The sequence below is a fragment of the Toxorhynchites rutilus genome, chromosome 2, assembly GCF_029784135.1.
Source record: "Toxorhynchites rutilus septentrionalis strain SRP chromosome 2, ASM2978413v1, whole genome shotgun sequence".
NCBI classification, from domain to species: domain Eukaryota; kingdom Metazoa; phylum Arthropoda; class Insecta; order Diptera; family Culicidae; genus Toxorhynchites; species Toxorhynchites rutilus.
Genome location: NC_073745.1, coordinates 146,638,357 through 146,710,445, shown reverse-complemented (window position 1 = coordinate 146,710,445; position 72,089 = coordinate 146,638,357). Strand labels below are relative to the sequence as shown.

At 38.8% G+C, this 72,089-nt stretch overlaps 1 protein-coding gene across 9 annotated transcripts; it reads right to left on the bottom strand.

Annotated features, from left to right (window-relative positions):
• Positions 1–12,829: 12,829 nt before the first annotated feature.
• Positions 12,830–69,387, bottom strand: LOC129764376 (guanine nucleotide-binding protein G(s) subunit alpha). 9 transcript variants are annotated; one of them, XR_008741127.1, is made up of 12 exons: positions 69,184–69,387; positions 32,990–33,644; positions 32,681–32,842; positions 27,769–27,865; positions 27,564–27,684; positions 27,318–27,446; positions 27,072–27,251; positions 26,890–27,014; positions 26,758–26,831; positions 26,549–26,695; positions 26,332–26,478; positions 12,830–20,892 (listed from the first exon to the last, which is right to left on the bottom strand). XR_008741127.1 is itself a non-coding variant. In XM_055763374.1 (12 exons), the coding sequence occupies exons 3-11, from the start codon at positions 33,104–33,106 to the stop codon at positions 26,549–26,551; spliced, it is 1,152 nt and encodes a 383-aa protein (XP_055619349.1). In that variant the 5' UTR covers positions 33,107–33,644; positions 42,392–42,726; positions 69,184–69,386; the 3' UTR covers positions 12,830–20,892. The 9 variants fall into 9 exon arrangements, 7 of the variants coding, with proteins under 7 accessions (XP_055619349.1, XP_055619347.1, XP_055619351.1 ...); XR_008741128.1 differs by having other exon boundaries at positions 26,332–26,433; XM_055763374.1 differs by lacking the exon at positions 26,332–26,478 and adding an exon at positions 42,392–42,726 and having other exon boundaries at positions 69,184–69,386.
• Between the last annotated feature and the right edge of the window lie 2,702 nt (positions 69,388–72,089).

The following is a 72,089-nucleotide window of genomic DNA, read 5'->3' as shown; positions in this document are numbered from 1 at the left end:
TTCTCTTGAAGTCCGCTTCCGATTTGACAACTTTTGGGTTCTTCCGGAGGGCCTGCTTCATAATCGCCCAATATTTCTCTATTGGGCGAAGCTCCGGCGCGTTGGGCGGGTTTATTTCCTTTGGCACAAAGGTGACCCCGTGGCTTCGTACCACTCCAACACGTCCTTTGAATAGTGGCACGAAGCGAGATCCGGCCAGAAGATGGTCGGGCCCTCGTGCTGCTTCAATAGTGGTAGTAAGCGCTTCTGTAGGCACTCCTTAAGGTAAACCTGCCCGTTTACCGTGCCGGTCATCACGAAGGGGGCGCTCCGCTTTCCGTAAGAGCAGATCGCTTGCCACACCATGTACTTTTTGGCAAACTTGGATAGTTTCTGCTTGCGAATCTCTTCCGGAACGCTGAATTTGTCCTCTGCGGAGAAGAACAACAGGCCCGGCAGCTGACGAAAGTCCGCTTTGACGTAGGTTTCGTCGTCCATTACCAGGCAATGCGGCTTCGTCAGCATTTCGGTGTACAGCTTCCGGGCTCGCGTCTTCCCCACCATGTTTTGCCTTTCGTCGCGGTTAGGAGCCTTCTGAACCTTGTATGTACGCAGGCCCTCCCGCTGCTTGGTCCGCTGGACGAATGAACTTGACAAATTCAGCTTATTGGCGACATCCCGGACCGAACTTCTCGGATCACGTCTAAACTGCTTAACTACGCGCTTGTGATCTTTTTCACTGACGGAGCATCCATTATTGCCGTTTTTCACCTTCCGGTCGATGGTTAGGTTCTCGAAGTATCGTTTTAGTACTCTGCTGACCGTGGATTGGACAATTCCCAGCATATTACCGATGTCCCGATGTGACAACTCCGGATTCTCGAAATGAGTGCGCAGGATTAATTCACGACGCTCTTTTTCGTTCGACCACATTTTTCCAAATTTACGAAAAATTGACAGTGAAGCATGGCCAACGTGATCTATACACTCTTATCTGATTATAAGCGAAAGCTGAAGTTATAATTCCAAAAAATTAAATTTCTACAGCGTTTTTTCCGTGATGCAATTTGATGTGACACACCCTTTAGATATATATGATCGATATTTTGATTGATATTTTATGCGATTGTGATTTGATACGAAATTATATGTGACTTATCATGTGCAAAGTTATACGATTTAATGTTTGCTGGGTAGGGCCGAAAACAAACAGGAAAGGTTCCCAAGCGGTTGATAGGAAGGCCAATAATCACGTGGTTTGGCTATCTGACTATGAAGGAGAGATCTTTTTTCTCTCTCTTTTTGAGATTACGTTAGTTTACGTCTTTGTGTTATGATTTTCCAAAATTCAAACCGATAGTCGGAAAAATCATTTTTCCCCTTTTTTTCAAAAATAATTTTCTTTTAAGAATTCATAGCTTTTGAACTACTGGCCCGATTCAGATGATTGAGAAATATCACGCTTGCATAAAAATTCTAGTCGCATGGATGTAGACTAGTCGCTAGGAATATTGAACGAAAACTGGAAACATGTTGATTTAGAAAAATCATAACACAAAAAACGAATAAAAACACCTCTCTGGTATTTTGATATGTTATGTGATAAAATCTCAGCTTCCAAGAAAAATAAAAAAATATATATAGCGCTTTGGTCCCGAGATAATGTAAACTGTGAAAAACAACCGCAATCAGAAATTACGAAAACAAAATTCAAATTTATTTTTCAAGTCTAATATTTTTTCAAACAAGACTAGCCCAATGGCTTTAATTTGATATGTTGATCGTCTGAATCGGCCCAGTAGTTCAAAAGTTATAAATTTTTGTAGTGAAAAAAGGGTTAAAAATTGATTTTCGGACCAAATCATAACTCAAGAACAAAAAATAACAATTAATAATAAGTCCTGATTTTTGGATATGTTATGTAAAAACCTCAGCTTTCAAGAAAATTTATAAAAATATAAATTTTTTGGGTCCTGATTTTTTGAAGGAACAAAACATTATAAGGACTAAATTGAACGCTGACGTTTCCTTTGCGGAAGCAAGGAAACTCGAGACGGCCAAAACGGCGGCAACGTCGTATGCGGCCGTCTTATCCTCGAGGTTAGTCGACCCTGCGCCAAGTGCTACTCCTGAGAGAGTTAGCACCAATAGCGCACCAACGTGTTCTTCTCCCGATAAGGCTCTTATCGGAGAACTAAAAAAGAGAATCTCAGAGCTGGAAAAGATCGTAAACGAGTTAACCAGAAAATTGTCTGAGGGTAGTAGCACCCCAAAGAGGGAACTACTAGAGTGAGCAAGAGGCCTGGTGCAGGTCTCACCTCAAATTTCCGAAAGCCCACAGCCCCGCCTCCAAGGTACCTTCTGCAAAGAAGGGGGTTACCACGAGATCGGCAGCTGGGAAACCCACATCAACTGCGGCACCCACCGCTAAGGTTGGGGGTCCCAGCGCCGTCTCTAGGTCTAGGTCTGGCTGCTTATCCAGCACGGATAAGTTCAAGCCCAGCACCTCATCCTCCTCTAGGGAGGGTAGGCACAGCGTAGCGCCTAAGCCTCGCTACGGTTCTGCTGCTGTGCCTTTGCCCGCAATAATCCTACTTCAAGAGACACATGTTCCGAATGCTATCTTCCCTATGGAAGAGCATCGTAGAATATAGTTGGATCTATAAAAGATGAAAAAAGGGACATCCTACCCCCGGTAGCGGTGGTATTGCCATTGGTATCCGAAAGGATATTATTTTTAAAGAATGCTCAATAACATCGAGCCTGCCGATATTAGGAGTTGAAATCATGTACTCCGTACATCGCGTTTAACTTGTACATTCCCTCTAGATTTCACAATCATAGGTGCAAGAGATCGAGCAAATACTTTTTTTAACGCTCCCTACTATTAGGAGGGGATTTGAACGCGCACGATCCTCTCTGGGGATCAAGTGAATCAAACCGTAGAATTTTGGCGGTGATCGAGCTGGCCAATAATCTTGGCCTTACCTTCTTAAATGATGGGGCTTACACCAACATAGACCATATGTCAGGTCAAACCACTGCGATTGGCCTCCCCCACATTAACCAGTAAGCTTCAATTATCTACTTCTGATGACACTTTCATCAGTGACCATTACCCTATTATTATCACCCTTGATAGGAACAAATCAAGGTGGAAGATCGATGGAGCTGACTGGGTGGGGTATCGGGACGATATAGATCGCTCAGCGCGTGACTCCGCACATCTCGATCTTGACCAATTGACTGAGGTTATGTTGAATGCTGCTGCAAAGCACATATTTTTCCTCGCACTAGCGGGCTGACCGATAGAAAGAGGGTCCCTTGGTGGAACGTAGAAGTTGAAGAGGCAATACGTGTTAGACGGAAAACTCTTAGAGCACTTAGGAGGTTGAGTGACGACGATCCCAGAAAGAGGGAAGCTAGAAATCTAAGAAGGATAGCTGGGTGAAGTTCATAAGTGAAATGAGTTCAGAATTTTCAGCTAAAAAGTTATGGCAGAGAATCAATTCACTTAGTGGGAGGACTTTTCAAAAGTCAATCAGGCTGGTAAACGGTAGTACTACTACCGATGATCCCGCTTGCACTAGTGAAATTCTTGCTGATTACTTTGCGGAAATGTCGGCCTTTATTCGCAATTTGAAGAGCTAAAGGAGGAATGTGAAAGGCTTCCTTTCGACTTCCCAACACACAACTCGGACAAGTATAACGAGGTCTATAACCTATCCGAACTTGATTGGGCACTCAGCAAAGTCAAAGGACAGGCATGTGGTGTGGACGATATAGGCCACCCCATGCTAAAGCACCTCCCAATCGCGGCGAAATACTTGTTGCTGCAAGTAATGCATGTAACGATATATAGATGCGTGGCACCATCACTAGGGTGTGGAAGACGGGGATCGTAATACGTTTACCCAAGTCGAAAGAGAAAACATCTAGTGTCAGTGGCTATAGACCCATAACGCTACTCAGCTGCGTGGGGAAAGTGATATAAAAGATGGTTAACAGAAGACTGACTGAGGTGCTGGAAAGAGAGAAGCTCTTGGACGAACGGCAGTTTGGATTCCGCTCTGGTAGGGGAGTCGAAAGCTACCTAGTAGAACTTGAAGTATGGTTCCATAAGCATTTCAAGCCCTCACATGTTAGCACCTGTGCTCTCTTAGACATTACTAAGACTTACGATCAGGTGTGGCGGCGCCATATTCTGGCAACGCTTGCGAACAGGGGTTTTGCGGGAAGAATGATGGCATACCTTGCTAGCTTTCTAACCGACAGAACTTTCAAAGTAGCAGTTGAGGATTGCCTCACCAGCGAGAAAATTGCTGAAAACGGAGTTCCCCAAGGTGCAATCCTATCGGTCACTCTTTTCCTGGTAGCGATGTATTCGATTTTCGATTTGATCACTGATGGAATGAATGACTCTATTCTTTTCCGAAATATTATATATATTTTATATGGCGTTAGCCTGACGGGGCCGGGAGTTCTATATTTTGACAAATTTTGTCTTACGACTATGTTAGTATTATGTAACCGATTACTCGCGGTTGGCTCGAGGTGAGTATTACAAAAATTCTCATAATTGAGATGTTGCAGTCTCCATTGCTCTGTATGTTTGGCCGATACGGGATACTTCCTATTGGGATGCAACTGATCATTAATCAGCGACGCCCCCCTAGTCTGTACCTCATATCAATCGTTGTGCATCTCTCTTGACTCGAGGAATCCAGGGTAGAATGGTCACTGGGCGGTACAATCTTCAGCTCGTGTAGAGTTGTCATGAGCGGTACAATCTTTGGCTCTTGTTGAATGATCAGTTATATTCTATGCGGATGACATACTTCTAATATCATCAGGTTTATGGCAGAAATCCAGGAATCGATTGCAAAGCGCAGTCAAAAGTGTATCGATGTGGGCAGACGAAGTTGGGTTCACGATTTCTAGTGAGAAATCAAGTATGTTAGCAATAAGACAACGGGCCAGGGATGCACAAAGAGCTCCCATTTTTATGTTTTGCAAAACTACCCCCGAGGGATACAGCTCTACACTCGGGGTCATGATTGATAGAAACTTGAATTTAAAGCTCAATGTAAAACTGGTCATGAGAAAGATTGCGGATCACCTGAACGTTCTAAAAGCGATTAAAGGAAGGCTGAAAGGCAGCCATTGGGACTCCCTTTAGAATATTTTCAAAAGTTGGATAATTCCTCGACTGGTGTATGGTATCGTCCTCGCGAGTAAAGCGGATAAATATTTTAAGATGCTGAAATCTGGCTATAACAGCGTAATTCGCATAATCACGGGATGGTTCATGCATTAGTCAGGTGGAAGGAGCGAACCTATCGCTTGATACCCCATACGGAGTTAGGGCCACGCAAAAGTATCAAACCATAACGGGGGAGATACTGCCTCGCCCTATGTGGTTAAGTCGATGCTCTCCTAGAGCCTGGGATGCCGTTCCTCCGGATAAAACGGTTCGTTAGGGCTGGGGATAACCTCCAGAAGGTGCAAGCGGTGGTGAACGAGGCCCTACTGACTTTGCTAACAAACGCATTGTCTACACTGACGGGTCCGTCACTGATAACGCCTCAGCTATTGGGATACTGGACGGTAATGCTAAGACATTAGAGTTCCTAATGAGTTTTTCTCGTGTGGAGCTCTCGCCATTAAGTTGGCATTACAGAGCGTCACCGATGCTAATAGCGACATGGTTTGTTCGGATTCGGCGAGCGTCCTCAAAGCTGTAGAGGGTGGTAAAATCAAACACCCCATCATTCAAGAAATTGAAGGAAATTGAAGCAGCTGAGAGGTAGTAGTGTGACCCTATGTTGGATTCCGGGTCACACCAGGATCCCGGGGAACAAGAAAGCCGATCGGCTTGCTAACGAAGGGCGGAGAGGTTCCATTACCAGTATGGGTATGCTTGGTAAGGACCTCATTAAAAGGGCGAACAATTCCATTCTCCTCACTTGGGAGGCTGAATGGAATCGTGAAAGGGACCTGCAGTTTCGTAGAATTAAAGCATCAACCGGCAAATGGAAGGACCGAGCCAACACGTATGAACATTTCGATTTTCCAAATTTCCTTTACTCCCCCCCTTGAAAGATTTTCGAGGATCAAAAAATCAAAATTTTGAGCGCTTTGAGGCACCCCTAAATCATGTCCGATCGAGCTGAAACTTTACCCAGATCATTTTTTTGAACCAATAAACAAAATTTACATTGTCGGTTTTTGAAATTTGACATGACCATTTTCGCTGCCATCCTACTGTGTCTAAATTTTATTCAATAAAGTCGGTTCAATTTAGCAAGCGGTCAATAAAGGACGCAGTTCAATTCTAGTAAACAGAAAATCAAGTTTAATCCAGCCACCATCAGCAGGTTCAACAAGTGTTCTCTATTCCGAAATCATTAATCAACGCAACCAGGAGCTACACACGCAAATAAGGTATACAACAAATAAGCGAGAAGCAGCGGCGTAGTGTGCGGGTGGCAAACTCGGCCTTTTTCTGGGGGCGCTGACCATTTGGGGCGCCAAAATCCGAGAATTTTAAAAATAATTTTTTCCCCCCAATTATATTTCATCTTTCAATTGAGTAAAAAGACATCCATCATGAGTAGTTGCTTCTTTCCGTACATGAAACCAATGAAACCAATGATTTTCGAAAAATTGGAACACCCAACATCATATTACACCAATACCCTTTTGATTTTTCGTTACGCATGGCTGGGCGCCCCTCCATGCTACGCGATGTTTTACAGTTATTTAAGCATCTTCTTCTTCTTGAATGGCGTTAACGTTCCCTGTGGAACTTTTGCCGTCTCAACATATGCATTAACTAGCGTCATTCATTAATATTTAGTTGAGATCTCTTAAACCAAATAACACGCCTTGAATGTATTCCGAGGGGCAAGCTCTAGAATACGCGGGACCACAGTGCAAGTCGGAGGAAATTTCTTTGACGAAAAATCCTCCGGCCAGAACGGGAATCGAACCCGAACACACGGCATGATAATGTGAGACGCTAACCACTCGGTCACGGGTGCACCGCAAGCATCTAGGGAACTCTGATTCCTTAGATTTTATTTGGTAGTTCTAGAGAGAAGCCAAGTCAACAAGAGTTTGCCAACATCTAGGGAATTTAGATTCCTTAGAACTCCCATAAAATATTCGAGTGATGTCGTCTACCTTGGTCGCACCCTGTACAGGAATTTGAACTTCACTTCCCATGTAAGCAAAACATCCACGAAGTGTTATCAAGTCGCTATACCCGTTCATCACACGAGACAATAAACTTGCAATACATAATCAAATCAACTCACCGTCCATCGAATATGATCTGCCAAACTGTGACGGATGCGCAAACTTCAGGTCATCCAGAACAAGATGATTCCAATTAAAAACTCATACATCGGGGATTAACACGTTAATCCCCGATTTTTTCTCGCTGCGCTTTCCATTCAGCGCGCATCAAGAGCTTTTGCACAATATCAGTGTCGGTCCCAGTTCCCAATGATAGTTATTGTATAAATAGAAAATAGTCAGCAATTCGACTAGAAAGTAGCCACATTTTGTGAAACATCCGAAAACAAACCGTATGTATTTTTATTTTATGATTTTGTAACTGTCAGTCCCAGTCAGTGAGCAATTTCCTACCAAAAAGCCAGTTTCCCGGGTGTATATAGAAAGGTAAATGGAAAATGGACAACCTGGTGGCTTCCATGAAAGAATCCCAAATATCGGGAAGTATCCATCAATCAGGTACACTTGCAGCATTGTTATTGAACCTATCTACTCCGGCTTGTACCGCGGACTAGAAAGCCACGTAGGCATTCAATTGTTGTTCCCTTCGACGCAGCCATATGTTTCGAGAAAGAGTTTCTCTATGATTGTCTTTAGTTTATCCGGGTACCACGGGTTGTCGATGGATCTCTGATTTTGTCATCACTACTTTGTATGCGTTGATTTCCATCGGAATCGCAGCAAAAGTCCGTTTACCTGGATGTGTGGACAATCCTTGTGTTGTCATCAGGAAAATCATGTCCACAACAACAATCATTAGTGCTGGAGATCGTTTAAAGTTGATGGCTTCTCGATACAACCTCTTTCCCGATACCTGATGTACGTTACGTCTGATAGCGCAGAAGAACAAATGGAATATCCTTATGCCCGTTAATGTGTAAATGATTTAATGCGGATTGTGCACACCAAATGATAAGTGAGTCTAATCAAATAAACGGAGGAATAAAAATTAGATTTATGTAAAATAAATAACATTATAACGACAGTTCGAGTAGATTTTTAGAAAAATTAAGAACACGGTTGAATGCATGTGTTTTTCTTATTTTTTTTATTTTCTCATGATTTCATTTACATACAAGTAATAAAAATCAATAGTTTTCTTTCGTGTTTTGTTATAAACAACCGAAAATACAATTTCATTTTCATAATAATTTGAATCACTAGTTATTCAAAAATTATTACTGTCCTTTTCTGGATTAGTTGGTTTTTTAAAGGTGTTTCTCTTTCTGCTCCATTAATTGATTCATCTGCTTATCAGTGTTGTTTAACTACACTTTGTATTTTACTTCTTCTACCCAACGGATTCAGTTCACATTGCGGCAATTCGCTTGTTTTTCGCGTCCCCTAGGTTTCCTCCCATTCAATGATTTGTCGACACATTTGGGAGTCGATTTTCTACACGATCTCCTTTGTTTCACACCATTCAAGTTATTTGAGTTCTATGGGTTTTACTTTTTGAAATACTATAGATCTTATCTATAATTTTATGTATGTACAAACACTCATATTGTTACTATTCATCTTGCATCTTTTTTTTGTCTATGGGCTGTTTGTTAGTACTATTCCAATACCTAAATATGCGTGTGTTAGTTTATAGTTTTGTTTTCTCTATTGGTTCATTAAGCTAAGTTTATTCTCCCCAATCTGGATGCTTTAGATTCGATTGTTTTCAGACAATGCGTATGCTTCAGTTAGTACATCTCTAAACAGTTTTCAGTTTTCTTTCTCTAAACACTTATAATTGTTATTTTTGGTTTCTTTTTTGTTATTGTTAATATGTTATATATTCACTTCATGTGTAGACTTATCAGCAAATGTGTTTTTTGTTTGCGGTATGGATCGAAGTTTTCGTTTGCCTTCTCCTCGTTCACAAGGTGTTTATAGATGCTCATATCAACCCGTTGCAAGACCACACCACGCTACGTGGAAGCCTGCTCGCGCAAATAAACTACTCAGGTCGCCCTCGAGTAACTCGAAGGATTTCAATGTTTAACCAATACACGTTGAAAAGATAAAAATGATTCACTTTGCTGTAGGATGGGATAGTGTAAATACAGACTTTGTTTTTTTTCTATACATGGTTGGGGAAATGTCTGGAAAGTCAGAACAAGGTTCCACTTTTTTTCTTAATGCGGATTGTTTCATGTTTTGATATCTTCTGGGGTATGCACATACAATCGTTATAAAATATAATACCTTCATATTGCATGAAAATCAATCACATTTTATTTTTTGTTGTTCACTTTTTCGCTAGTACATATGTGTTTACCATATTTATGCATACGTTCAATACTTTACGTCCACTGTCGACTTCATTAGGTTTAATTATTGCTTTTCCGCAAAAATGTGTTACATTGTAATGCTGTTTCATTGTATCAATTAGTGTAATGGGTAGACACGAGTATTTGGTTGCGTGTGTTCTTTGTGTGTTGGTTTCCAAGATATGATTTGAGAATGAAAATTGTTCGCGTTTTTTTCGTTATCTGTATCCCAAAAAAACCTGTGATTTGTGCTTCGAGTTTAGGTTCCGATAAAAAGAACGTAATACCTTAGTAATCGCAAGAGAAGGTCATCAACATGGACTTTGAAGATGCATACAAAGAAACAAACAACCAAAAAAGATTCGGTATGAACTTGTTGTAATTGTTTCGCAACTTGTGAAGATTACATATAACATGGGAGTCTCGAGAGTGCAAACACGGACATGCGTTCAGGCGGATATTCTGCGAAATAATACAGGCATGAATGGTTTCATCTATAACGTATGTGAAACGTTTAGAAAAGTGTGTTTTCTATGTTTTCTCGAAATATAAGCTATGTTCATAATTTCAAAGCCCAAAATGAAGTATTCTGAATGCCGGTAGTTATTCAATGTTCTGAAGCCTTTTAGGAATTCAGGTATTGAACTCAAACGGAAACAAATATGAATCATATCTACTTCAGGAATTCTGTGAGACATAGTGGGTGAGACATAGTTATTGAGACAGCTTATTGAGATAACAGTTCTTATGTTTTATTACACCACACCCGAAAAATAGTTGAATCATTCAATTATTATGAGAAACAATGAAATCTATCAATGTCGGAACGCGGATTGGTTCCCCGATATGAGTGATAAACTAATCCACCAATCGCTTCGTAACGGAATCCATTGAATGATGTGACCTGAATTGAAGTTTAATTTTTCAATACTTTCCATGAGAAATACCTTGAACGATGGAAAATATATTCACAATACATGTGAAATTTGTTCCATTAGTTTATCACGAACTTGCTGAATAACTGTTCGGCTGAAATGTTTATAAGGTAACACAGTGAAACTATTTTTTTTTTGCAAAATTCAATTTTATTATTCAACATAATTGCCTTCGAGGGTGATACAGCGATTATAGCGATCTTGCAACTTTTCGATACCATTTTTCTAGTACTCTTTCGGTTTTTCCTCAAAATAGACCTCAGTTTCGGTAATCACTTCATCATCGGTCTTAAATTTCTTACCAGCGAGCATTCTCTTCAGGTCGCTGAGGGTCAGATCTGGAGAATACGGTGGATGCGGATCATTTCGAAGCCTAATTCATGCAATTTTGCCCTCGTTTTCATTGATTTGTGATTTTTCCATTTTTTCCACAATAAAAAAAAGTTGCTTCACTTTCAATGCTGTAACTCACGAACCAATCGACCGATTGCTGTCAAATTTTGACACGTATCCATTGAAAGATGGTGCTTTGTGATAGTGAAGTAGATTTTTGCAAGAGGCGCCATCGAGACGTCAACCTTATGAACTTTTCAGCTGAACTGTTATAAGCCCCTAAATGATACAGAAAATTTTGAAGTTCTCTACTTTGAAAACAAGTGAGCAAATACACTTAGCAATCAACGTGTTGATTGCATAACAGCTCCGGAATTTCTAGCGGATCGTGGCTAAAAAATTTACAGTGGGTCTTATTCCCGTATACACTTTACGGTGGAAACGAAATGAAGTGTATCCACTAACACTTATAATTATGATACAACATTATTTTCAGATACAATTTTTGTAAGAAATTATTTTACCACATAAAGAAAACAAAGTTTTCCATTCATATTCACCCTAATTTGGTATGGAGAAGTTAGTTTTCATTCATAATTTCTATTTGAAAGGTGTTCATTCTGCCTGAAAACCCATTATTATCTTCGACACTTCACTAAATCGTTAATATAGTTTGATGGCGTGCCGTTCATTTCGTTTCCACCGTGAAGTGTATACGGGTATAAGGCCCAGTTGGAGGCGATCTGGCGTAGTGTTAACATTCATGCCTCTCGCACTGAAGGTCACGAGTTCTTCAATTCGCACTCCCGACATTCTGCCAAAATTGGAGGTAAAAGTGAGGAATCAGTCAAAAGTGTTGAAGGCCACTATAATACAGAAAAAAGGCCCTGTATCCAGCGTGCGCCATCTCAATGTAGTTAAATGAGTTATGGGAGTTCTCAACCGATCGGAATCATTGTTTACGTTGCGTAATGCCAATTCAGTACAATTTCAACCATGTATCGAATACTGAACTTTATTCAATTCGACCCTTTTGTCATTACGCAGAACGTATATTTTCAAATTCGACTGGTAGTGAAAATAAAGGCCCACCTCATTATTTTTGTTAATCATCATCAACTTGGTTCAAATTAAAGTAAACACACTGTAATCTTTTTCGATAACTCATTCATTTTATTTTTTCAAAGTTTTAATTATTCTGAAACTAAAAACGTTCGAATCAGTGGTGGATCGCCTTGGCAGAGGCAGGAAGCGTTAAACACATTTATGAACAAACACCAAGATCATGCGTGAAGTCAAGAAGAACCTATCAGTTTCTGGCCGAACTGTTCGTCGCCGTCGTCTCGTCTCTAGCACAGGGGTTAAAGAGTAAAGTTGCTCAGTAGCGCCAATTTCTCAGCAAGACAAACAAAGCCAACCGGCTAAAGTTTGCTAATGAGCATAGTGACAAGTTCTCTTGACCGACGATTCAGAATTCGAGTTGCTTAAGCAAAAGGCAGGTTCGTGAGTGGCGTAGATCGGGTAAGGAACTCATCCAAAGTACGGAGAAGCATGGAGGAGGAAATGTGATGGTCTGGGGTGTTTTTGAGTGGAGTGGGAAGCTTCGTGAAAATTTCCGGGATAATGGCGACAGAATCCTACATCAACATCCAGCGGGAGAATCTTGAAGACAGGTTCATGTTTCAGCAGCATAACAACCCACACTGTACTGCCAAGAAAACCAAGATTTCCTTCCCGTCTTGTCGGGTCAAATCGCTGGAATGCCCTCCCCATTCCCTATTTAGATCGTTTCGCTCATAAGATGTTCGGGAAGAAAACAACTCGAACGAAATATATTCGAATTTAAAAAACCCGAACGAAACAGTGGATGGAACTTAAAAAGAATAGAAAAATAAGATATCACAAAACACTGCCGTTTGTGACTTTAAATTAAACCAAATAAATTAGAAAACTAGGAAAAATGATGGAGTGGGCACCTTATTTTGCATATCAGTGTACATAGCGGCTTTGGTTCATACCATGGCGGACCAAAATTCAACTGATTAAGAATCAATTGGTTTTTTTTTTCAGAATCGTGGAGTCATGTACGCCATGACACAACTTTTTTTTATTTAATTTCTTCACTTCATCAGCTTGTAACTATTTTAATTTTTAATATGTTTTCCGTTTATTTCTTGTTGTTAAAAGATATAGAAACAAATAATAAAATAATGATAGAAAGAACAAACAAAACAATGAATTATTTGTTCAGAGCTCGTAAAAGCGTCCGAAATTATCACCTTCACGCTAGAAAATCCCTCATTTTGGTATAATTTCGCGGCGACTCGTCTCCTACTCAAATAATTGGTAAAAATCGAATGGCACAAGTCAATCGATATGTTTAGATCTTCAGCAACTTCTCGAACAGTAATTCGACGGTTGGCCAATACTATTTTCTTCACTTCATCAATGTTTTCATCTGTGATTGACGTGCTCGGACATCCGGCGCGCTTTTCGTCGTTTTCATCTTCTCGGCCCTCTGAGAACATTTTGTAACACCGATAAATGTTGCATCGGTTCAAGGTAGCGTCACCATATCCCACAAGTCGGAATGCGAACGCGTGCTTTTTTGTGAATCTCTATAATTTTTTTTTACAAATTTTTTAGAGATTCATTTATTTATTATGTTCCAAGCAAAATTCGAGGACAAGCCAAAACACATGCAATCAAAGCAGCTGAAAATGACCGAATTTGTCAGCATAAGTAACAGACATGAGTACCAACATAGCGCTGCAAAAAAAAAAATCTAAAATCGACTATACGTAACCCGCGGAGATTCAAAAGACGCCTAATTTCAATGATAGCTGACAATAAAACAACAAAAATGTCATATTAGATTGGTGGAAATGAATCATATCACAGCAAGTGAGAGTGTAATCATTTTTTTCAAACTTATTCACATACTAAAACCACTGTCAGGCTCAATCGAATATAGTCAGAAATTCGAAAAAATTATAACTGATTTATTCCCAATAACCGATGAGCTACAATGTCACTTGCCGAAGCATCTCTTCGGTCAGTGTGATACGTATCAGATGGAGTACTAGACGAAGCATATTTCGATTCGTAAACAAAAATTAAGTCGTCATTATTGGCGTTGAATATTGAGTTTATATGTTTAAAATAATCACGGTTTCATAGTATTTTAGCAAAATGCCCATAAAACTCATGAAAGTAGGTTGTAGTTCAACTTTTTAAAAGAAGAATGAAATTCGATTTCGTTCATATGGCCCGTTTACAGCAATCGATCCGTCGGACCTCGGCCACACATTTCGACAGGAATGTTGCGAATTAAGCATAACCTGCAGGCTGGGACAATAATTACTGTCGAAAATCGGAGTAAGGGCTTTTAAAGTTGTATTTATTTTTAATAACTATTGAGCGTTGTCCGTTGGTGTATTTTTATATTTTGATTGCAGACTGTTTTCCCACATAACGCAAACCGATACTGCGAGCCTTGAAAATATAATTTCTATATTGTTAGAATAGTGAAAAAATGTTCATTTCTTCATCTTTAGGGAGTAAAAACGAAATAAAACAATAACGCTTTAACTTGTCTCTCCCGATGTACATCCATAAATATGCACTGCACAATGCTATATTATACTCATGAATTCCGCTTGAGTTCGAATTGTATTCACTGAAACTAATGAAGCAGCGATCATTCTTCCACATGTGAAACTAAACCTGACATATAATCAATCCCAAATGTTAGTATACACCTCGTGCTGGTTTGTTATTTTTGAGTTCTTCGGGGTTAAAAAGTAAATAATAAATGCGACTTATATTCTTCGTAAAATCGATCCATTTTACTCTCATGTAGAGATAAGAAAAAAATTAAAATGGTCACATTTCTACTTCATATATAAAAGTAGAAACAAAAAATCTCCAATTAGGACGTGGCGAAATTGAGTGTACAGTTCAAGTTCTTCTTAAAAAGAAAATTTAAATCAGTTCAGAAATGTTAACAGATAACAAAAATCAATACTGTAGTATTTGGTATGGCCCTCCTTTGGCATCCAGAACTTCCTGTAAACGCCGAGGTGAGATTTCTGGTCACTGTAGACGGAGGTGCCTCCCAGATCTCCTTATGTCTGTATACATATGCCTTAGCAAACTGTAATGTTTTTTTCATATTAACCTTTGGGATGAAAGACTTTTTACGGGCAACACGACCTCTCCGATTTTTCCTGTATACTGCTCTACGGACAGTGTTTGCGCAGACAGGTCTTCCAATGATGCCGGCTATCTCGGAAGTCAGATCAGAAGACAGAAGACAGGATCCGTTTGCGTCCACTACCCAGGATATGTCCATGGTTTCTTCGTATTCCCACTGCTATTTCCCGCAATGTTTTTCCTCGACAAGTCTTACTTATTAACATTGCACGTGTAACAATATATATTTATTTCTTCTTACTTGCCAATTTGATAAAAAAAACTTTTTTAAACATTAACAAAAAACAACAACCATCATTGCCCAAGGAGTGGTTTGGTGTTGACATCACCCACTGACGGAAAAAGTACAGTAATTCGCAAAGATCTTACTTAAAAGGTTAATTTGTTTGGAGAAATTTAAGGTATACACTCAATTTTGCAATGCTTAGAATAGAGATTGTTTTCAACTTTCAGGAAAAATAATTAGCAAAAAAACTTTTCACGAAATTTTCTTGTGCGCATAGTTAGTTGAATATGCGTGTTATTAATATGCATCAAAAGAAGAAACGTAGTCAAAATATTTTGCACAAATAAATAGTGCATCATCAAATAGCATGTGTACATTCAATTTTGCGATTGACTGTATAGTCCGTTCAAATGGTAATGAATATAGCTCATTCGAGCAGTTTCATGTGAAAGTGAAAGTCAAGTGAAAACGTCTACAAAAAAGAATGAAATTAAAGAACCGATGTTTCAGTAAGCGTAGAGAATACACACAATAGTAAATGACTCTGACTGAAAAGAAAGGAAGGAGTGAAAAGGTCAATTTAATCTTTTAGTTCAAAAATTGTCAAGCCATGCTTCGAAGAAACGACTGTCTCTTAATAATAAATAAAAACTCACTGAAAAGCATGTCTTCACATGGAATATATAGACAACTAAATGTAAACAAGTATGGTTCATTCGCTCATTTCTCCACACCTAATTATAAATCACTCTTGTATCTACTTCGAATAATTATGAATAATCGAATAATCGAAAAGAATGCAGCAAACAATCGTGAGATTGCACGATGAACAACAACATTCAATGAATGAATTTAGAAGGATCGCATGAAACAAACTAACGAGTGAGTCAAAACAGACTCAATCTGTGTATATGTATGATTTTATTTTCCATTGTACTCTTTTCCAAGAGCATTCAAATCATCATCATCTCAGCTGTTTTGTTCTCGACATGTTGGCATCAAAAACAAAACATGGTCACCTAGGACGGGGCCGCTCCCACTAGTCGGTTCTGGAATCTTTAACAGCAATTTGTTTGCAGTCTTTTCTTGAAATCCTGCGCAATTTTCTCAAAAAATCGTGTTATCTTAAATTGCTGGTAGGGGAAAAAAAGAACAGAATTAATTCTACAAAACTATGAATACCTGACATGGTCGAGTCGAGAAATTGAAAATGTTTAAAACCATCGTCCATGCTGTTCTAAAACGTTTGTCTATTTCCTGAAGATTCAATGAAGACATCGGAGATGCACGGTCCACTGTCAAATGCGTCAGAACGTCAGGAGACTTTCATAACCAATTCTGAACTTAGGAACGTGGATGTGGCGAACAAACTCGGTTCAAAGTATTCACAATGGGAAGGTTTTAAGTGTCGGACTTTTAACCGAAAGTATCAAATAGGACCGAAAAGCTAAACATTAAGGGGCGACCCCTGTCGAAAGGTCACAAAATAATGAATTTTCGTGATTTTTTTCGAATGCTAGGAATGAAGTGAAGTGTTCGGGTACTTTGGGTTTTTAGGGTATATTTGAAGATATATTTTACATTTTTTGAGTACCCGAATAATGATTATTACGCTGTTGACAGCTGGATGCGTAGATGCTGTCTGAAAATCGGTACCTTTATTTATGAAAAAGTGTGAAATGTACCGAATTTCCTCTTTGACTTCCATTGTTATCTACAGGGTGATAACAACTGAATTGAACAAACAAAAAACAGCAAAAGATTTTTTTAGAGTAAAATGTCACCTTTACAACGAGCTTCAACTTGAAATTGTAGGATCGATATTACGCGAGATATTGATCACTAATGCCAGCTACCGAGAAAATAATGGATTAATTTTTCCCAACCTAATATATCAGATGAAGGCATACCGATTATAAATTGAACAGGACTTTAATACAAGAACCTCGCAAGCATACCGTGGTCTGTGTAGCTGATCCTAGACGGTTCATTTATCATCTCTATCATCAGATTGAATTTGAATCTAAGGGTAGGTATCCACTTGTGAGATATAAATGCATTCATTCATAAGAAACTAGACGTGAGCTGGTGAGAGTGTCACCCCTATTCTGTATTTCGATCGATTCGAAATATTTCGAACGACTTGATAAAATTCCATTCTGTATTCCATACGAGTTGTTTTTGCATTCCGTTCGATCTGTTTTTTTGGACTTTAAATGGGCAAAACGTTCGAAATAGGGAAGGCGAAATTATAACTCGAACGGAATATCGGTTTCTAACGAAACGGACATCCGTCGGAATAAAGAATAGGGCTGTGTATCTCATGCATATCAACGAAAAAACCACATAAAAATGTAAACGATCAATGATTAACTAAAATCACAATATATGTTTGAGACGAACCAGCCCAGAAGCGTAAAGTCTCTTAAATAATGAACAAAAACATTGCTTAAATAATGAACAAAAACATAGCCAATCAATATTGTCGGTATACAATGAACAAAAACATTGTATACCGACAATATTGATTGGCTATGGATTGTATGAATTGCTAGATGTAACTGAAACACTAAACTAAACATATTGTGCACGCTTTTCGCTGAAAGCAAATCCTCCCAAGCTTATAGCAGAAGTCTCTTTTACAAAAGCACAGTACTCGTTCACTAACTGGCTAACTGGGCTGCAAAACAGCAAAAGCAAAACTTCAAATAAAATATGACGCCTATTATTGATACATAAATGAGCTGCAGGGGAGTTAACACACGCCCTGTCAAAAAAAGTCCAGTTAGCGAATGACTACTGTAGCAAAAAAAATTCCGAATAAAGTGCTGAATTCCGAATAAAGAACAAAGCAATGTTTTGATTTGCCACCAATGCAATACCGTTGACAGCGTTGTTCTAGCGACAGCGTTGCAATACTATTGACAGCGTTGTTCTAGAACGTTTTTTCTCCCATTTTGGTGGCCCAGATGTCATTACAAAGCATGTTTAAACTCTAATAGAAAGCACCTAACAACGAGAAAAAGTCTACTCGATAGCACCGTTGGGAATATAAATACCTGAAAAATGATGGGCATGATAAATACCTGCAAAATTTAACCCATCAACAGAAAAAAAAATAACTGAAAACAATTTTCACATTTCTGCTTGATTTATTTTTTTTCTATTTGTGCGACTGTTTTTATACCTCTCTTTCTCTATCTCCCGTTTTCTAAAAGTATGACTATTTCCTCTCCTTGTTCTTTTGTTGCCATATCTCTCTGAATATGCCTTAGTTATATACGTTCACTTTTAGTTATTCAATCTGTTAGACGTTCCATTTGTGTGTAGTGTTTTATCTATTGGCTTCGCAGCTTCTCCACCTTTTTTTTCTAGGATTTGCTACCAGTATAAAATATAAAGAATAGTTAACAATTAGAATCTATTCTTTTCTTTTCGGGAGAAATTGAGAGAGGAAAAGGTTGGTTGTTTCGGTTTCAATATTAATCTGCAATTTGCACAGGCGGACTAAAATAAATAACAGTATAATATAAACATCTCTTTTTCTTTCATTCGGTGTGTTCTTTCTCTCTAAGACTCTTCCTAGACTACTCAGGTGTGTTGTGATTGTTTAACATTTGCGACGTGTGCCTCCTCTGTCCAGTTCTATGAAGTTCGGATAGACTTTAATGTCAAGACGCGAGACTACTGTGGACGACATTCCGATAACTAAAAATATTGTAACACAGAAATAAAGTAGAAACAATGCAGCGGAACTGTCTCACGTGAGTAACATAGAACCTATATGACACAATGCTGTTGAATCGTTATTATAATTTCAGTTAGAAATTTTGCGTACATAATACATGATGTAGTTTTAAAAATATGGTTTTGTAATTTTAAAACGAGGTCAGCTTTTGGCGACCTAGGTTCATCCACAAAATTATTTCTCTATAATCACCATGGTATACGTGAATACTACTGAAAGTTTCACCTTATGGAAATTTTCTACGTTACGATAAAAATGAAATGCGTTCAGCGTGTCATTACCGTATTTTTGCTTCCTTATTTTCGGTTCCGAGATTCAGATCGTGTGAAAGTGTGAACTAGGCAATCTGAAGCAATCGTTCTTCTTGATTGTTTTCCTCTGCACTTTTTTTCTCTCCTTCATGAGTTACTAGTTTGGAGATTTACCCTACTTTTCGCCTACATTTTTCTATTCACTGTTTGTCTTGTTAGTTTCTTTTCTTTCGACTACGTATATGTTACAGAATAAACATAAAAAATTCTGCATCATAAATTATTAAATACATAAACAAAAATAAATCATTTCTCTCATATTTTATCTCTCTTTCTTTCTCTCTCTCATTCTCTCTCTCACTCTCTCTTTAAAGCGAAGTCAACAAGAAAGATAAAATTTTCTAAAACAAAAATATATTATTATAGTAAAATGTGCATACATGGTACAATAATTAAAAATACTGGAAAATAGTTCTACAACAACAGCGCGTTATAATTTTTGGACGAATTTAGAAGCAACACTCTCCTAAACAGAAACAGTTTTTCTCTAAAGTTAACATCAATCATTTTGACTCATTTCTTCGCTACATCATATCTAAACGACGTGAATGTTTGTTATCAAGGTGTACGCGTGTATGTGTTTGTGTTTATGTGTGTATGTTTGTGTTCGCGTCAATTGTTAAGTTGCTTATCATTATTCACTATCCTTCCATCACAAAACTAAAATTAATCAAAAATTAAAAACATTTCACAGACTACTTTCTAGACAGCTGCTCTGTTCTCCACTTGTGTGAAAAGACATGATTTTTTTTGCTCCACTATTTATGCTTACTCAACACATATAGTTTTTTTAATCTGTTTTCGCCGAAAGCGATTTTTTTTCTCTTTGCACGTATTTCCCCTTCTGGCGCATTTTTATATGGCGGTGAATCATCGCTATCTCTTTCACTCTCTCGTCTTCGTTCTGTATATAAACATACCATCTAGTTTTGCTCTTATTTTATCAAACGTTAGTTTTTTCTTTTTTCTTGTTATCATATTTGCTTGCTTGTATTAATAATAACGACGACGACTACTTCATTATTTTGTGTTTGTGTGTGTGTGTGTTTTTTTTTCTTTGTTCATCATTGATCATTTCTTGATTTCTGTTCTTCGTACGATGCTTCTTTGTATCGTTTGCACAGAATCGATTTTGTTCGTATCCCACTCTTTTCATAACATAAACATTACTTTTTTGTGTGCATTTATGGGTTGTGTTTCCACTTCACCGCAAACTTATTTTGTAGCGCTACCAGTGATTCTTCTACTTCTGCATGTTAACCCTCCCAGCAATTCCAACTCCACCATAGTGTGACGCTGAACACTTGTCCGAGCGGCATTGTCACCGCGGTCCTTGATACGACTTTATGGCGAGAGTGCGGATGTTTGACCGTGTCGTCTAGTTGTGTTGGATCTCTCTGGTTTATTTCCTCCGCTTACTCTCTGTTGGTTTAGACTGTATAAGTTTCCGTTTTTTTTGTTTGATTAATGATAATCAATATTTATTTTTATTATAAAATTAGTAAAGTTTGGCTAGATTTGATATTTTTGCGGTAGACACAACTAATATGAGACAATAAGGTTGTATCGAAATCGTTAAGTATATCTGAAATTAGAACAAAAAATTGGATACCGTATCAGTAAACGAAGCATATTTTATCATTCTTAGCATTTGTTCTAAGAAATGGGGATACACAGTACATAGAACAAAAACAATCATAAAAAGAACAAATTGTTGTCTTTTTGAAGTGATGTATGCACTAGTGATGAAACGGATAGAAGTTTGTGCAGATACCGGATACCGGATATCCGGCAAGTTTCGGGACGAAATGGCCGGATATCTGGCAGCCGAACAATCGGTTCTTTTTTGCGAATGCGAAACAGGGAGACACTCCATGTGTGCATGAAGCAAACAAAGAATTACCTTTTAGGGATATTAAACACATTTTTACATAAAAATAATAAACTGTGATTGAATTATCCATATATAATGAATATCCCCCAACAGAGTTTCAAGTTTTCTGCAAGAAATATTGAACAGTTTTTTTCTGTAACGTGATTCGTGATAGTTTGAGACACCTCCCCCTCCCTAAGGGGGGGCTGCCATACAAATGAAACACAAATTTCTACATTACTCGAGAATTAATCAAGCAATTGCAACCAAATTAGGCAGGTTTTAGAGTGCAATAAATGGAGCCAAATTTGACATGTGAAGATTTTAGGGCGCACGAAACGTTTCTATGGTGAATATACACTACTCCCCCACCTAAGGGGAGAGGTCTGTCTTTATTCTATTATATTTTCTGTATCAAACATATATTCCATGTAACGGAGAAATATGTTATTTGCAAGTGGTTGGAAAATCTTGAACGAGAATTGTGTCTGAAAATAATCTGATATTATAATGATGAGTTTTGGTAGAAGTACTAGGATTTTTTTAGTAAAAGGTAAATTCAACGGGGTCGATCAATCAATGAACAGTGAAACAATGAAACAATGAACAATGAAAATGTGATTTATCTTGTATTAATGAGAAACTATTTGTTTTGACGTAGGACTACGTCTAACCGGAAGATATTGGGGGTGAAATGGAAATCTAGGCACTGAACAAGTAGGAAAAAATGCAAGATTTGGAACGCTTATAACTCGAGCATTCCTCAATAGATCGCAAAGGTTTTTGCATCAATTGATAGGAAATATATCTACGCATCTATCATAACGAATAACATTTCATTTTTCTTGAGATAAATAATTGAATAATTGTGAAATATCAAGCATTGTCAAAATGCACTATGTGCCCATTTTTGATTGGTCCATTTTGTGCTCCTCAAATCGTACCGACCAAAACGGGCAACCAGAGCAGCAGCGAAATAGAATGAAGCACGATTGGAAAGGAAAAAGAAAAAAATGAACGAAACATTGGTCGCAGTCTCACACATGCGTAATTCTCGAGCCAGCCAGTCAGCTTAAAAATCCCCGCTCCGCTGCCGTAACGATCATTCTCATTCAAACCGTACACCACATCGGTTCGCATCACAACACATCAACAAACCAACCCAAGCAGCCATGTCTGGACATGGTAAAGGAGGAAAAGTGAAGGGAAAGGCAAAATCCCGCTCGAACCGTGTTGATCTGGAGTTCCCCGCAAGGGTAGCTAGGCCGAGCGCGTTAGTACCAGTGCACCAGTCCACCTAGCCGGCGTTATATAGTTTCGGCCGCCGAAGTGATCGAGTTAGCTGGCAAAGCTGCTCGCGACGATAAGAAAACCCGCATTCGGAACAGAACACATTCGGTTCGGTGGACATCAAGACAACAGGCAGTTGCAGCGAGTGGCGAGTGGCAAACGCAATCGCAAAACGGCATCAGGTAGCAGAAGAAAAAAGTTTGTTCTTTATACAAACTGCTTTGGTGGCAAATCCAGAACAAGGCGGCATCGAGGGCGTTCGAAATGGTTTTTTTCAAAACCACGAGTACTAAGTTTTCTAAATTGGAACCATTCCATAAAACAAGGCGCTTTTCAGGGCCATTAAACCTTTCAAAAAAGAGTTTACGAAATACAGTTCAATGCTTTCTAAAACATTATCCAAAATAATAATAAAACACAAATTGATTTTTTCATAATTTGTTTGCCAGGATCTGATGAGTATGTGAATTTGGCAGTTGTTCTGAGCTTATTAATAGTTGGGGACTGTCCAGATTATTCAATTTTCACCAATTCTTAAATTGTTTCCAGATTGAAAGTACAGTAATTTACAATTAGTTCGACATTTAGCTAATTGGATGGACATGTAATGCGACTTATTTAGTTGGACATTTTTGTAAACATAGAGATCCAAATTATGACCCCACATTGAAAGTCGACACTGTACCACTGTCATCACAAATGTTCAATTACAGGTTAAAATCGCCTCCAATGCGACACTGAGTGGCGCTTCGGCACGTCGCATTGAATGTAATTTACTGTACAACATGTCACAAAGCTGGATGGGAAGAAATTTTCCAATTGTGAAAGCTGTGGCGAGTGGCAACAAATCGCTAAACAGGAAGGTTTAGCCGAACAAGATGGGGATATCGAGTGACAACAAAACAATAAACTCTTTAGATTGAAGATAATTTTGTGATCCTGAAAAGGACCCTTTTTAGCCTGCATGTGAATCCAACGAGCGAACAAATCGTAATGAATGTATTTTTTTGCCATCGCTCCCTTTTAACGCTCATTCGTTCGTCTCGTTGGACTCGCCCCTCTGGCTGAGTCTGCCGATTTGTCTCTATCCTGTGAGTGTGTACCGCTAGAGTATAAAACACGCGGACCCCAAAAAAATATCTTATTTTCTTTCAAACCGTAAACCCGTGTGGTTGTACGGCATCGGCATCGTGGACGTAACAAAGGAGGACAAGTTAAGGGAAAGGCAAAGTCTCACTCGAACCGTGCAGGTCTCCAGTTCCCTGTTGGTCGCATTCACTGATTGCTCCGCAAGGGTAACTAGACCGAACGGATTGGTGCCGGAGCACCAGTATACCTAACAGCGATTATAGAGTTTCGGCCGTCGGAGTGCTCGAGTTGGCTTGCAAAGCTGTTCACGACAATCAGAAAACCCGCATCAAGAACAGAGCAGCTTCGGTTCGGCGCTCATCAAGGCAACAATTAGTTTCAGTGAGTGGCAAAGTATTTCTCCGGCACGTCACATTAAATGTAATTTACTGAACAATATGTCACAAGCTGGATGGGAAGAAATTTTCCAACTGTGAAAGCTGTGGCGAGTGACAAACGCAATAGCTAAACAGGAAGGTTTAACCGAACAAGATGGGAATATCGATGGGAATGGTTTAACCGAACAAGATGGGAATATCGATGGGAATACAATATATTTAAAATATATATTTAACAAAAGCTGTCCCCTTTGTATAGTCCTACGTCACTCCGGTTATGTCCCCGACATTACCCATCCGTCTTTTTTTCTAATATTCGGTATTCGACCGGATAGCAAATATACCGGATAGTTACCGGATACCCGTTTCATCTCTAGTGCACACCCTTAAGATCATTGATGATAAAAAATACGTACATCCCTCTAATCAGATGTTTTGGCCCCTCCAGCTTTACGCATAGATGGTAATACCAAAGCACCCGTAAAACATAGAGATTCTCGTGGAACAAATTCCTGCTGCAAGTTGTACACAAAACGAGTGAAAAGTGTAACTAATTATCCGATCAAGATTCAGTTAGCAATGCATTGGCCAATTTAGGGTTACCAATAGAACATTATTTTGTTATGAAGGAAAAGGCCTCATAGTTATTCGCAGTTTTTTAAGAACCAGTCACAGAACCACAGAACCAGCTACAAATGGAATACTCTGTACGCCTATGAGCATATAATGCAGTTAGTTCTGATCATGAACTCGATATGACGAAAACTTCTTTTAAAATTAGGATTAGAGACACAGTCTGAACTTCAGTTTGTATGATTATAAATCGAAGACGAGGAAATCGGAACGATCACACTAGGCCAAATTAGTAGCGAGACGAAACGCGTTAAGCCAAATTAGTAGCGGATCAAGACGACCGCATTTGGCTAATTTAGTAGCGGATTGAGACGACCGCACTTGGCCAAATTAGTAGCGGATCGAGACGACCACGTTAAGCGAAATTAATAGCGGATCGAGACGACCACATTTGACACAATTGACAGCAGATCGAGACGACCGCTCCGGGCCCAACTGACGACCGCACTTGGTTCAATTAGTAGCGGATCGGGACAACCTCGATTGTGTTGAATGATAAGGAATCGGGATGCTCGTGTTTGGTTTAGTTAGTGACGGCGCGAGATGACCACGTTCTATTCGCGTTTATTTTGTATCGACAGCTCTGACAACAACCAAAAAAGAAGTACACACAAAAACAGCGCAAAAGTTGTGTGGGCTGTGGAGCACTTCACATATTCCCTACTAGGAAGCTCTTTACGCTTCGGCTTCACGTTCACGCCCGGAGGAAAAGAAAAGTTGCAGAATCGATGGATATCCTGTCAATGCAGAATATATTGAGTCCACAAACTCCCAGATTGATGAAGCGAAATTAGTACGATATTAAGTCAAGTGGTTTGCTCCTCACGTAAGGACATCCCAGCTGTGTTGCCAAATATTCATCTGTATTGAGAGGGTTAAAAATCTTTTTCAATCGTACTTTTTCTCTCAAAAATTGTAGCGAAATCTGTACCGTCTAAATAAGGTGAATGATTTTGGTTTGTCCAGTCGAAAATGTGATCATGGTTTGTCCATGAGTTGTCCGATTCACTAATGTTGTTTTGTCCATATGATTTCTATGGCAACCGCTTGGCGCGCTGCAGTTTGTTTTTGGTGTCCTTCGCGCATAGCAGAAACAAAGTTTCTCTGTGTTGAGTGTGTTGAGGTGAACACTTTTAAAATGCCCAAGAAAAGGCAATATTCTAAAGAAAGCCTAAATTATGAATGGATCAATATGATGACAGTTAACTCAAGCAATGAAAAATGCAACATCTACTTTTAAATTCAATTTTTTTCATTCAAAAATAATGATTTCTAAAACTGGACAAACCATGATCAGAGGTGGCAACGATATCACTCTTTAATGGCGCTAACGTTCTAACTTGCATTCTGTCGGAAATGCCACATGCATTCAAAAACATGAGCCAGGATATACGAAACAGGTCAGATGATTATACAAAGTAGCTTTTTTGGTCATGATGTATGTCCTCGATTCTAGTTGACTATAAAAAATAAATGTACACTGAAATGTTCATACGATGCAGTAAAAACGTAGTCGGGGAATTAGTTCTTATGGCATCTCCGAGCAGCTGTCATCCTTGCGCACATCCTTTCGCTATTAGAATGAGTTACAAACCAGTTAAAGTTATCCGTGCAACCCCAGACATTCGTGCGTGATGGAAAGACTTGGTTAAGCTTGTTTGCACAGTTGCAAATCATTAGGACTAACAATGCATTCGACAGCGACGTTAGTATCCCTTAACTTCAGAAGATAAGCAACCGATCGAACGATAAAAGCACTCACCAAAGTGAAGCAAAAAGTGTCTTCTTAACATCCAGTCCGAATGATACCATAAATATCTGTTGACCATATATAGACCGATCGAATGTAGGGCATACTCATTCCCTACATGGCATACAATACAATACATAGGAATGTAGTCTCCCAGTTCTATCGTCAAAGCCAATGAGCAAATTTTTAACGGTATTCAAATTTCAAATTTAGCAACTTCGAATCCTACCTATAACAGCTCGTATTGCCGCAGATGCATTCTCTGTATGATGTCTCGGCAATCGTTGAAAACTCTTTTGATGTTTTCCGTGTCTACCGCACAGGTAAAGTGCGGATAGCAGTAATGTTTGCCATCACCACTGGCTGTCGATATACGCTAAAATAGATAAGACGATTATTATGTATTTTATCCGATGTCCAACCAAAAAATTAGCTTACCAAAAATTCATCTCTGATGAAATATTTCGCCCTAATTACTTCTGGATCTTCACCCATCTCGCAAACAGCGTCAGCTGAAATAAAAATGTTCGATCACAATATCGCGAGCAAGATAGCCGAAGCTGAACTTACCGGGTGTCTGGTAACGATTGAACTCACTGAAGTATTCGGAAAGTTTGCTTTTGCCGGCTTTAATTTTCTCCGCTAGCAAGTCTTGCTTATTTAAAAACAAAATGACTGATATTGTTCGTAACCATCTGAAATATGAACCGTCAGCTCATTCCATTTAATGATTTTCATCCCGCTCAACTTACCTATTATTCCAAATACTTTTGAACAGCTCTAGTGACTCCCTCAACCGATTCTGCGTTGGATCCTCCCGCAGAACCATATTATAGCTAGAGCACGCTGTCACGAAAATAATAGCGGTGACGTCGTTAAAACACTGAATCCATTTACGTCGTTCGTCTCTCTGACCACCAACATCGAACATGCTAGAATCGGAGAAATTGGTTATCTTTAACATTGTGCAACAGTAACGGCATCGAAGAAAAACGTACTGAAAGTTAACCTTATCAACTTGAAACCTAGTTTCGAATATACCCGATGTTAAGACACGACATCTCAGTATATCCTGCTCGGTTGGAGTATAATTAGGCTGTTTGATTTCACTAACACGATCCAGAAAACTAAAAGAAAATGAATGAAAATTGATTAGTTATGGTTCTCGTGCGCTTCCCGAAGGGGCAAGACAGCATTCCGCTGCAACAGATACTGCCGTGCTCTGTCGATTCGAGATCACTCACTATTTAGCACAATCAATTAATTGGTATTCATTCGATCGCTCGTAGGTCTGCTGAACACCGCGATCTTTCCATAATTCTTCTGTGTTCTCATAGAACTCTGGTGGATAATTGAAGTCAGGACCTATCGAGAGAGAAGTGGAAATGAGTGTTTAGTAATGATTCAATTACGGTCGCTTGTGTGTTGTTGTTTTGTATGTTTGCTTACCTGATGCGTAATCTTGGATGTAGTCTACTCTGGCTTGGTTTTCTGGTTTTTCTAATGGAATAGGAGGTGTGAGTGTGCTCATTGCACCGGTAATTGTCTGTAAATGATAACATACGGTTTTATGATTATTTATTCAATAGTTTACATTGACAGTAATCGTGTATCAAGTGAATGCATTTTTCGTCATTGCACTGTTTCGAACGACTAACCTAATGTGGTATAAGAACATAATGTTGAACAGTAGTAATTATTAATAACTAATTGTGGCTCTTTCCTGATGTAATTTAAAAATTGTAGCTGTTGACCAATTTCAAATGAAATCGACAAATGACAAAACATGAGTATTTTTGATTCGAATGAATGTTCGTATTCCGTTTGGGTTGGTGGAAATATGAGTTTTCCATAGCATTTGGGAATTTTTGACTCAAGTGTACTCATTTGACGTAAGATGTACTATGTGCAGTAGATCTAGCGCAGAACTACTTGCAAATCGAAGGATTATCTCTGGATAACGTTGTGACCAGACTCATCGCAATGGTACGTTTTCTTGCTGTTGGAACGGAAAGTCTAGTCGAAAACAACATTTTGAAGTCTTTATTAAAATCCAACAATTACGAATTTGCTACTGAAAAGAGAATTCCTTATAAGAATATAATGGAGGAGGAAATGTCGGAGTACATTGGTCGTTTTCATCGGGAATTACAAGAGCGATCTAAATCGTATAAAGAAGCCGAAATATTTTAAGCGTTTCAAGCTCGACACATGCATCTGACAGTGAGCTGAAAACGTCGATTTGATAAACTGTCATACTTCTACGACGAAGTTCCGGAATGCGTGCCTTTGCTAGAAATTCCAAGATCCCGTAGACCTTTGAAACCCGCTGGAATTAACCTGGACGATGTCAATCATTAGACTGTTTTAGATCGGTTACAGTTCATCGTAAAGTGTAACACTCAAGACATTCACCCCGGGTGTTACACTACGCCACTGGTCGGATGGCTCCATTTTTCCGGAATCCTTTAAAGCGTTACTTAATTTGGGTACCACGCCATAGCGTCCTCTGGTAAGGCAGCCTACCGAAAACATCCTACCACGAACAATCCACAATTGATTAATACGACTGACGATAATCGTCAAAGATCTAAGCGATGGAGAATGGACACTAATTGAAAACTCGGGCGTGGAACTGTATATCGCTAAATTTCGCAAGTAATGGTAGACGACGAGCTAAAGCCTCGCAATTTTGAAGTTGTAGCACTGTAGGAACTTTGTTGGACGGGAAGACTGATGAGAAGCAGGAGATGGGATGCCACTTTCTACCAGAGTGGCGGCCACGATGGATAATGAAAATGAAAATTCACCGGGCCACTGGCATGGACCACTTGCCAGATGAGAAGCTGGCGAGGGGTGATATAGATATGGGATGATGAGAGGGCGCCACAAGATTAGATGCAGGGTATTTTTTTAATATATATCGTTTATTTGTACAGGCTCAGTTACGTAAGTACGAATGAGCCTAATTCTATACCTAATTTTAGTTTTAAAGCATATTTACAATTTTGCTTATCCTACGGTTAATAGGATGGGGAATTGATTACTTGCAGACGACTCGAGGTTAGTAGGGTGACATTTTTTTTTAATCAGGGAAAGGAAGGGACATAAGAATGTTTGGACAATACTGATGATTACACATGTAGATCGATAGTTTTGGGACATGTAATCAAGGTCTAACCGAGCCAACACAACCCGCACCGGTACATTGGGTTGTTTCCCTCGGGCCCGAAAAGAGTTTTCTAAACTCAATCTGGCTACAAGCTACATCTTGCACGACCAAACAACATGCAACATGGTAACCTTTACCACGAACGCAGAGATTGTTGATGGCAAGATTTATACGAAATAACAGCGCATCTAACGAACAGTGATTGGACATGAGTTGGGAGGAGGTGCGAATAAAGTCCCGACTCAAGTCCAGACTTTTGAACCATGGTTTGAGGCTAACCTTAGGGATAATCGAGTGAAACCATCGGCCGATTATGCAGGGTATTGTGTGTCCGACATACCAAAAAGAGCGATAAGTTAGACTGCAGCAACTACCACAGCGTCACGCTTATCTACACCGCCTGTAAACTACTATACTAGATATTCACCCGCCGTCTATAACCCTTGGCCAAAGAGTTCGAGGGTAATCCCGGGCGGAAATCATGGGCGCTCGTGCCACGGATCAGATATTTACACTCCGACAAACTCTGCAAAAATGTCAGAAGTATAATTGTGATGGTCTATCATGAGGGTATTATACCCACGAGACACGATTTTCACAAGGGTCGTTTTCTGCTTGGCTTCGTCGACGACATCGACGTGATTGCGCGCAACTTCAGAATGGTGGCGGAAACGTATACTACACTAAAAACTAGGGTGTAGCTGATTGGCCCGGAGATGAATACGGCAAAAATCGATTACATGATAAGAATAGGCCAAACGTCCAAAAACGAAAACCTACGTTTCCCAGGTTCCGTTATTGTAGACGGCAACGAACTTGTTAGCGCATAAACCGGGCTAACTGCGGTTGGAATGGTTCTGGCTAAGCACACTGTGGAAGTTAAAAACACAAGAGGTTATAGTCCAAATTTTCTCTTTATTTCACTAATTACGCATCACTTGGTAAGTCACTTCCACGTTGATGGTAAGGAAAAAACTGGCAAAGATGGATGATCTGTTCTGCGTTCCCTTTGCATTTGTCAGAAAGTTGGTGGGGTTTTTGTCCTGTCGGCTTCGCTCGGCTCGATCGGGTGCTGTTCGTTGTTATGTTGCTGCTACATTCATCTCGCTCTCGCACGTGACTAGGTGATGCGATGGAATGGAATAGACAATAATTGCTTCGGGTGATGATCGGAAAATGTGTATTGTAGACAAATGGAGGTTTCAATTTATATCGTCCTGACATGTCAGAACACGTTTTGCGCTCGCTGCGCGTGGCGCGAACAGAACTGGAGGTGTGAACAAGTTCGTATACTTCGGAGATAACACTGATAACGCTGATACGCTACGATATCAGCAAGGAGATCCGAGAACGCATCTTAGCGGGGAATCGTGCTCTGCGGACTCTGCAGAATTCTACGATCGAATCTGCAAACTGTCCTAAAACACAGTTTCCCGATAAACTAATATCAATATGTAGTATTGTAAAGGTTGTGAAGTAATGGACTGAACATTGGAATGATCCATATAGCTAATCCACAATACTGACAAAGAACCATAATATAAGAACACATCAAGTCAAACAGAAAGCTATTTCATTTTCGGGAAAATCATTTTGACCAAAGAAACTTCAAGAGAAACTGAATGAAGCGCTCCTTAAATATCTAGGAACATCGATACTATTTGCTGCACACCACACATGATATTCAACTTCTAATGAAAATAGCGCAAAACAGTCATTAGCTAAACCCGAACTGCGAAGGTGAGAGGAGACTGTTAGATTACTATTATAGATAGTAATTCGAATGCAAGAGGCCACTACTTGCATTAATTGATCTATAAGATTTTTAATCAAAAGCGTGTTTACCCGGTTTAAGAATGGCAATAACTTTAACTTGTCGTCACTCATATGGAACAACGTCCTGCTTAAGGAAAGTATTGGACAATTTGATCAAGAATTTCTCCACATTATCAGGTAGGTTCTTCAATAAGTTGAATTTGATCCTATCTGACTCTGGAACCGAGTTGTTGCTTGAAAGAGCAAGAGTAAATTGATCCCTACTGAACAGAGTCTCAACATTCTCAGATGACGTCTCCTTAAAATGATCGGGGGCATATTTTGACATATCTTCGTGGTGAAGTGAAAGATCTACCTTTCTGAATATTCATCTGAGTCATTTGAGTGAATTGAATTTCTCATTTGTCTAGCAATGCTCCACAAAGTGCTCAAACAAATCTCTCGGGAATGCCCATTCAAGAAATGACGCTAATAATCTTTCCTTTTAGCCTTATTTACGTCAATCCTTAAAAAACAGGAATCATTTTGATTCCTGTTTATAGAGATTTGAGCATTGGTTCCACCACAGGTTAGGAAGACGTCTGCGAAACAAATCACCAGGAAAATGTATCGTTTGAGATTTTATAGTACTGTCAAGAATCAAGAACTCACGAATTAATGTCACGATGTCACAAATTAAATTCGAATTATTCGTCAAAGAATTTTTAAGGCAGCTAATAAACAATTATACACAGTGTCGTAGAATATCAACAAATATCCACGAGTAACGAATATGATTTTATGACTTTTTTCAGCTTGAAACAGACTGTCCTCATTATATTCATGACAATAACAAACGAGTTCATTTTGTTCATATCGCTGATGCGTGAACAAATTTGCTATAATGAATGAATGCGGCATTGCCTTGGGTTTATAACTTCGCTGTTATTTATACTTTGTATATCAAAAGCAACAAATTGCGATATTCGTTCTGGCATTAATTTTGAGTAAAAATTCAAAAATAAAAAAAATAAGCAGAACCATTTAGAGAAAAAAACGCCAGAGTTCGATAAAACGAACTTTGCAAGAAATCGCGCAGGATTTTTTTTTGCGAGACGGTAACAACGGCATAAATAAAAACCAACAGCACACAGCTGCATCAGGTTAAAAGTAAACAACAGCTGATATTCATTTGGCTAAAATGAAATTCAATCCTGGAATTTTGAATAATCAAGATGAAAATGACACTGGGTGGAACAATAAACTTCAAAACATATTGAAGAACAAAAGTTCATTTGCTCATATTCACTGGTTGTCTGGATCTGTAATTTTGATTTTCGTTTGGAATATATAGGTTTTCGATGCAACCTAGCCTGAAAATCTATGCATTTTAGCTTAGTGAAGATGATTTTTTTCAACACTGAGTATACATACCAATATGGCATCTCTGATGTTCTTTTTGATATCCTCTATTTTCTGTTTCCTTTCTGTGTCGGAAAATCCGTTAACATGCAATATTCTCATTTGTTTCACTATTGTTGATTTGCCCGATTCACCGGCGCCCAACAGTAACAGTCTATGTGTGGCTCTGTAAACCTACAAGTCAGGCCAGGCCCGAATGTAGAAAAAAAGGACGAGAAAGAAAGTAAATAAAAAATTAGTGGTTTATGTACTAACAGTGACGGCTGAGTTGTATCAGTATAAATCAGTAATTATGTACAATGTTTACCAATCGATACCTACCTGTTTATCTTTCTGTAGCTGTCGCGTGATGGCATCGCTCCGTCGTTTCTGGCTTTTTGTGTCCTCGGAACTATTCGAGTCCGACTGTTTTGAACCAGCAGATCCGAAGCAACCCATCGCTGACCAAGGGGCCCACCAGCAGGTGGCTCCGCCTTCCGGTGACGTATCGGGAGACTCTGCCCCCCGTGCTTCACCGTTCCGAGCCAGTCTAGCTGTGGTGCGATTGTTTTACAGAATCCGTCTTTCCCAACTCAATGATTCCACCCGTCGTTTTATTTTTTGTCGTGCTCTTGGTTTCGTGCGAAATTTCTAGTTCTCACTGCACTCTTTAATTATTATTGTTGCCTTAGTTATGCTAGAGATCCCGTGTAAAACTTTTGTATATGTTTATGAACACACAATGATCTTCGAACACTCATATACACACTTTTTCACTATTACTTTATGTTTGACACACATGCAAACACGCACACACAGTTGACCGCGTGTGGCGTGCTAGACTACACACTGTGCAGTCCTGGATACATACACCTACAGACAACTTTTCGGGCACACAGGGTCACGAGTGAGCACACCACACACGCACGTTGTGGTTTCTCCCGCCTTCGTTGTAACTGCTACTGTTGTTGTTCTCCGCCGTCGTCGTTCAAAATACCTGCGTGATGGAAGAAAACAGAATTTTTGTGTTCCATTATTGCCGATACAACGATTTCCCTAATTAATCTTCGACTGGATGGTGCACTTAAATCTAATCGGTTTAATTATACATGTTTAGCAATTCAATCACATCACCCGAATGCACGCTTCTAAGCTATTTTTAGCAGCGGGCGCGTTAGTGGTTGTGACTTGTATGTATGATCACATGGTGCCCACACCTGCCACTCTATGAATCTATCACACTTGCCACAAACCACATACACGAAATCCACATGTTCCCATCGACTCTCATTTCTGCACTGTAACAAATCTAGATACACATCAAGTTCAAACGAATTAATTTTTGTATGATGTAATGTGAGAAATTTCAGCCCATTTGTGAAACGATTTCTTCCACAATTTCTTTCGATCCGCGGAACTCACTTCTGTAATTTCGAATGATAACGAATATTAGAATAACGGAATGCCCCCACCGGGCGTCTAGCTGCTCGTAAAATTGAACTTTCAGTGTAGATAGTTCCTCAGTGAACTGTACAACCGTTTTCGAGACAGTTTCCAGTGTAATGAGCATCAACATACAGTGGCATTTCCCCACACTTCGTATCCTACTCGCCCAGACGGATGTGCGGCAAACGCAGTACACTTTAACGAGAAATAATTAGACGTGAGGAAGCTCTATTGAACATACAATTATCAATTGCATTCTTCATGAATGTTCCTATCGATGGAAAGATCCGCCTCAGCAGCGTTCCTCAGCTTAGATGAGAGATGATAATGATACACATAGCTTCATGGGTTTGATAACTGAAATGAATATTGGAAATTTAACTTATTTACTTATTCATTTTGCTTAGATAAACTTTAACTCATGCATTAACAATTGAATCTGTTGGTCCCTTAACATTGTAACTTGAATTATTCTTCCAAGAATAATAACAAGATACGATTACCAAAGCTTGATTCAAGCGTGTTTTAGCTTCAATACGATTAACCTTTGGAAAGATCGGATGTCTACGACCCCCGGTGAGCTTTACGATCGTATGTGTGGAGTGGCTCACAAGAGCATCTATTTTTTTAGCAGCTGGGAAAATGTGTTTGACTGAATCGAATCAATTTCTAAATAAATCATACGCAAATCAAAACACTCAACGTTCAAAATCACCATACAATGATGTACCTGCAAGTACTACATGGATTGAAAAGTCCCGGGATTAAAAAAAAAGTTTTTTGGGCAAAGCTGTATTTATTCCTCAACATATTTTCCTTCGAGGGCAATACACTTGGTATAGCGAGTTTGCAACATTTCGATTCCCTTTCTGTAGTACGAAACGTCTAAGTCTTCGAAATATGCCTCAGTGCCACTTTGCAGACTGCCTATTGGACTCAGGAGTGTGGTAATGGATCCACGTTTCATCCATCGTCACAAAACGTCGAACGAAGTCCACTCGATTACGCTTCAACAACGCCAAACCGGCTGTTTAATCATCAACGTGCCGTTGTTTTTGATCGACGGTCAGCAAACGCAGCACTCATCTTGCGGATAGCTTTCTCATGTACAAAATGTATCCCACTCGTTCTCTTGGAATGCATACGGCCTCAGCTAACTCGCGTAACTTCACTTTACGATCGTTCAAAACGAGTCGATGCACTTCTTTTACGGTTTCTGGATTCGTAGCTTCTTTTGGCCTTCCAGAGCGAGGTGCATCTTCGGTGCTTGTACGGCCCATTTTTAATTCACTAAACCACCGATTCTCGAAGGAGCAATATTGGAATAAAATTTGGTCAACCACTGCATTGATTGTTCAGGAGTATTTCTCATCAAAAAACAACATTTAATCAAAATACGATATTCCTCTTTTTCCATTTTCTATACGAATACTCAAGTAGTGACACTTAAACAAGGTATGGCTATTAAATAACTAGACTGCGCGCCTGGAGGGCGCCCTAGAGGGGTGGAGGAAAATGAATAGTGCGTTCGGTAGCTTGAAGTGTCTGCTATAAACGTACGAAAACACGAAATACCCGATAAGGGTATTCCAGTGCTCTAACATGCCCCGTACTCGCCAGATCTAGCCCCATGCGACTTTTTTCTATTCCTCAAGATCAAATCCGTGTTGAAAGTTACCCGATTTCAGTGCGTAGAAGAGGCGAAAGAAAAAGCGACGCGGCTTTTGAACGCCATCACAAAAGAAGAGTTTCAGCACTGCTTCGAACAATGGAAAAAACGTATGGAAAGGTGTGTGAGGAGCCAAAGGGAGTATATATAAGGGAAGCATATCGTTGTACCGTAATTTTTAAAATATAACCCTTTTTCGTGACCAGTCTCGTTGTTTAATAGCCATACCTCGTAGTTTGTGAATAAATAAACGAAATGTCATGAAACTTCACAAATTTGCTACCATTGGCAGGCCTTTGAAAATAACAAATCATGTGGACAAGGAAGATAAATGAATGTTTGATTTATGTTATATGTTGATCAATGTTTGATATGTCTTGATATGATATGTCTACATAAACTGCACAATGGTCCAGGAGGTGCCTTTAAGTGAAAATTAGCATTTAGAGCTCGATAGTTATTCTCTAGACCAGGGGTTTTCAAATGGTGCTCCGCGGGAAATAAGTGCTCCGCGAAGTTATAGCAAATGCTCCCACTTGAAAACCCTCCTTGAAAAAAACAATATTTAATTTAATTTCACTGGGCGTATAGTGATTCATCTTGTTCACTCTGGGTCAGATGTTGTGTAACTGGGATGTATAACTGAACTAGAATTGTTTCTTGTTGGGTAATGTCGATGCAAATATGATTTGTTTTATTTATTGAAAAATGCAGGTGCTCCGTCAAATGTTTTTGCTATAAAAAGTGCTCTGCCATAAAAAAAATGCGAAAACCCCTGCTCTAGACAAAAACTATCTTCGACAAACATGTTACATATAACAAGAGCGCTCATTTTTATGTTATCCAAAATAGGGTTGTCGATGGAATAAACAATGTAACTTTCTTATCTTCATATATAGAGGTTAACATAGTTCGACAATGTTGTAGTTTTTTGCTCTAACTTTTATGATTCAAATCCTTCCTAAAAACTGTCTTCGAAAGACTTCTGAAGCTTAGAAGAACTTGTCAATATCTCAATTCCACTCAAAGTTATTGATATTTTTTCCCAAAAAAATACGATCTCTTCAATTGTTTGCAATTTTTTCTGGGGCAAACATAAACAAAGTTTATTGGCGACATTAAAAAAAGGCATATTTCACTCTACATGATGTGTGATTTCCAAAACTATGTTATTTCGTGTGTTTGAGTAAATTAAAATTGGAATCATGAGTTTTTGGGTAAAAAACCAATAATAACTTTGAGTAGGATTGACACTCAACCTACCACGAGGGGTCAAATGACTAATTTTAAGCTTTTAGTCTAAATTTTCTTGCAAATAACATTGTCACAACATAATTTGCCTACACTACTTTTCTTCAAACATACATGGAATGTATTTATCAGTGTTATTTCCTCTCTTGTTGTTTTTTACTGATGCTTATGAGTAATCTGTCCTAACTATCGCAACTGGTCATTTGACCCGTGCAAACATTATTATGATATCAGAAAGATTTGTATGTGTGGTTGTGATACAAAACAATTGCATTACACATTTTTGCTATTGCTTTATACATTTTGTTGTATTTGTGAATGAATAGTGAATGATTAATTGTATTGCTGACTATCCGAGCGAGCTAACAGTAACCATTCCAAGCTACAGTGCTATTTTTCGTATAAAAAATTGTAATTTCATTATTTTGCTAATAATTCTTATCCTAAAAATGTCGAAATATACAGGAGAAATATGGTATGTTACGTTTCTCAACAAAACTATATAAATCGAGTCATTGTTCACTAACCATTCATGAAGGGTCACTTGACCCGCTGTGGTAGGAATAGATATACATGAAACATCGGTAGCTTTAGTGTTAAGATATTGACAAGTTCTGCATCACAAAATGTTGGTCTTGATGAGCTCTGAAAGTCGTACGAAGACAGTTTTGATGTAGAATTTGAAATATACAAGTTAGAGCAAGGAACCCGTTTTTTCATGGTCACCCTAAAGCAACTTAGAAAAATAGCGCTAAATCGATTATATTAAAATATAGAAAAAAGCTTTGTTCTACAAAGTTGCTCAAAACAACTGAGGCTACAATATTGTCGAGCTATATTTATCTCTATCTATAAAGATAAGAAAGTTAGATTTTTTTTTATTTCATCGACAATTTTGGTCATCCTATTTTTGATAACATAAAATGAGCGCTCTATCATATGTTACAACTTTGTCGAAGACAGTTTTTGTCTAAAGAATAAATATCTCCCACAAAGTTGTTTTTTAACGCATTCTATCTAACGAAAAGAGAGTATTTTTTGGGAAGCATCGCTCTTATATTCAATCGCTCTCTGCGCGACCGATCATTCCCGGCTGCATGGAAACGTGCCTGTATTGTTCCGATCCATAAATCCCGGAAACTGTGTTTATGTCAGCAATTATCGTGGAATATCAATACTGAGTTGTTTGAGCAAGGTCTTCGGAAAGTTAGTACACAAGGTGTTGTATAACGTGTCATTTTTGATCATCTCCGATAGCCAGCATGGATTCATGAAACATCGGAGTACCACGACTAACCTCATGTGTTATATCATCACATCATCGTCGTACATTACGTTACGTCGGTGTACATTGATTTCTCGAAGGCATTCGACACTGTTCCGCATATTACTGTTATCAACAAAATGAAGCACATGGGCTTTCCCGATTGGTTTATGGAGTGGTTATGGTCGTACTTGACGGATCGTTCCGCGTATGTAATGGTTAATTATACAAAATCTAGACCATTCAGTATCACGTCTGGCGTACCTCAGGCTAGCGTCCTTGGCCCTCTGATCTTCAACCTCTTGGTCAATGACCTGTCTTCACTGCTCTCTTCTTCTAAGCTTTCTTTTGCCGACGATCTGAAATTTTATCGGTGCATCACCTCGCCCCTGGATCATGTCGCCTTGCAAGAAGATATAAATACAGTGCTGACATGGTGTGGCGATATAGGCATGCAGGCCAATAGTAAGAAGTGCAAGATCATATCCCTTGGTCACCGCTACAACGTTGCTTATCACGAATATTTTATGGACGCGAACTCACTTGACCTGGTCAAATCTCAGCCCAACTCAGGTTCAACGAACACGTAGGAATCACGACCGCTAAAGCTTTTGCTACTCTTGGATTTATCCGCCGGCACGCCTCCGATTTCACCGATATACACGCTTTGAAGTCGATCTACTGTTCTTTGGTGCGCAGTATACTGGAGTATGCTGCTACTGTCTGGTGCCCATACTACACATCGCACATAATCAGTATTGAACGCATACAGAGGAAGTTCATACGGTTTGCACTACGTCAACTTCCATGGAATGATGCTATCGATCTTCGTCCATATTCCGACCGTTGCCAACTGATCGACTTGGAGACCTTATCCAGCAGGAGGGTCAATATGCAGCGCTTATTCGTCTTCGACTTGCTACGAGGCAATATTGACTGTTCTGAACTTCTGGAACAAATCTCGTTCTATGTTCCACCTCGACGTTTCCGGAGTTCGTCTCTGTTGGCACTTCCCCGTCATAGAACCAACTACGGCTACAACAATCCGTTCGACTCGTGTCTTCGTGCGTTTAATAAAATCAGTGACGAATTTGCTCTGGATATGTCCAAAAGCATATTTAAAATTAAGATAAAGAATATTGTATAGATTACTAACCATTATTCAGTCTGTACGTCTAGGACGAAGACGGTGATGAATAAATAAAATAAACAAATAAATAAATAAATATAAATAACATCGAGTAAAGTTGATATATTGACAAGTTCTGCATCGCTAAATGTTTGTATTAGTAAGCTCTAAAAGTCTTTCGAAGACAGTTTGCATGTAGAATATAGAATATAAAAGTTAGAGCGAAAAACAGTTTTTTTTCATGGTGACCCTAACGCAACTTTGAAAAAAAAACACTATATCGGTTATTTCAAGAGATAGAAAAATGAATAGACGCAAGCGTTTTCCAAATGGAAAAAATATGTTTTAATCCGCAAAATCGCCTCGACTCTCTTTTTGCCGATAATATCCTTCAACTGGACAGATTATTTCATTGGAAATTTGCATGGTTACGCTTGTAGGAAAAAAAAAAACAACAAAATTGCGTTTTCCCAACACTAATGGTGTTGGTGATTACGTCTTCTATGCAAACATGGGCAAATTAGAGTGCCAATGAGATTTTGACATAACCACGTACTTACAAACAAAAGTCTTCAAATGAAAATGCAACAGAAGAACTTTTGTTTTTGATTGCAATAGTGCCCATCAAACTAACTGATGTTGAAACAGGAAAAACCTTCTGGCAAAATCCCCGTGCAGGATTTATATGAATGTATGCATGTTGTCGAAGTTATGACGGATATATTGTCTTTTTATGTTGAGGGTTTTCTTTTACTTTTTTTTTGTCTGAAGACAGTAATAATGATTGTATTTATTTTGTTTTCCATTTTTTAGATAGAAAGAGGATCGTTTTAGATCTAAAAAATCGAAATGATCTGACATCATTTCGAGGGATGTGATGTGAAAACTGGAATGTAGCTAGGGATAGCCCAATTGAAATAATCGTAAATTCATTTGTTAAATAAATGGTTGTAACGAGGGTTTTTCTGAGTTGTGGCAGATCCGATTGCGAGTTCCAATGGAACGTTATCCCTAGAATATGAAGGGCCTGAAGTGTTGACTTGAATTAGGCTTGGTAAGGCCCAGCTGTCTGGACTCGGAACCGATTTCATTAGCAGACTGTTATCGAGAATTTAGTAAAGCGGGAATTCTCTTGTAAATTCACGGCTGATATGGACATAGTTAAAGAGTTCGATTCCCGATCGGTCAAGGGTTTTTCCGGGTTGAAATTTTTCTCAACCTGCCCTGGGTTAGCAAATGGGCCTGGAGTACCGGCTAGAATTAGGCTTTGGGATGATCAGCTGTCTGGACTTGGAAACGATCGCAATAGCAGAACGTTATCGAGAATCTAGTGAAGCGGGCATTCTCACGGCTGATACGGACGTAGTTCTAGAGTTCATCAAGTTTAGATTCTATGTCTGTGGCACAACCAGTCCATTTAATTTCTATTTTATCTTGTTTACCAGTTCAAATTGATAATGCAAAAGTAGGAAATCTGGGAAAGTATTCCGTCCAGTGTCCAGAAATCTCGCCGAATCGGTGACACGGAACTTGCAGGTAGTTCTGGACGCCAATGCCAATACTAAACAATTGATTTTTGTTATTTGTCAACATTTCTGAACTAATTTTAATTTTATTTTGGAGAAAATTGAATTTTATTTTGGAAAAAAAACTTAAACTGTACACTTAAGCTTGCCACGTCTAATTTGAAGGTTTTTTGTTAATTTTTTTAAACATCAAGTACAATGTAACCATTTTATTTATTTTTTTTTTGTTTTCGCTACATGAGAGAAAAAGGTTCGATTTTATAATGAACATAAGTCGCTTTGAATTATTTGCTTTTTAAGCCCGAAAAACTAAAAAATATTAAACCAACCAGGTGTGTACGCTCAATTTTGCGATTGACTGTATTGAAGATACCTTTATAATACAAATAAGGAAGGCCTGTGCGATGCAAGCTCTTTGACATAATGAAACAAATTGCGATATATGACCAGCTGTGGCATCGTTTTCGAGAGGACAAGATGAAATCATAAATCAGACATCTTCAGCTGCTCCTACAAAACCACGCAAACCATCAGCCATCGACCTTTTTCAAGACCACCAACATTTTCATCTAAAATAGTAATATTGAAACTTCGGATACGCTCTAAAATATCCGAAATAAGAAGCAAGCGAATTGAATGAACTTATTTAATAGCCCTACATTAACAAAGCGGTCGTGTATATTTTGTACATCAGAATAGAACGCCTTGCCATACGACAAATCGAACTCAACGCTGGCTGATGGAAAACATGGAATTTTGGTCGAAAATTTTATAACTTAGCAGTCGATATCGGACAATTACGCTCGGAATCGCCTTGTGCTTTTATCCCATTTGTTTATTTATTTAGGCTCATTAGCATTTTAGCTTTAACAGAGCCGGATTTTAATCGGGTACATGTACATGTTCATGATTCTATAAATTGTAAATTCTACAGTAGTAATAGCGATTTAGGAAATCGCCTTGTCGTCGAGAAGCCAATTAAACATGAAAAACCTAAAAAACCTGAATAAAAATGAACTAAACAGCGAAAATTACATTTGAAAGAAACAAACCGGAAATTTACATAAATTATTCGTGCATTCAATGGCATAATCCAAACAATGATATAATCAAAAAAAACCTGAACAATTTGTTGCTTTCTAAACGAAACGGATAGTGCTTATAATAAAGAATATTGATCAAAAAATGTGCTTCATCCCGATATAGTATGACTGTTCAAAGTTATGTTCGACATACTAGTAGTATCCATTATCAACAATTCATTGATTACTTGTAATTTGTTTTGAGAACAAACGCGTGTCGAAGCAGTAAAACCAATGAAACAATTGCACTACTTACGATCGTGTTTTTAATTGTTACTAATAGCAGAGTTTAGTTGAGATCTTGGAGAAAAAATATCGTGACAAACGCTTTTCTCAGCTGTTTCGTTCCATTTTACATTGATTCATCTCATATTCACCTGATCTGCCGACAACCGTGAAACATTTGAACTGTCGTTTGTGCACAATGCTTAATTCGTACTACTCTGTTCCACACACTATCCCTCTTTTTTCTCATAATAAACATGTAATACACATTTTCTTCAACACACAAACATTTTTTCTTGATTAGCTCGAACGATGCTATTCTATTTCGTTCCACTGGCTCTTCACATTTTGTTGTGTATTTATTTCGCTCTCGTTCGATTATAATCACATTTCCACCCTCACAACACTCCACTTCACTTGTTGTTTGCTTTCATTCGCGTTTGTGTTAACTTCCTGCGAGGTAATTTAGGCTGCAATGATCAACCTGCTTTTGGGTGTATGACACATTTTCAAACATAAAACAATGTTCGATCGTGAGATTTATCTGATCGGGCGACCAAATTGCACTGAACCTAGTGTTGCTGATACAGGTAATTGATAATCAATAGCAGCCTGTTTATGCGGTTCAACTCTTTCGTCGAATCACTGGTTATGTATAGGTTAGATGATGATAAGTTAATGTTTTAGTTGGGTGTTTAGGGAATTTAGGGTCTTTAGAAGCAGACTTTAATGCGAAATCACTGGCGCTTAAATTATCCAGTCAAACTAACGATGTTATTCTCGTAATTTCTAATTACTGGAAAAATAAAAAATTCTATATGTTGTCAAACCGGTAATACTCTCGTTATTAAAGGAATACTTCATCAGACGTTATTTGAGCCTTGTAAATTTATTTTCTTCATGCGATATAAAGGGTAATCCATTAGCGACTTCAAAGTTTTGTGTCTTCGTGTGAACTAACCCTTAGAACATTTTAATGATCTGTCAAAATAGTCGTTGTCAAAACCAACATTTTCATATCATGGTGAAGTACACGAACGGGCAATACTTAATGATTATTAAAAATTACTAAATTCTAAGTCGATGGTTACAACTTTAAGGGCGCTTACTCCAATTTTCAGCCGTAAAAATCGCCCCAGCCAGCAGGCTGTGCGTAGTTGAGTAACTAAATTTTAGTCTACATTTCCGAACTCCGCCTGCGTATGACGAATTTCCATACTGCCGTAATCACGCAAAGTGACACAAGCGCCAGAGGGGAGAATTTTCAGTACGAGACTTTTCTTAGAATTCCATGTATAATCAGCATACGCGTGCATTACAAAAATCTGATCTGTACAAAATGCGTACACTTGATTGATAATTATTGCCATTGGCTTGATTTTTGAAAAAATGCAGTTTTATTTAACTAACGCCAATTTGTTGTGGAAACAGTGAATCTTAATCACTGTTTTCACAACCGTACATCCATCAAATTATGCGAGAATCTGTTTCCAATTATTTTCTCCAAAATGCTGTCGTTCAGCGGAGCATGAGGAAGCATGAGGGAGAAGAGTTCTACACATTTTCCGACTTTGTAGAATGCAGTGGGCTAACGTAGTTGCAATCCGATTGTAACAATTATGGAGAGCACGGTATTTTTCCAATCCAAAATGCAATCGAAAACATCCGTGTTAAAAAAGAATAAAAAATTATTCGATGTAAAGCAAATACAGTTTACGCGAGGACGTTTTAGGTTTGTTATAAGATACGTTTCGATGGAGAATTTAGAAGAGTACAGCTGTTCACCAAATCCGACATTTACCCTTCAATCAACACTCAGTTTCAATTCATTCGAAAGAGAAATTGAGCAGGTGAGGTAAGTGAACATCGTCAAGAAGTTTCGTTCCTTGATTTCTGAAGATGAAAAACACTATTGGGAAATCCTTGTAATCAACAATTAAATTGATGAGTTATGTGCAATATGTGGTAACAGAAATACACTACCATCTAGAATATTTTTTTTCTTTTAAGATGACTTTGATTTTATGAATTCAAATATTTGACGAGACTTTTAAACAGAGCTTCTAAGTACATGATTTGTAGTTCTAAAACAAAATTTATATTATAAATGTAGGACTGCATTGGGATCGACAGTTTTTGAATAAAATATTTGGCATTACGAGCTTTTCGGAAAGTGTTTCTTTTACAAGAAAGAAGACATGTGACATGTGGGGTTTTCATGCCGGAGGAGTGATTGGCACGTATTTCCTCGACAATGAGAACAACAGTCATGTTACTGTCAATGTAGAACACTATCGCGACATGTTGGAAGATTATTTTTGGCCGAAATTGGATCAAAAGATCTTTACATCAATGTTGTTTAAACAAGACGGTGTCACTTGCCACACAGCGCACGTCACAATGGATTTATTGAAAAGTATGTTTGGTGAACGTGTTATTTCGAGAGACGGGTCTGTCGATTAGCCGTCTCGTTCATGCGATTTGACGCCATTGGGGCTATGTCAAATCACTGGTCTATGCCAACAAACCTACGACTTTAGAAGAGCATCCAACGCGAAATTCGCTTTATTCCGGTCGGAATTTGTGGCTTAGTAACGGAAAATCGGGTCCAACGGATCGATAGCTGTAAACGGGTCCGTGGTGGTCATATGACCGAAATCGAATTCCATTGTTAACACTTTGCCGTCCGGCGACGCCACAGTGGTTGCGTACGCAAACTAGCGGCTAACTACCGGCGACACCACTGTAGTAACGCATAGTATTGCTCAGTGGCTGACGACAGCACTTAAGTATCGTTTGCATTCTGTTGGTGTGTTGTTTAAGTAACATTAACTTGTTGTAAGTGTAAGTGTGTAAGTCATTGTTTTTATAAGTAGGAGAGGGAGAGAGAATACGGACAAGAACAACTTCAATTAGGGGAACTGGGGGAAATGTGGTCTCCCTAAGGAACATGCACATTTCCTGTGTCCACATACCACTAAAATTCCCGTTCTTCGAAGAATATTGTAGCTCAAATTATTGTAGTTCAAGATAGTAAGCGGTTTTTATTATGACAATTGGAAATAGTACAATTTTCATTATTAGAAGTTTAAAAATCGAACATTTTTTTAAAGTAAAGTGGTCACCTGTGGGGGGGCAAAGTGGTCACTCGCATATATCACGCTAGAAGAGATAGATTTATGCGTGTTTTCTTGGCCTAATTTGTTTAAATCATTATTGAAATAGTAGGTACATGTTTGAAATGAGCTAGGCCTATTCACCTACAATCGTAATTAAAATTTTCTCATACGTACAAAACGTAGCAGGAAACACATAACAATTTTGAAAATGGTTTTGGTTAGGATGACATATTTTTCCTGGCTCAACACCACAAAAGGAACTCCTTTAAGAGCAGAAGGTGATGAGTTATATCAGCTTTTGAAAACAGAACATTGTCAGTAGTAATCCTCCACTGACCACTTTGCCCCCCAAACAACAAAATGCGAAAAAATCGCTGAAATTGAAAAAGAATGCACATTCTCCAGCCTCGCCGGGATTAGGATCAAGTCAGAGTGTCACTACTATAGATCATAATATTAGTTTCAGTTTCTTGCAATGATAAGATTAGTAATACTTAACAATTTATGATTTCCCGATAACGTTAGAACGGCCAGCAACAAGCTATGTTATTATTAGAGAATTAGAGCTGCCGGCGCCAAGCGAATAATTTTTTACGAAACGTTTGGACGGCAAAGTGTTGAAATGTAAAGGTGGAAACAGAATGCCGCGTTGTGCGTTGCTTCTCATCAGCTGTCATTGCTTGCGTTTTGTACTAAAACATTCACCCGACGCAGTCTGTTGATTTGCAGTCACAATCTAGCATTCGCGTCTCTACTTTTCATGTAAACAAAAACAAAATAAAATGCATATGAAAATCTTGTTCTCGTTGTGTCCACGGATCGGTTGAATGTTTTTAAAACAACACATTGACATATCCGCGCTGGCGGCATTGAGCTTCGTTTACATGAAAGAATAGCTGATTTTCAGTCGGAATGAACACGTTTTCCAAACTAAAATTATGAATGAAGAAGGAAGTCAGAAACACGTGTTTCAAGTAATCAAATAACATGATGTGAAAATTTTCATTCAAATTTTAGAATTTAAAAACCGGCTTCATGTCTTCTAATCTGATAGAGATTACACTAACGAGTTTGGGGCCCAAATTATGGCCCTAATTTTAAGTTACCACCAGACGTCGACATCATGCCACAGCCGTCGCAAATTCGGCGCAAGCAGTTTAGAACAAATGTTAGCGTTTAGTACAACGATGCTAATGACGCAACGCATTATTGTGTTCGACTAAATGGAAACACACATATTTAAAATGGAGTGTCAAAGCACAATTGTCGCAACGCAACGCATAGCGCGACATTCTGGTCCCACCTTAAGAGTTGAATTAAGGCGGGATCCCACCTATTAGATTTGATGCATGCTATGAGTCAATGCTTCTTGCTGAATTTTTCCATCGCATCGCTAACTACTTCAACCCATTCCTGTTTCGTCCAATCGAGAACATTAGTCAATTATTAAATGGAAGCTGAAAAAGACTGGTAAGGTGGTAAAGATTGCTACATAGATGAATAGATTGTGGAAAATTAAGCCTATAACATTTTCTTCCTATCAATCAAAGCTATCCCAAGATATAGGCGATTTATTGCGTATATGCTGGATCATACACAATTTGCATTTAATGGTAATCTAAAAATGACAAGTTCAGTACTGAGGACGTCTCCCATAACATTTAAAGACTTTTAAAGACACTTAAAGACCGAATTGTAAAAAAATGACAGAATATTATAGTCAAATGTGATCAGAAAAGAAGGATTGATTGATGGTATTGGCAAGATTTCGGGCAACTGGGACGCTCAAGATAACTTCAAAATGAAAACCAAGGATTACACCAGGCTGGCGGGATCTGTTCTACCTTTTTGCCCTAATTTCGTCGAAAACATTTTACGTTTTCGAAGGATAATGCCACTATTCAGACAAGCAAGGAAACCAAACAATGGATCGATCGGAGATCGGGGGGACAAATTTATTGAACTTGCCAGCTCGTCCCGGACTTGAAGCCAACGAAATACCCTTTAGAGGACGGGAGGATTTGCGCCGAGAGAAAGTAGTATGCTACTGTAGATGAACTCGAGACTGCAGAATGCATGGAAAAATGTCGAGAAACTGTTCTGCAAAATTTGGTAAACAGTATACCCAAGTAATTTGCCCAAGCAACTAACCGAAACAATAAGGCAATCTTTAATGATAATTGACTATTTGTACTTAATGCTTTTACTTGATTAAAAAGGGTAAAATTTGAAACGATCTTGGAGCGAATGGACAACCGATCCTCCGAAAGAATTTGTGCTAAATAAATGCTAAAGGGTGTGTCACATCAAATTGCATCACGGAAAAAATGCTGTAGAAATTTAATTTTTTAGAATTATATCTTCAGCTTTCGCTTATAATCAGATAAGAGTGTATAGATCACGTTGGCCATGCTACACTGTCAATTTTTCGTAAATTTGGAAAAATGTCGTCGAACGAAAAAGAGCGTCGTGAATTAATCCTGTGCACTAATTTCGAGAATCCGGAGTTGTCACATCGGGACATCGGAAAGATGCTGGGAATCGTCCAATCCACGGTCAGCAGAGTACTAAAACGATACTTCGAGAACCTAACCATCGACCGGAAGGTGAAGAACGGCAAAAATGGATGCTCCGTCAGTGAAAAAGATCACAAGCGCGTAGTTAAGCAGTTTAGACGTGATCCGAGCAGAGCTGCAATCCATCACCGTCAATGTCACAAAAAAGCTGACCATAGTCACTCAATTCCTTTCACGGCACGTGAGATCCAAATATTCAATAGTGATACTCACTCTTTTGTTTCTGACACCTAACCAAATGACGGTTGGTTCCAATGCCTCTCACTGCCGATCGCTCTGTTTACAACTTTACGTTACGAGAGCGGTGGTTGTGGCGTATGATGGTAGTAGAAATGTGAGTGATCAGACAGTTCCAATCATTTTTGACAATCACGACGGTTGTTTAGATCAAGAAAGTGGAGTTAACAGGTAGCTCGTAATTTACACTATTTAGAAAAGACGTATGAGGAATGGCAAGATGAAAGGTTTATTTGTTTATGTTATTACTTACGTTGGTATGGTTACATTTGATTTCGTCGAAGGTATTTGAAGCAGTATAATAAATAAACAATTGTTGAAAATAGTAACCTAGTAACCTTTATGCATATGCTTCCGCCAGCTGGCTCGGCTAATGTGATATGATTTATTCAGGGAATGCTTTGATCGTGGTACCGACATGGTGCATAATTTGCAGCTTTGTTTTTTGTGCTGGTTCATAACGGCAATCAACTGTGCCGACGAAACTGTAGCCAAAGTTTAGTGTTGTTTGGATACCATCTATGTAAATAAATTCAAACTTACGGGATACGTCCGAACGGCAATTCTGACATTACGTTTTACCTTCCACTTCACTTTCCTTGGTTTAGATTTGTTTGTTGAAGTAGATGTTGTTGTTGTTAGAGATGTCTAAATTTTTCGTTTATTCGATTATCGATTAATCGTGGGGCCATTTTTAAATATTCGATTCATTCGAACAATTGTCTTTCAGTATTCGAGTATTTATTTCTTGCAGTTAAAATGAACAAACATTTATAATAAAAAAGATTATGGTGTCATAATTTTAAAAGTTATATTAAATATAATTTTCAAATAAACATGGTGCAGCCAAAACCATTATTTGAATGAAATGGTATTTATTTTTATCATTTCATAATTATTTGCGGATCATGAAAATGATCCGATTGAAAACCGACAAGGCGTTTTTTATTTAGAGTTAAGCCTTACCAGAACTATTGAAGTTTAGTTAATAAACGTGAGATGAACACAAAAATTTCATTTTTTTATAAAACGAAATAAAATTGCGATCTCAAATAATCGCTCAAAAATCATCCACTTCCATTGAGGCTTTATTTAGAAACCGCTTATACAGTGTTACAAACTGCGCCACGAACACGTCCAGATGGAATATATGTTTGCTTCCTAGCTGCATCCAGTGTTCACATTGCCCGGCAAAATTCAATGTTTGCGTCTTCAGACTCATATCGCAAATTTTAACCAGATTTGGTACCAATCCACAGATTATAACATTCGATAGAACGCCTTGAAATAGCAGCTCGTATAGCCGTTCGCTCACCCCCTCCAGCTTCTGTGGACTTTGTTCGAGGACAATCTGATTGGCGGTTTCTCGATGGAATATTTGCTAGTCAGTTTCCGGTACTTCTTAGTTGACCGTGAACGGTTACTGTTGTACCTTGCAAGCTTCCAGCATGAGGATAGCGTAATTCTTTTCTCCGAAGGAATGTGCTGAAATGCAAATAGTGTTGTTACATTCAAGAAACAAACAAATGACAATATTACATTCAAAATTTTAAGAATATCCTCCTAAGATAGAGCCGGCCCCCTTATTCCCAAGCAACGACTTCTCACCGCGGGAATAACCCGCGAAGTAGAATTCGCGCACAAAATCAATCTGTACCTAGACACATACTTTTCAATGGTTCTTCTCAGTGCACCCTGGGTATCTTTGGTCAGCTAATCCACCACGGACAAGACGAGTCTCATATTCACTCTACCCGCTGGGATCAATTTGATTGATCAAATCCGACACGACCACCCTGTCATATATCCCGGTAACCGATGAATTCAACTCGATGTGGTAATTACTGCTGATGGTACTGATTTCCACTTTCCGGTTCGAGGGCGTTGTGAAGTTTATTATTTCATTGCGTAGCCGTTCCACGCCCGGTTGGTAAAGTTTCCACAGCAGATACATGATGCGAGTTTTCTTACTGGCCCGGAAGAACCGTATAACATGAGATGCGGGAAGTCTCCCTGGGAGCGAAGATTAATCAGATGCGCAACTTGCGTTTTGTGGTAGTCCAGTTTGGACAGCTGGCACGATCGGTAGCGGTCAACTCAGAGAGCCATTGTACACCAAAATATTTGATGTATAATACAAAAATACTTGGTGACTTGTTGTTTTCGTGTTGGCCTTTGTCAGAGTAAATGCATCACCTCAAGAGATGCCAGATGATTTTTTTGAAAATCTTCGACAAAAATCTGAAATGTTGATGAAATCTGAGATGCAGATACTTTTGTAACCGCGAGAATAGCAAAGTAATGTTTGAAAAAAGGGGTTTTAAGCGCAGGGAATCAAGTCATAAAGAGAAGAAATACCATATCCCTACAGTCTGCAACTGAAAATATAAGTTTGCAACAGGATAGACAGGACATTAAATATCAGTAAAATTGCGAACATGTCTGCAGATTTAGTATCCTTGCAATGATGAGAAACAAATTTGGTAAAAAAAATCGAAATCGAACGGGTTACAAAATGCATCATTTTGCTAATTTCAAACCTGATCGTGAGCCGGAATAGAGGGGATACGCAAGGCGTGTTATTCCACAAACTAAGTACTAATACAAATGACACGTGTATTACTACGTAGAGTCGGCGAAGTGCCGCTAAAAACGTTAAGGCCGTCTGATAAGTTGAAAAGAAAATACATGCCTGAAAACACAATCACATCTGGCATCCCTAGTCACGAAGAACGAACACAAAGAGGCGAATGTTGTGAATATCGCCAAACACCAAACCATCAGCTGGACTTTTGAGTGTCGCACTATTCTGACATTTCAGCGACAGGACGCTCACCAAGGAGCTCGGATTTCTACTGTCAAGTAGAGGCTCACCATGTGTTAGTGTTGTGATAATACTCCTCTCACACTATTGGACTGACTTTGGGATGGTCACCAAAGATAATCGTAGTACAAAATTTGTTCATTATCTTAGTGTGAGTACCATCAATTGATTCTCACGACAAATTGCAGCTCTGGATCCGAGAAGTTCGGTCCGGGATGTCGCCAATAAGCTGAATTTGTCAAGTTCATTCGTCCAGCGGACCAAGCAGCGGGAGGGCCTGCGTACATACAAGGTTCAGAAGGCTCCTAACCGCGACGAAAGGCAAAACATGGTGGGGAAGACGCGAGCCCGGAAGCTGTACACCGAAATGCTGACGAAGCCGCATTGCCAGGTAATGGACGACGAAACCTACGTCAAAGCGGACTTTCGTCAGCTGCCGGGCCTGTTGTTCTTCTCCGCAGAGGACAAATTCAGCGTTCCGGAGGAGATTCGCAAGCAGAAACTATCCAAGTTTGCCAAAACGTACATGGTGTGGCAAGCGATCTGCTCTTGCGGAAAGAGGAGCGCCCCCTTCGTGATGACCGGCACGGTAAACGGGCAGGTTTACCTTAAGGAGTGCCTACAGAAGCGCTTACAACCACTATTGAAGCAGCACGAGGGCCCGACCATCTTCTGGCCGGTTCTCGTTTCGTGCCACTATTCAAAGGACGTGTTGGAGTGGTACGAAGCAAACGGGGTCACCTTCGTGCCAAAGGAAATGAACCCGCCCAACGCGCCGGAGCTTCGCCCAATAGAGAAATATTGGGCAATTATGAAGCAGGCCCTCCGGAAGAACCCAAAAGTTGTCAAATCGGAGGCGGACTTCAAGAGAAAATGGATTTCTGTTCAAAAAAAACTACAACCTGACGTTGTACAGAACCTTATGGACGGGGTAAAGAGGAAGGTGTGAGCATACGGGCTTGGGCTCGAAGTATGAATAAAAAGAAAATGCCAAAAGTTGTTTAATAGTTTTTATTTTACTGTCTAAAATTTTCAAAAGGATCGGTCTACTGGGCGAATTTCTACAGCGTTTTTTCCGTGATGCAATTTGATGTGACACACCCTTTACTTGAAATACTAAATAATGCATCAAAATATCGTATCAAAACATTTGTTTGGGTTATTCCTAAAATACTGTGACACGAGTGATTGAAAAGTAGAATAAAATCCTCACGATTCCGCACAAAATGGAAACCAAGCGTTAGAGTGTAAACCTTGGTTGTCAACTGTGGTTAAAGGGCATTCAGGAAGTCAAGGCTGTTCCAACTCATCGGATTACGATTGAAAGATTGAAAGATGACCAGTGAACGGTGCGATGAATTGGTATCCAGGAAACCTACAAGTGTTATCGAGCAAATAGACAACCCAACCGAAGCCTCAAACAATAGTGATCAGAATGCGGGCTCGTATGCTTTATGACCAGGTACTGAAGAAACGCGATCATGTGTCTTGAGTAGTAGTCACCAGGGTTACCAAAACTACAGAATAATAATTTTTGACGTAGGACTACGTCTTTCATTTCTATACCGGGGTGTAAAATCAAAGTTTCGAAAACGAAAGCGTTACGCCGGAGACCGAGATTTTGAGTGTTAATAGCTCCTAAACAACTGAACGAAATGGTATGATAAACACTTCATTCGAAAGATAAAATGTCTACGCGTTCTATACTTGTTACTTTCTGATCCAAAAACTTGTTTCAATAGTCTTAAATTTGCTTTCAAAATAGGCTATTGAAATCACCAATCGGTATATAAGCGAGCGCCGCTCGGAAATCCACTCAGTTCTAATTGAACAGCGATTGGAGCATGTTGTCGCTGTTGTGGTGAAGCTCTTCATTTATCATGAAAGCGCGGATGAACGGTGTCACCAAGAGCCTGTTTGTTCACCTTAGGCCAGAAGTGAATCCATCAGGAGGAGAGTGATGCTACAAACGGTTCCCCGGGGAGATCTCGAAGCAGCCGCTACACACACACACATACACGCACGGAATTCTTTCCGTTTGGATCGAGAAAGATCCGGAAAATAATCTGCCAGTTCCTCTAGGAATTTAAAAATACATTCATGTGAAAGAGTTTATTTGAATGTTTTCTATTCATGTAACACTGTGACCAAATATTTTTCAATCAAGTGCTATTAACAGATGGTTATCGAGTTAGCATTAACCACTGGTGGGCTTCCAGTATCGAGGAAAATGTGGAAATATCTAATCGTTACTGAAAATAATCTGCCAGTTCCTCTGGGAATTTAAAATTACATTCATATGAAAGAGTTTATTTTAATGTTTTCTATTCATGTAACACTGTGACCAAATACATTAGGTTTTGTGATTTTTCAATCAATCGCAATCAACAGAATAGCTTCTGAAGATTATTCTTCCCCATCAGTAGGATATTTCCGTATCTAATATTGGATGCATAAAACCTTGTGCCTCCAACGTAACGCTCTCGTTTTCGAAGTTCTCCAAATATTCATTCATTCAGAATGAATTCAGATTCAACTTCATACAAATGATCTCTAAATCAACGATAGTCCTACGTCACCCTTGCGGTTATACCATAGATATAACCCACTTCCTGTTTTTTGGTTTTCATACAGATTTACCGGTTTTTCTAACAACGATCCAAAATTTTTTATGGCTTGATCTCAATAATATTTCTTCCCAACTCGCCAATTTTATTCATATAGCATTCGAATCAGTCTGAATGAGAGTCATTTTGGCATTCATTTGCAGCGTGTAGTGCTGCTTTCTCATTTTCAATCTAAGGCGAAAATATGCAAAAGTCTGCGTCATCGGCTAACTTTACAATAAATAAATAACACTGTTTATCTTTATCCTACTGAAGCACAGTGATTGCGAATTTCTACGTGGATACTATCAAAATCGTCAAATTCATAATAACTATGCCAATCAATGGTACTAAAACTAAGATAATGCCTCAATACACGGCCCAGACAGAGAAAGATATATTCTCGTTCATGTTCTTCTTTATCCTCTTAGAAAACACTTTCCAACTTCATGTTATGATGAGGTGTAATATTATCACGCTTCTTTATAGTAGCACTGGCAGCTATATGGATAGCGTGGTCATGTGAAATAGCTTTGCCTTCCAGCCGGCCTTGGTTCGATCCCCATTGACGTCGCATGGATTTTTTTTTGGCACAATCTCAAATGAAATGAGAAAAGAAAACAGAAAGAAATGTCTGCTCGCATTAATACAAACCATTTTTAAGGTTTGAAATCAGCTCATTATTTGCGCATTTGACCCTCCAGCACACGAAATGACATCATTTCTGCCAAAGATGAGTTTGGGTGTATACAATACATAAATACACTGTCGCATAAATTATAATATTAGTATACTTGCTGACGCGAATGACCAGAATGATCAACATCTGTACCGTGCGTCGAGAATTGCATCACATCCAGTCGAGTCTGCTCACAAATCTTTCATTCAACGCACGCATATGGTTTTGCGATGACACATTCTTGCGATAGTGGATTGCACCACTCCGTACGCACATGCATTCAACTGATGCGTTTATCATCGGCATCTTCTGAGGGTTATTCCCGGACTGCACACACCTTGCAATCAAGAGAACAATATATGTGGAACACTTCGTGGTTAGCATTAAACGAATGCTAATAAAATTACACATGATTCGCCTATGGCTTACGTGCAGTAAGTAGGTATGCAAAAACCGTATATACTTCGTAAAATTTCAAGCATGGAAACCAAGGTACGTCAAGACTAATGTGGTCTCCGCGGAGGAGTGGGTTACATCTCCCATATCATGCCGGGTGCCCCGGGTTAAATCATCGTTCTGGTCGGTATTTTCAAATAAAGTTCAACCGATTCGCACTGTAATATGTGTATTCTCGAGCTTGACACCCAGAATACAATCAAGACATTAGAGGTATTGAAGAAGAAGTCATAATACGTCTACTAAGTTTCATGGGGTCAAAATTCCATGCCATTAATAAAGTCGAATAAATAAAATTTGGAAAATCGAGCAACAAAGGTTCAGTGTTGATGTGTAAAGCCAATGGTTTCTTGTAAAATACTCAAACGATACACCAAACAAATTATAGGGATAGTTGACGGTCGAAATATCATAGAATTTTCATCGCTCGAAACAAATCGCAGTGCAACATCAATCAGTTACGATGCTTCCAGTCATGTGGTGGACAACTGACAAACAGCACTGTGAACAGAAACCGATGAGGAAATGATATGCACGCAGAATATTAAAGAGCTCGAAAAATCAGTTTGTTGCGTCAAGCTATGAGGGGAAATTTAGTGCTTGTAACGACATGCTCACACAGCCGGAGTCGTCCATTCACGTCCAGTTGAAGTGACTAAACAAAGACTACTAGCATTCGAATCCGATTCGACTGGAGAAATACATTTCTGTGCGGCATATAGCAACTTCGAATAAAGTAGAAAAGTGTCATTATGCTATACCATTTTATGTGTGGGAATTGAAAGCGGACAATCAGTTTACTGAAATGCACACAGTAATGATCAAATTACAACAGTTTTGATTGCGTCCAACGACGATAAATTCCAAGGTCTACCATCGGTGTTATGAAGAAATAGCTTGTACAGGAGGCGATCTGGCGTAGTGGTAACATCCATACCTCTCACGCAGAGATCACGAGTTCAATTCTCACTCCCGACGTTCTTCCAAAAATGGAAGAAAAAGTGACGAACCAGCCGAAATGTGTTGAAAGTCACTATAATAGAGAAAAAAAATAGCCTTGCACGAACTAATCTATAGGTGAAGTGAGAACATGTGGCCACTCTAAGAAATATGCCTATTTTCTGCGTCCATATACTGCTTCTATGCTCGTTTTTAGAAGAATATTGTAGCTAATATTATTGAGAAATACTTGGTTATGGAGAACGGAAATTTAAGAGGCAATAATACTGACTTTTTTGACTTAATTTACTTTGGCAAAACATTTTTTCGAATTATCTTCGATCATAACATTTTAGAACAAGAAAGTAATGAAACAATCACGACCTGATCAGCGATGAAGAATCATACGTTTTTCTCTACCATCTTAATAGTTTTATTGTAGTAATGATTGAAACTAAAAATACATCCAACCACACTGAACTGAAAGCCATATTCTTAAACTTAAATTCTGCCAATGTGAACTGGATGCATGCGTACAAAAAGTAAGTCATTTAGGACTACGTCTTTCATTTCTATACCGGAGTGTAAAATCAAAGTTTCGGAAACGAAAGCGTTCGGATCGCCAAAAAAGTTTGAAGATGAAAAATTGGAGGCTTCACTCGATCAAGATACGTCACAAAAGCTACAAGAACTGGCGATGAAAAGTGGGTCCATTACGACAATCCTAAACGTCGGCCAACGTATGGATACCCCGGCCATGCATCAACATCGAAGGCCGCGCGGAATATTCACGGCCAGAAGGTTATGCTGTCTACTTGGTGGGACCAGCTGCTAAAACCGAATGAAACCATTACGGGGACCTCTACCGACAACAATTGATGCGTTTGAGCCGTGCACTGAAGGAAAAACGGTCACAATACGAGCAAAGACACGATAAAATTATTTCGCAGTACGACAATGCTCGGTCGGAAACCGGTCCAAACATAAGTGGAAACGCTGAAATGGGAGGTCCTATCTCACCCGCCGTACTCTCCAAACATTACTCCATCCGATTACTACCTATTTCGATCGATGCAACATGGCCTGGTTGACCAGCACTTCTTCAATTTTGATGAAATCAAAAATTGAATAGATTCGTGGTGAGCCGACAAACCAGCCGATTATTTCCGCAAAGGGATCCGTGAATTGCCAGAAAGATAGGAAAAAGTTGTGACTTGCGATGGGCAATATTTTGAATATTTAATTTGTAACAATTTTTGCAGAGTAAAACATTAACATAAAAAAACGAAAAAACTTTCCGGTACTGTTATAAAAGAGAGTTTTTCCCACGTACGTATAACTGATCATCACAGGAGAACGGCTGATCAGGTCTGCGTCGTCCATATATTTTTTAACATTGTCTTCAGTCAAATTAGAATGATACAATACTGTGGGGGATATTTGAGATAAATAGGAAAGATCTGTAGAGATCTGAACGATAACATCGGCTAGTATAGGCTAGTATAGGATATATTTATGCTTTTTTCGACTATTTTTTTTTTAAAATCATTATTGAAATAGTAGGTACAAGCACGGAATAAGCTTGGCCTATTCACCCAGAGTCGCAATTGAAATTGTCTCATAAATACAAAAACATAGTAAGAAACACATAACGTTTCGCATGATGAGGCTTGGGCTAGTTGGTATGGCATATTTTCCAGGGTCAAAATCATAAAAGAGAATGTGATAAGGTTTATCAGAACATTGTAAGTCGTTATCCACCAATGACCACTTTACCCCCAAACATCAAAGTAATTTCTATGCGAATTAATCTGAAATTTTAAAAATTTGTGTTCACCACTCCTAGAATATGTGAACAGTCGTCCAAACTGATGAATTGTGCAAGATATCAGTGTAACATGCCACAGCTCTACTGGAGTACAGGGCGAAATGAAATTCATGTCATGAAATTCTTCAAACATAAGGTGACTATCAACACAGCATCAATATTCAATGGTTATACTACCAAACAAGCAGGTTACCACTTTACCCCCACTACCCCTACGTATTAATAATTCAGTGCGAGCGTGGCAGAACGATTGATATACAGCGATGAACACAAAAAAATCCACATCCATTCGAAATCAAAGTGTTCCAATATGAAAAGTTTTTTCAAACTTTTCGGTATTCCAGTATTCCAAAAGTAGGTAATTAGTAGACTATTTTGCCATTTCAGTATCGTTGATTTATTTTTTAGAAAAACAAAAAATTACTTTGTTCCTAAATGGGTACTTTCAGGGTATGTTATAAGAAAAATCCACTTGCGCAAATTTGCTATACCGTGTTTTGTTCATCGATGCACCCATCGGTTTTGACAGCTGGTTGTTTTCATTTGACATAAACATAAAAAAGCCGCTGGAGTTCAGGGAACGCGTAATTCAATCGGAAGAATCCATGTTCGAGTTGTTGAACAAGAAAAGGCGAAAACCTGCAAGGATTAATGCTTAGAATGGGGCTGGAGGATAACTACACGTTCCAGCAAGATAATGACCCGAAGCATACTGCGAAGTAGGGATTGCATTACCGTGCCAAAATTTCAATAACCGGTTATTCGGTAATGAAAATTTCTTTACCGGTAAATTACCGGTGAAAAAATACTTTAAAATAAACCATTTTCTTGAAGAAACAACTTTCATTGATAATAATTAGTTTACAAGAAAACATTTTTCAAGTTTTTGCTACTTAGTAGCTGCTTTACTACTATTTAGGGACACAAATAGTGTTTATTTTGTCGTTTTCTGATCTTAATCGGATCTCATGAACGAAATTTACAGGAGAAAAAAACGCATGTTCATAGTTCAATGATGTTGGGCGTATGGTACGAAAAGCATCGAATACCATTGTCATGTATTTGCCTTTGATGACCTTTGATTGCTGCAATCGTCGTTCAAGTTTTCTCTTGATGCTCAACTATTCTGCAGGTTCTGCATCGTCCAATAGATTTTTTCCCTCTTGTTGTGCAGCTACTGAAGTCTGAAGTCACGAACGATTTTAAATGTCTGCTTGATCAATGCATTTCGTGACATTTGATAGAAGACGCCGAAGTCATCATTTATTATGTCACGACTAGGAATGGGCGCTCTTTAGAAAAAGATCGATCTTGACGAATAGATTTTCTGAATGGCGTAGGGATCGATCCACTGATTAATCGGTACCAAAGAATCGATCTTTGAAAAACCAAATGTATTTTTTACAATTTCTTTATTTACTCTATATGTTTTTTTTTAAACAGGGAATACAAATTCAAACATCAAAGACATTTAATTTTTGTTACTTATTATGAAGGCCACAACAAATTTAAAGCACAGAAAAATTGCATTTCCCAGAGCACTCGTCTTGAGAAATCGGGAGAAATTAATTGAAAATTATTACTAGAAATTCAACAACTGGTATTTGTTCAGAACTCAGCTAGCAAACATAGTAATAGTAATAGTAATAGTAATTGTAATAGTAATAGTAATAGTAATAATAAGTAATTATTAGTAATAACAAGCCCTGCCAGTAACACCGGCTGAGTGTATCCTATGGCTTACCTTCCCTACTAACACACTCCTAAATTCCCGAGACATTTATGAGAGGTCGTAGAGTTCTCTGCATCTCTCTTAAGTAAATGTTGAACTAACATTCCTTCCCTTTCCTTAGCAGTTGCAAGAACGTTGCCAGGACAATTCTTAACTGTTGGAGAGAGCATGCCTTCATCTAAGAGATATTACCAATCATCAGCAATGGATGGAGGCTAGTTTTCAACTTAACAGTTCTGAATTCGTACCACCTACGATATTGTGCAACTTGCTCAATGCTAATGCTAACTCAGCTAGCAAACATCCCATGAAATCCGTTTGTGCTACACTGAATAACAAATCTATAAAAAGGTTTTTCTAAGATCGAAAAAATCGGAAGAAAAAGATCGATTTTCGCGATTTTTTCGAGTACAAAGAATCGATCCAAAAAATCGAAATGGAAAAGATCGATCTTCTATAAATCGATCCAAGATCGCCCAATCCTAATCACGTGCACGAGCAGAATGATTATTCATATACGCGAACAAATCTGCCAATACAAAACGTTTATCCTTTCCTTTCCTTCAGGGCTCCAAGCAGCTGCTTCGAAATTTCTGACGGTTGCTCCGATAGCTCTTCTAACATAAATTTCAATCCGACGTCAGGTTCATAAAGGGTGCAGTTCCCATTATCGCTGTTTGTTCTTCATCGCTGAAGCTTATCCTGTGTCTCGTCTTCAGATCGTGCAGCTCTGAAGCTGAAGCTCGGAGGTCTTAGAATCGGCGCAACGCTACTAAAGGGTGTGTCACATCAAATTGCATCACGGAAAAAACGCTGTAGAAATTTAATTTTTAGGAATTATATCTTCAGCTTTCGCTTATAATCAGATAAGAGTGTATAGATCACGTTGGCCATGCTTCACTGTAAATTTTTCGTAAATTTGGAAAAATGTCGTCGAACGATAAAAAGCGTCGTGAATTAATCCTGTGCACTCATTTTGAGAATCCGGAGTTGTCACATCGGGACATCGGTAAGATGCTGGGAATCGTCCAATCCACGGTCAGCAGAGTACTAAAACGATACTTCGAGAACCTAACCATCGACCGGAAGGTGAAGAACGGCAAAAATGGATGCTCCGTCAGTGAAAAAGATCACAAGCGCGTAGTTAAGCAGTTTAGACGTGATCCGAGAAGTTCGGTTCGGGATGTAGCCAATAAGCTGAATTTGTCAAGTTCATTCGTCCAGCGGACCAAGCAGCGGGAGGGCCTGCGTACATACAAGGTTCAGAAGGCTCCTAACCGCGACGAAAGGCAAAACATGGTGGGGAAGACGCGAGCCCGGAAGCTGTACACCGAAATGCTGACGAAGCCTGGAAGCCTGGTAATGGACGACGAAACCTACGTCAAAGCGGACTTTCGTCAGCTGCCGGGCCTGTTGTTCTTCTCCGCAGAGGACAAATTCAGCGTTCCGGAGGAGATTCGCAAGCAGAAACTCTCCAAGTTTGCCAAAAAGTACATGGTGTGGCAAGCGATCTGCTCTTGCGGAAAGCGGAGCGCCCCCTTCGTGATGACCGGCACGGTAAACGGGCAGGTTTACCTTAAGGAGTGCCTACAGAAGCGCTTACTACCCCTATTGAAGCAGCACGAGGGCCCGACCATCTTCTGGCCGGATCTCGCTCCGTGCCACTATTCAAAGGACGTGTTGGAGTGGTACGAAGCCAACGGGGTCACCTTCGTGCCAAAGGAAATGAACCCGCCCAACGCGCCGGAGCTTCGCCCAATAGTGAAATATTTGGCGATTTTGAAGCAGGCCCTCCGGAAGAACCCAAAAGTTGTCAAATCGGAGGCGGACTTCAAGAGAAAATGGATTTCTGTTCAAAAAAAACTACAACCTGACGTTGTACAGAACCTTATGGACGGGGTAAAGAGGAAGGTGCGAGCATACGGGCTCGAAGTATGAATAAAATGAAAATGCCAAAAGTTGTTTAATAGTTTTTATTTTACTGTCTAAAAATTTCAAAAGGATCGGTCTACTGGGCGAATTTCTACAGCGTTTTTTCCGTGATGCAATTTGATGTGACACACCCTTTAGTTGTGTTTTTTCGATCTTATTTTGATTCTCGAGTAATATTTCGAAGCGGCATAAAGGCAAATATTATTGTAAAAATTAAATTACCGAAATTACCGGTTATTGGTTGTAAAATTACCGGTGATTCGGTAATGAAAAATGACCCGGTATTACCGGTAAAACCGGTTAACAATCCCTACTGCGAAGAAAACAGCAGCATTCTTCCGATCGACTCGGATCAAACCAATGGTGTGGCCACCCTAAAGCTCCGACTTGAATTCTATTGAGAATTTATGAGCGATTTTGGACAACAAGGCGGACAAAATTGCCGTTACGAACAAGCAAAACTCTTTGCTGCGTTGAAGAAGACTTGGGACAAGCTGGACCCCCAAAACCTCCGGAACCTCGTTCAGAGTATGCCAAAGCGTTCTCAGTTGGTTATCGAAGCCAAAGGGGGTCATATTGACTACTAATTATTTGTATTTATTCGTTTAAATTTTTTTCTGAATAAACCATTAAGTGGATTTTTTTGTCATACCCCAAAAATACTCATTTAGAGACAAAAGTCATTTCTAGTCCGTATGTTGATGTAAAATTAACACTCAACCCTGAACGCTACGCTAACATTAAAAGGACTCCAATCACCGTTGTCAAACATTCCGATTTTTGTAATATCTCTACTTCTGCGATCCAAACGTTCGTACCCAAGAATTTTCAAAAACAGTTACTCTTTCAATCTTATGGCTGGTTCTCCACTCGGACCACGGGTTTACGTAGGAAGAATGTCGAGAGTGAGAACTAAATTTTTAGCCTATTGTCACTTTGCAGCTTTGCGAAGCATTCGCGCCGTTCAGTAACAGCAATTAGTGAGCTTGCACTCTATGGGAAAAGGAAAAAAAATGCACCCGACCAGAATATGAACAGCCATAGCTCCCTGTAACGATAAAGAAGAAATCAACGCGCAGCTACCGAAGTGAAAAAAGGGGCAATTTTGAATACATTCTAGCCGGAGAGGCTGATCGTAACGGAATCCTTATTGATAGCTATGTTGTAAACGACGACGACGAGTTTGTCTACCTTGGCACGCTGATAACCACCGATAACAATAACAACAGTGAGATACGATGACGCATAGTGTGGAGACGATCTGGCGAAGTGGTTAACATATGTACCTCTGACGCTAATGGCCACGAGTTCAGCTCTCACTCTCGACATTCTTCCTTCGGAATGGAAGTAAAATCATGGTCGGGGTTACGAACCAGCCAAAGGAAATCGTGTCTACTATAGGTTCAGCAAATGCCTAAGGTTCAATAGTCCTCGACACACAAATCTATGACACTATCGGTAGTCCTCTAAGGGCAGGAAACCAAGATGACGCTCGAATAGTACTCGCAAGCACTTGGTGTTTCTGAACTCTACGGCGAACCCAGCATCCAGAAAATCTCGAAGGCTGCAGGAGTGCAATGAGCTGGCATGTTGCAAGATTGCCGGATTGCAGCCCCGCAAAGATGCTGTTCACACCAAATCCGGTGGAGACAAGAATATAAAAGCAGTCCAACGAGCGAACGAAAATGTTGGACCAGGTGGAGCAACACTTGGCAAGAATTGGTGTTGGCCCGAGGTTAGATAACTGCAGCCATGGATTGAGTTTTTTTTATATATTGTGAATGAGATCCTAATCTCTCCTGAGATGTACTATCATTGTTAAAAAAAAGTAATAACTAAGGCGAGCCCAGACTAGGCTCTCAGGTTTGTAATGTAAAGTTTCGCGATGAATAGAGTTCACAAACCACAAGAGTATCGGGTCGCTAAGCGAACGCGCAGCCAATGTGGCTACGACGACCCCCTTCCGACATGTGATCTTATCTTCTTTGTTTTTAAGAGGCTTTAAACTTTGCAGTTCATTCGACATGTGATTACCACATGTTTTAGTTTATGGTGAATTATTTTGATTCGCCTCAAGGGAAGGTTGTGCAAATCGAATGCCCTAGTTTTTTTTTGACAATAGGAACTATGGTTACTATAAAAGAGACATTATGGAGTTACCTTGTTCTTCTTCTTCTTAAATGGCACTAACGTTCCTAGAGAAACTTCGCCGTAGTATTATCAGGACCCGAAATCTTCGAAGAAGAAAAATGAATATCGACTATCATCTCTGTCGCTTCGCTTCGACTAGCACTACATGCATTGAGTTGACTAGAAATGAATTGACAAGCGTGTAAGAGCGAGGATGACTGATGAACTATTCTAGCTAATCGTTATTCTAATTGACGTGACTAATGAATACAAATTTGCTTCTTCATGCAACTGACTTCAATCCACACTTCTTCTTCCTCCTGACAAGAATCTCTTTACCCGCAAACATAGTCTTATTTTTACGTCCATCTATATATATAAAAATGGTTTTCTGTCTGTATGTCTGTCTGATTCTTATGGACTCGGAAACTACTGAACCGATCAACATGAAAATTGGTATGTAGGGATTTTTGGGGCCGGGGAAGGTTTTCGTGATAGTTTGAGACCCCTCCCCCCTCTCTAAGGGTGGTTAGACTCTCCTGCCATACAAATGAAACACAAATTTCTGAATTACTCGAGAATTGATCAAGCAAACGAAACCAAATTTGGCATTTGAAGGTTTTGGGATGCTTAATATTTCTATGGTGGTTAGACACTCCTCCCGCTCTCTAAGAGTGGGCTGTCACACAAATGAAACACAAATTTCTGCATAACTCGAAAACTAATCAAGCAAATTGAGCCACATTTGGCATGTGAAGGTTTTACGGGGCATGAAACGTTTCTAGGGTGAATACACTCCTCCCCCGCTAGAATCGTACGCACGTGTTTCCGTGGTGCTGACTCTGCGCGAACCCCTGTTTTATAATCAATCCGCTATGTTGAACTTGCCACCCGGAAATTTGGCGAATAAAACAAAAACTAAAGTGGGGCCGGTTCGACATAAGCGAAACTTATAAATTAAATAAGGGCGCTTCACAAGCACAATTTGGGATGTAAGGGTTTTGGGGTATGATAAATGTTTCTATAATGGTATGACACCCCTCCGGAAAATTCGGAAAATTAAATTCCCATATGTTCTACAATTACATAGTGACAAGTTCGGTTAGTCCTGGAAATGGATTTTAATGTGATGAAACGCACTCCTATATCTTCTTCTATCTATACTAAAAAAAGGATCGCCGGATGTGTTGATAAGAGCAGAACTTGAGGAAGGAATTGTCCGATTTAGGGCTGTCTTAATTCTATCATATTTTCTGTACCAAACATATATTCCATGTAACGGAGAAATATGTTATTTGCAAGTGATTGAAAAATCTTGAACGAGAATTGTGTCTGAAAATAATCTGATATTATAATTATGAGTTTTGTTAGAAATACTAGGAATTTTATAGTAAATGGTAAATTCAACGGTGTCGAATAGAAGATCAATCGTATTGATTGGTATTGATTGATTATGGAATCTACGTCCATATATTGTTTAGAAAATATAGGAGAAAGATCATTTGTATGTTTTGAAACGAAAAATAATTATAAATAAATAATTAATATAATCATTAATGTTCAACAGTCCGAAACAGCAAAAAGCCAGATGTTGCCACGTCACAAAAGCATTTGACTGACACCAAGCCAATCTAACTATAAAATATTCTCCAACTGATGATTCTTGTTGGAAATTTTCTTAATTTTACTATAACATCGTTTAATTTTGTGTGCTTTATTCATGAAAACGCAATAAAAGTGTTTGTAGTGAGTCAAAATGTTGTTACGTCACACTGGAATGGGTCGTATACTTTGCGTGACGTGACAACAACTTCTGAAGACAGTTGATACTCCTCTATTTGTGGATCGATCTCAACCAAATTTTGTGGGTTGTTGACCTTCATTCTTTGCTCAGAGAAACCCAAGTATAAAAATGTTTGAACCTGTGTTCATCTGATAAACTAAAAAATGCTCTATTTTTGTGACGTGACAACGCTTCAAAATACCTGTTTTTCAAATGCTTGTTTCTTATGAATTACAAAATGCAACGTAGGTCTACTCACGGCTCTTCAAACAAGCATTTAATCACGTATTCAATGGTATATAGACATTGAAGTTTGGTTAAGCATGTTCAGAGATATCTCAAGAAATATAAAAATAGTAAAAACCTAAAATATTTTAAATATAATTATGTAGTTTTTAAACTCGCCTCACTTAAAGGTTGGTGCATAACAAATAAATTTGTTACAAAAAATTTATGATATAACTAGTGCTTATTCAAATAACGTTTTTAATTTTCTCCTAAAACTAGATTTGAAATTTGATTCTCTGGTGCATAAGCTCATGGAATGGGTCTATTTTATACGTGAGAGTAATTTTCGTGTACTTCAAAATATAATGAAGTCCACATGACGAGGAAGAATGAAATGAGGTAGTCGAGTCGTAGAGGGAGATAACGACTAAACGCCCGACTAACTATTGAGTCATGCTGACGGACAAACTGCGTGCAGAAGCCAAAAGTAATTTTCAATTGAATACGAAAGGGAATTTCTTCATAGTCCGCTGACTATCCTCAGTTGAATATGACTATGCCCAGCCCTTACTTGCATAATTTTCATTAATACTCAGTTGTGGTTTCTATGCCAAATAACAAGCCTTGAATGCATTCTGAGTGGCAAGCTCTAGAGAATACGAGTGACGACAGTGCAAATCGGTTGAAATTTCTTTGACGAAAAATTCTCCGGCCAGAACGTGAATCGAACTCGAATGCTCGACAAGTTATGTGTGACGCTAACCATCATGAGAATCGGTTGAGCCATGAGAGCACTGAGTACCTAAGTGGCTAAAATTTATCGACCAAACGGCGCTTAGTTGGCCAAAATCGGATAATTCCGACTTAACTTAATAAAATCTTCAATTTCATGCAAAAAAAATATATTCTTGTCACTATATCGCATATCCTAAGTCATTCCAGAGACGTTAGTTCAATTTGCAGTCATACAGCGCATGATAATGAACGTATCGTTTAAAATACAAACATCATGTGTCATTTTCCGATATGATTTAGGATTTAGCATTCATTCACCATGGAAAACACAAAATAAAATCAGTGGAATCGAATAACTCAATTGATGGCTGGCAAGAATTTCGTGACCTTCGACATTTGGAATCGAATATCAAATTATGCGGGAAGGATGAATCATTAGAATTTTAACGAACTTTATAATAATACATACGTATACCCAAAATGTCAACATTTAGGTGAAACAAATTTCTCGGAGAACATTGCATGGTTTCGGCCGATGGAGGGTCCAAAATATGCTTTGGCGCTTCCGACTTCATCCACAGGGGCGCGCTGTGTTTTTGAAGAGAAAACTCTCGCGGTGAGAGGACCCGCGCCCTGTTACACAAGAAGGGAAGTGAATATAGCAACAGGGAAATTGAACAACCGTATCCAGGATCTATCCTCGCACACACTCAACTCGTCCTGGCTCTAGGATTCGAAGCACAAACATTACCAGTTTTCGGAACAAAAAAAAACCACACGCAACCTTTTCGAGATTATCGTGAAAGTTGAATATAATTTTGGGCATTTTCAATAACACTGTCGTTGTGTGAGAATAGTCGTGACCGTTACTCCAGATATCCTTCCATATTACTATAAACACTTGAATACCGCTGCGTTGTTACCGCACACCTGTTATTTTCGTAAAACCATGTATTGCTTTTTGCTGGATATAATCCGTCCTGCCGTTCTTTGCACTTGTACCACTTTTCCACGGAAAATCTTCTTTGGGCATGCTGACTCTGTTTCACTCTATACATTTTCTCACATAAGGACTAATTTTTTACCACATCCGAAACCGCAATATCATCATCATTACAATACCTTCGACTAACTCTATCTTTGTCACATCCGCTCTAATCAGCCAGAACTATAGATTTCTTAATTGGTACATTGATACTTTTTCTCTCGTTGCCGTAGAGTTGGAGCAACATTTTCCTTCCTCTTCTGAGTTCTTCCTTCATCTTTCACTTGTCACTGGAGTCACACACAAACATTCCGTACGGTGCCCTGCTCGAACGCATATGCTTCTCGCGTTGCTACAATACAATTTCTCGTCATACTATCATATGCAAGATGAGCATGTGTGGACGTTTCTGGGAGAGCTGTCGACAAAAACGACGATCAGAGCATACATTTAGCGGACAGCATTCGTATTCCGGGTAACAGGAATAAGAAAAACAAGCATAGCAATAGACTCTCGTAATACCAATGCCTGAAACAATAGAAGATAAGTTGTTGCCCATCCCCAATCATCTAGTGGTTTTGCACCGAACCCTTCACGCTAACATTTTCTGCAATGTATTCCAGGTCTTCCGAATATGTTTGATTTTTTGTATCCAAAACTGGTACACAACGAGTGTTCGTCAATTATATTATTCAAAGACCAAATATTGGCTTGACACCAGAACATAGAGCACTGCGTAACATGAAGGAACCATGAATATTTGCGGAGATTAACAGATCCATTGATTGACCTATATCACGCAAATGGAATCTATCTCCAATTAGATGGAAGAATTAGCCGATTATATTCTACACGATAGCATTCACCGATGGAATTTGTTAGAAACAAAACAAAAATTATGCTCTCATCTGGCAATTGGCATTATGCTGCTGTGCATGCATGGGCCACATAAAACCTTAATAATCGGCAATCGGATTTCGGTCGTTTTCCACTAATATTAGCATTAGAGCGACGATGACCTCTCTCTTTAATGCGATGATGGTGAATGTCTACTGTAGCTAGTATCTCTTGAGAGAGACTGGGTTTTCTGTATGGCAATCTGTTATCACTGTTAAATACCAATTTTTGGAACCGTATCCGATGGTTGCCGAACGGCGTTCTTCGTGGCATTATCATCCAACAAACATATATATGAAAATCTTCCAATTGAAAACAAACTTCATATTTTGTGGGAATCATCCACCTTCCTTATCAGACTTAGAAACCAATAGAGAGTGTAGGAGTCTGAGGAGTGTCAGGAGATAAAAAGGGAAAATAACAATGTTTTCCTCTGGTGTAAGTGTAGTTTCGAATACGGGCGATCATAACACACATACTGCATTCCTAGTCACTGGCTCTACAGTGATTTCCAGATGAAACGAGCTTTCAGTATTTTCGCTTACTGTGTGTACGTAGTTGATATTGAAAAACAAGTTGAAACAGTGTGCGTAAGTACGTGAACTTGTAGCAGCCTCGCAGAGAACTACGGTTCGGTATTGGTGTAAACTTTCAGCCATACGTATTAGTATCAATATTTCAATATCTCTATATTATGAATTTTCCATTTTCCCGATTTTCTTCCACATTTTCAGCTATTCCCGATGGTGCCAAGCTATTCATAATGAACATTTGTCTTCGACCGATCAAAAGCACTAAATCCAGCAGCTCATCACTTGTTGTAGATCGTAGCTCCACAGCAGTCGATTGAAAATAACTTCACTTTGCTTTTCTATCTCTGGCTAGTGTAAAAAAAAGCTCCATCCAATATTGACAGGAGCATTACCACAAGAGAACACACAGAGGTGGAAAAAAATACACACCCTCTTGGATTAATTTCCACTTTGCACAGCTCATATAAAGAAAATAACTCGAAATTGATTAATGTTGAATAACATCTCCAACTAGCACTTCCAATCCACGGTTTTAGGCTGTCAATATATGCACTGTTAATATCGCTACTTCTCCGAATCGAGATTTTGGAACGACCCTTCCTTGTACACCAGCATAAGCACAGGCGACGGATCTGTGCAGGAGCGCTTGTCTCGGATTTTATGTTGGCACCCACCAAAGTATTCCAGCTAGCAGGTTAACTCAACTAGGAAACACTTTCTCGTACCTTGCACCGTCGAACGCGACCACAGTTAAGCAATTTGCACTATCCGAAACGAATGAAAAATACTTTTTCCTCCAGACAACTGCACAATTTGATTCACGAGACTCAGAACAACAGCACAGAGACAGCACAAATTTTTGCAATCGGATGAATGGTACACTATTTTCTCCCGTTCGACGTTCGTCCAGTAGGTTTTCACATTTCTTCTCGCTCAGGGAGCCAGCCACAAGTCACCGCTCTCGCTCGTAAAGCTGACACAGCCGAACGTTTGTGTCCCGGCTAATCGGCAAGAAAATTTCGCTATATTTTTATGCAATCAAGCTCAACTGAATGAATAATTTTTTGTTCTTTTCCGACTGATATAAATTGATTCTTTAAAATCTGCACTCTCAGAAAAATAATTAATGGAGGACATATGTCACCAACTTGCAGAAATTTGCTAATAAATAATCTATATTAGTTCAAAGGTACACTTTTTCTAGCAATTTGAACTCTGTTTTGAAGATACTCACTGATATTTCGATGTTTAATTGACTAATTGCATAAAAAAACATTTTTGAAAATGCTACTATCATGTACCCATTATCATGCCGGGTGTTCGGGTTCAATTCCCGTTCTGGCGGGGGGATTTTTCGTCAGAGAAATTTCCTTCGACTTGCACTGTGGTCACGCGTATTCTAGAGCTTGTCCCTCGGAATACATTCAAGGCGTGTTATTTGGCTTACGAAATCTCAACTAAGTATTAATAAATGACGCTAGTTAATGCATACGTTGAGACAGCAAAAGTTCCACAGGGAACGTTAACGCCTTTCAAGAACAAGATGTACCCATTATGGTAATAGTGTTCCTGGAGTTTCGTTATAAGTGTTCCTATTATGGTAATGATCGTTGTCACATGGAAAAAGTGTTAATAGTATTCAAATAATACTTCAATAATAATTTTTAATCAAAACTATGTCTCTAAATCTCATTCCTAGTATGCAATACTATTTCGTTGATTTTACACTCGACAAAAATTATGGGAACGGAGTAGATTTTAAGTGATTTTAGAAACGCTGTAACTTTGTGAAAACCCAACACATGAAGATGGGATATACATCATTTCAAAGACATTTGGATTTTGTAAGTAGATAACAATGCTGGAATGAAAAAAATAGATTTTTTCTGTTTTTTTAAAAAGATTTTGTAGATTAACACACAGTGTTTTATTAACCAAGTCAATAGTAAATCCAATTAACCTTATCAAACAACATTTATTTAATTCCAAGAACGCTCCTGTAGGTCATTTACTACAGAAAAAGTATTGATAGAAAGAAAAAATCCGTTTTCTGATGAATAATATTTCAATAAAGCGATTATTCCTAAATCAGAAGGCAGTTTTGAAAATTTCAATAAATTCTGTACAAGACTCATTATTTATTATTCATTATTCGGCAATTTTTGCCTAATTTTTGCTTTGATCGATTCCCCTCATTGACTTTCTCATACGATAACCATGGTCTTCCAGACAGATTTTGTGCTACATAATTTCAATATGCAAAGAACATCAACCAATTTTTTGTATTCAAAATTTTAAAAAAATAAGAACTTCCGGGATGATAATCTGAGAGTATGTACATTCACTTAACTACAAATCAAAAAAGAATTAACAAGCATTACAAGTTCCGGTTATGATTTATCTTCTGTTAGTGAGAAATTACTGTTTTTTTTTTTCTAATATCCGATATCCGGCCGGATACCAAATACTGACAGGAGAATCACAAAGGCGTGAGAGTTGTGCAGTTGTGCAGTTTTCGCTTCTCTTCAGAAACTGAACAAAGGATATTAATTATTCGGTCAGACACGCATAGTGCTATTTCACAACACTACTGAGCGTTCAAAAGCGCCCTATGATATACAATTGCACAACGTGAAAAGCTTATGTACAACCATAATAGCATAACAATCATAACAACATACAACCATAATAGCAGCTCTGCTTTTCAGCTCTGCAGCGATTCCGTACAATCATAACAGGATCAGGGCAGCTTCCGATATTGCGATAATTGGCACGTAGATGTAAAATTGTACCAAATATGGTAATACAAAAATACATGTTTATTTCGATAAAATCGCATGAATTGATCGAATCACAATGTATGCGTCTACACTGTGTTTACATCAAATCAGCCACTTCAAAGCATCAAAATCTCATTATTTTGATTGCATATTCCTTAGCAAAATGCTACGAAGCAAGCATCAATGGGACACACTATTTTCAAACTAAAGTTTTCAACAAAAGAACAATGTTTAGTATAGAACGAAGTACCAAAATCGATAAAGAAGAGTTTTCTGATGTTTAAAAATCATATTAGAGCCTTAATAATAATAAGATATGTTCTCTAAACTATTTAAAAACTCACTCGTATTACCATAATAGGTACTATTGCGGTGATAGGTACTTCTACCCTATATGACGATTTTTTTGATGATAAGTCATATTCTGTCGGACGAATTAAGTGCGCTACAAATACAGCGTCACCGTCACCGTCCCGTCGACTATTCTCTTGGACATATACATGTTATATTCAACACATTGGACCTGATCACGAACATCACTGTCACAAACGCTTTCACGTCACTTACACTTATTCTTTTTGTGTCTATCATCATTGTCACGGACAGTTGCGTGTAAAAATAAACTCCGTGAAGTGAAAGAGTTCATTCCGGTTTATAAGAGACATGTCAGTTGCATAATTTCGGGCGTTTGAACGTTATATCGGTTGCATAATTTCGGACGTTTGAACGTTATGTAGGTAACTAATAAGTGTATGAGATAATATTCCATTTAATTGAACGTTGAACGTTTTAGAATCATAAGTTTGCGATTATACCTCGATGATAATTTTATTTCCTCTTTTTATAAATTG

Excerpts from the sequence above, each read along its gene's own strand:
- LOC129764376 (XM_055763374.1), bottom strand. The coding sequence starts at position 33,106 with ATGGGTTGCTTCGGATCTGCTGGTTCAAAACAGTCGGACTCGAATAGT. Across the intron at positions 26,832-26,889 it reads CAATCGTTACCAGACACCCG|CTGACGCTGTTTGCGAGATG; the intron begins GTAAGTTCAGCT and ends TTTTTATTTCAG. Across the intron at positions 26,696-26,757 it reads TCATCAGAGATGAATTTTTG|CGTATATCGACAGCCAGTGG; the intron begins GTAAGCTAATTT and ends TATCTATTTTAG.